Source organism: Bubalus bubalis, chromosome 15 (assembly GCF_019923935.1).
Source record: "Bubalus bubalis isolate 160015118507 breed Murrah chromosome 15, NDDB_SH_1, whole genome shotgun sequence".
Taxonomy (NCBI): domain Eukaryota; kingdom Metazoa; phylum Chordata; class Mammalia; order Artiodactyla; family Bovidae; genus Bubalus; species Bubalus bubalis.
Window position 1 is genome coordinate 21,902,027 of NC_059171.1, and position 60,948 is coordinate 21,962,974.

Below are 60,948 nucleotides of genomic sequence, written 5' to 3' on the forward strand. Positions count from 1 at the left end.
ACCCCAGGAGTGTGGGTCTCTTGAGGGCTGTGCTCAGCCTTGGTGTGATCCGAAATCCACGTCTGCAACCTGACTCCCAGCCCCACATAGGGCCTCTCATGGCTTGGACTCCTCCGTCAAAGAGGCCAGGCCCTGTGTCTGCCTGGTCAGTCTCTGGTTGTATTGCCTGGAGAATGGCTGTTTTAGGCTGTCTTTCCCTCCATCAGGAGTTTACTAGCACTGCTCCCAGACCGATCTAAGGAATTGCCAGAGGCTTTGGTGTTGGTCACTTCCCAGCTACAACCTCCTCAGGTCCTGGCTTTCCTGAGAGTCTTACTTGCCATTATCAGCAAAGGTCAAGGATCTGGGCCCCAAAGTCATGAGCCTGCCCTTCTGGAGCCTTCTCTGCCCCTGTTAAGAGACTGATCTTCCTGAGGCCCCTGAGGAAGGGTGAGGTAAGAGGACAGAGACTGACTTTGGGGCCTGATCTGGGCTCAAGAACTGGGATGCTGAGCAGCCCTGTGCAATGGATAATTCTAGCCCTCAGAAGGCTCCCCACACAGTAAGGAGAGTGACAGCTATGTGAGCAGGTGATGACCCAGGAGCCCCCAGTCCAGGCCACTGCGTACACTCAGTGCTCCTCTGATGCCTGTGAAATGATTTCCTATTATGCCTGTGACAGTCAGGCTGCTGGTGAGCTTGAGCTTCTGCTGAAAGGATGCTGGACTTGTTTGAATTTGGGATAAAGGGTGGGTAATGGCCATGAACCTGGATACCTCCTGAAAAAGCAAAGAAAAAAAATTATCCAGAGCTCCCTGGAGCAGAAAAGCAAGACATTGAAGAGTATTGGCAAAGAAAGTGAAGGGGAGATAGCAAGAGAGCCACACGTAATGATTTTTTTTTTTTCCCCAAAGATGGCTTACCTTCAGGCAACTTCTGGATTGTGGAGTCTCCTGACCACCCACCTTCTGTAGCTCTGGCCCCTCACTTTGCACTTCATGGCCTTGCTGTTTTCAGGGACAACTGATTCCCTGTGCTGATCCTTGAGACTGCAAACACTTCCATGTGTTGGGAGGGTGGTTGCCAGAAAGATGTGGTTTGTTCAAGGCATTCTGAAGCTTCTAAAGAAGGAGAATTCTATGGAAGAATTGGGAAGGGGCAGGCAGGACTTTCAGCTAACAAGGCTCCTGGGGCACCTTGGAATCCCACCATAGGCCTTTCTGCTGGCCCACTTGGTGACCAGGAAAAAAAAGCGAGAAGATGAACAAAGATGTGTGTGACTGAAAGATTGGGCTGTTGAATGCATGGATTCATCCTCTTGGATCTTGGGAGGAGGTGTGCTGGCTGAAAGAGAGGTTAGTCCCACAGAGAAGCCTGGTCTACCACACATCTGTCCTGTTGTAGGGCCTATAGTGCTTCTCCCAAGGTTGCAGAAAGGCAGGGAAGTCTCAAGGAAGAAGATGCATGAGATGGACAGGCATGCAGAGCAGCAGGCAGGGCTGCAGGGGACGCTGAGCCAGTAGTACGCCCTGGCTCCTTCCTGTTCTGGGGAAGCCTCCCAAAGATCAAGCACTGCCTACCCCAGTTCTGCCCCATGAGAACATCCCAAATCAAATCACAGAAGAGGATGCTGGTGCATTTCCTATGCTACACTCATAAAGTAGGCAATTTCCCTGAAACCTGAACTTCCATCACCCGTGATATTTGATTTAATTATTCATAACCTCCATCAGTAACTACTGATTTCCAAGGCAATAAATGAAGATGCCCAAGGCTCTGGTGAAGAAGGTGGGGCATGCATTGAGCCCGGCCAGAGAGGTGCTGAGCCACCACGCGCCACTTCCCCGCTTAGTACTCAGAGCACAAGTCCCTTCCATCAGTTATTTCTGGCCTTATCTTATCGATCCTTTTAATAGCAGGCAGTAACAATTTATTAGCAATTTTCCAGAGTCTCTGCCTCCTGGCTAGATTTTTTTCCATCCTGAGAGCTGAAGTAATATTTCTTCTAAATCTAGCTCTCTTCAGGGCACTAAGGGAGGCCAGTCTGAGTGAGTCAGGGATGCTACAGAGAAGGAAAAATTAAGACATTTCCATCTTCCTACTGCTTATTGATAAATAGCTTGGTGGTTTCAATTGAACAACTGTATTGGGGAAGAGGTCGGGAGGGGGAGGCCCGGGGGAGGATACAGAGAGCAGATGAGAACAAGCCATCTTTGATTTCCTTTTACTTAATTTTGTTTGTACTTTTTTAATTTTTAAAATTTAATACAGTTTTAAAAGGTTACTTTCCACTTCCAGTTATTACAAAATATTGGCTGTGTTTTTGGTGTTGTACAGTGCATCCTTGAGCCTATCTGATACCCACTGCCCACCCCTATGTTGCCCCCACCTCCCCAGTAACCTCTGGTTTGTTCTTTCTATCTGTGAGCAGTTTGATTTTTTTCAGATGGGACTAGAAGGACAGCGCAGGTCGAGGTAGGCTGGAGTTCCTGCAGCCTAGCCTCCCTGTCCTGCTCTCGTGACCCAGACTTCTGGTGTCTCAGTTTTATCCACGACCAAACCTAAAGAAAGAAGAAGCCACTTCCCTAACTCACAACCCACGAGTTGATTCATGACCCCTCTCCTTCCGGGGAATGAAGAACTAACTGCTGGGAAGGCACAGGCGGCCTTGCGCCCTAGGGAGGGTCCAACTGGGAAAAGAAGGAGCCCCAGCTCCTGTGGGAAGAAGGAGAAATTTGGCCATGGGGAGGGGGCCTGAGCAACCCTTCTGGCTTCTCAGTTGCCCACCCACCCTAGCCAGGAAGCAATCAGGACTGGATTGGACAGGTGCCTAAGGGCATGTAAATTTCAAGTGTTTATCCCCTTGATGGCTGGCAGGAACAAGACCGAGAGAAGGCCAGGGACTAAGAAGGTCCCACAGTCGGACCTATGCTGAGGCATTTGGGCCAGAGCTGCCTTTGAAACCAGAAGGACTGCTTCCCAGAGTAGGGACACTGGTCAGAGATGCTCTCCTTGCACCAGGAGGGCTGTGTTCTGTTGCCCTCTGGTCCTCTGCCCATCACCCCACAGAAAGTAGGTCCCGGGGCTGATCCACATCCCAGCCACCAGCTGCCCGCACGTTCCCAGTGCCAGCCCTTGCACCAACTGTCCACTAGATTCTCTAATTTGCACAATAATAGACATCACTGTGCTCAAAGCAAAACAGAGGCTCAGAATGGTAAGTGACTTGTCCAAGAGCACACAGCAAGTAACTGGCTTCAAATGCAAGTCAATCTGCTTTATTGTTTACTTATTTTTACAGTGTATTTAGTGTTATTGACATATACTTATGTAAATATATTTCTATAATTAACAAAGCTTTATTTGTAAAATTGTGTAAGATAGTAAATGATTTTATGGTTGACAACTTTCATTATTGTTGAGGTTTTGTGTCTTTGTTTTTCAAATAGTAGTGAATTTGACTCAAAATTCAAAATATACCAAAGGAATGAGGTAAAAAGTCCCCACACCTCAGTCTTTGTCCTTCAGCCACCCAGGTTCCTTCTCTCTTCAGGAGCAATCATGGTTAATGTGTTCCTTGTGTATCTTTTCAGAGACAGCGGGGTAGATAAAAATAATATGCCTATTCTTTTTACCCCTATTTATACAAATGGTGCATACCATATCATTCTGCTCCTCATTTTTTTTCCAATCAGTATTTCTTGGAGATCATTCCACTTCAGTGCATAAAGAGGTGGCACATTTTCTATTTATGGATCCATGATATGAAGATGACATATTAAATTCAACTATGTTTTAATCTCAAGAGGCAAATGCTTCTCCACTCTGCTATTTTATGTATTTATGTTAAAAGTTCCTCTTCTGTCTGAGTGAACTTTCCATTTTGAGCCCAGATCTTCTGGGTCTAGGGTAAATTTCCAGTGCTGAAGAGCTGGTTGGTTCTTGCTGGAGAATAACCAGAAGGAGGTGATGGATGCCAGGGTTGACCCTGCGTGAGTGCTGTTTGCAGAGTCTCTGCCCAGCTTCAGCCTGGCTTGCTCTACAGATTGTAGTCCTGACCTTCTGCAGGGAAGGCTCCTCAGCTCCTCCCATGGGACTGGGTTCATTGCTGTCTCCATCTGGGAATTATCCTGCTATATGCAGAAACCAGGTTTTCAGAAGTCAGTGAGCTTCAAGACTGAAAGTCTTATGAGTTCAGGGAAAAGATATTGGGAAATAAACATAAAGTTCGATGTCACTCAAGAGCCATTTATTTCATGATTTCTCAGTAATAGGGATTATGAAATAACAGAATTTTTAAAAATAGGGTTTATTTTTTTAGAATGGTTTTAGGTTTACAGCAAAACTATTTTCCATTTTTTGAATGGAAAATACAGAGAGTTTCCCTATACCCTCTGCCTTCAAATGTGCACAGCCTCCCCCACTACCAACATTCTCCACCAGAGGAGAAAATTTGTTATAATCAATAATGAACCTACATTCATACATCATGATCACTCAAAGTCCATAGTTTTCATTATAAATTACTCTTGGTGTTGTACGTTCAGTGGGTTTGAACATATTGACATATATCTACCATTGTAGTATCACATAGCTTCATTGTTCTAAAAATTCTTTGTGCTCCACCTACTCATGCCTCCCTCCTCTTTAACCCCTGGCAGTCACTGATCTTTTACTGTCTCCATAGTTTTGCCTTTTCCAGAATGTCATATAGTTGGCATCATACAATATGTAGCCTTTTCAGAGTGGCTTCTTTCAGTTAGTAGTGTGTATTTGAGCTTCACTCATGCCTTTTCACAGAGAAGGCAGTGGCACCCCACTCCAGTACTCTTGCCTGGAAAATCCCATGAATGGAGGAATCTGGTAGGCTGCAGTCCATGGGGTCATGAAGAGTCGGACACGACTGAGCAACTTCACTTTCACTTTTCACTTTCATCCATTGGAGCAGGAAATGGCAACCCACTCCAGTGTTCTTGCCTGGAGAATCCCAGGGATGGGGCAGCTTGGTGGGCTGCCGTCTATGGGGTCGCACAGAGTTGGACACGACTGAAGCAACTTAGCAGCAGCAGCAGCAGCAGCATCATGCCTTTTTATGGCTAAATAGTTTATTTCTTCTTAACACTGAATATTCTATTGTCTAGATGTACCACAGGTTTTCTATCTGTTCACCTACTGAAGGACATCTTGGTTGACTCCAGGTTTTTGGCAATTATGAATTAAGCTGCTGCAAACATCCTTGTGCAGGTGTTTGTGTGGACTTAGGTTTTTAACATCTTTGGGTAAATACCAAGGATTGTGTTTGCTGGATTATATGGTAGGAGTATGTCTAATTTTGTAAAAAACTGCCAAGCTGCTCCCTAATGTAGCTTTACCATTTTGCACTCCCATCAGCAATAAGTGAGAGTTGGTAGAATAGAATTTTAAAGCTGAAAATGACACTAGAGATCATCTGGTTTTATCCTGCCACATTGCAAATGAAAAACAGAAGCATAGAGTGTCTTGCTTGGCGGTCAGTGGCAGAGGTATCTGCAATGACTGGAACAGTGATCTTAGCGTTTCTCACCCTGGCTGCTGGACGTTATGCCTCCAGGCAGTTTCTGTGGCTGAGGAAGCAAATACCAAGCAGCTTCTCAATGTGAGCTCAGGGCATTCATTAGTAATTCTACCAATGACCACTGTAAGACATCATTACAGCCAAATGTTAGTAAAAACACTCTGTGATTTTGACAGATTCTGCTATTTGACAAAATGAGTAGTGTGGTGGTTCTTAATAAATGATAGCATAATGGAAACATCAAAAAAAATAAACAAGTACGCAACCCTGGTGGGTGAGCTGTTTTCCTCGCAAGAGCTCTCTCTTTGTACTAAAATTCTCATTTCATGTGTTTGAGCTTTCCATCAGATTGGGAATGCCTTGAAGTCAAAGATGATACCTTATTCCTTTTATAGCAGGGGTCCCCAACGCTAGGGCCATGGACCAATCTGTGGCCTGGTAGGAACTGGGCCACATAACAGGAGGTGAGTGGTGGAAGGTGGGGGACGCCAAAACCATCCCCTCCTCCCATCTGTGGAAGAAGGTCTTCCATGAAACCAGTCCCTGGTGTCAAAAGAGTTGGGGACCAAGGATCAAACCCCTGTCTGCTGCATTGCCAGGCAGATTCTTTACCACTGTACCACCAGGGAAGTCCAAAACATCAAAATACAGTTCATTATTTTTCACAGAGTGTGAGGTGGCATTCCATCATTACACATCTCGTAAATCTTGTTATTTTCACTTTGGTGTCCCTTTACAAGGTGGTACTCTTATACAGTTGTATCACCTACAGGATAGACAGATCACCATGTTACTAGGCTCCCCTGGCTGTGGCTGGAGCCCAGGTCAGCAATGAGGCTGAGAAGAGGGACAGAAGTGGGCTCTGGAGATCTCAAGAGTTGTGAGAGGAGTTTGAAATGTGACCTGTACCAATAGGGACCATATACCCATGTTAGAAAAAATGTGTTGTAATGGCCAGAGGAACAGAATAGAAAGCTCTGAAATAAATATATGTTTTCTCCTATGAATTTCTTATATGATAAAGTTGACATTTCTAATCAGTAGAGAATTATGGATTGATTATTTAGTAAAGAATATTGAGCTAACTGGTGAACCATTTGGATAAAAAGCAATATTAGATCCTGTGATAGAATAATGCCTCCCGCCCTGGAGTTGTGTGTCCTAATTCCTGGAAGTTGTGTGTGTGTTGCTTTACAATGGCAAACAGATACGACTGAATCATGGGTTTTGAAATTGGAGGATTATACTGGTTTATCCAGGAGGGGCTGGTGGAGTCACAAGGGTTGTAAAGGGAGGCAGAAGGCTCAAAATGAAAGAACAAATGTAAGGATGGGAGCAGAGTTTGGCATGATGTGATTCCTGGCTTTGCAGGTCAAGCCAGACACTGGCCAAAGAATGTGGGCAGACTCTAGACGATTGGAAAAGCAAGAACAGATTCTTCCCTGGGACCTCTAGAGAGAAAAACAGCACTTCTGACACCTTGATTTCAATCCCCTAAAACCCATTTCAGACTTCTGACCTCCAGGATTACAAGGGAATACATTTCTATTGTTTTAAGCCACTAGGTTTGTGGCCATTTGCTACATCTGTAGAAAACTAGTATGAGTATCCAGTTTATAACTTGTCAAATAATATTAGATAGATTAAATATTTAAATAGGCAAACCATACAAACACACCTTGTCGGGAGAGTAGAATTTTATAATTATGGCCTCAGTGACAAAGAGTGGTAGCATTTTAAAAACCTCTCCAACTAGAACTAATCAATGAATATAGCAAAGTTGCAGGATGTAAAATCAACACACAGAAATCCCTTGCATTCCTATGCACTAATAATGAGAAAATAGAAAGAGAAATTAAGGAAACAATTCCATTCACCATTGCAATGGAAAGAATAAAATATTTAGGAATATAGCTACCTAAAGAAACAAAAGACCTATATATAGAAAACTATAAAACACTGGTGAAAGAAATCAAAGAGGACACTAATAGATGGAGAAATATACCATGTTCATGGATTGGAAGAATCAATATAGTGAAAATGAGTATACTACCCAAAGCAATTTATAGATTCAATGCAATCCCTATCAAGCTACCAACAGCATTCTTCACAGAGGTAGAACAAATAATTTCACAATTTGTATGGAAAACCTTTTGTACAATTGTACAAAAAACCTCGAATAGCCAAAGCTATCTTGAGAAAGAAGAATGGAACTGGAGGAATCAACCTGCCTGACTTCAGGCTCTACTACAAAGCCACAGTCATCAAGACAGTATGGTACTGGCACAAAGACAGAAATATAGACCAATGGAACAAAATAGAAAGCCCAGAGATAAATCCACACACATATGGACACCTTATCTTTGACAAAGAAGGCAAGAATATACAATGGATTAAAGACAATCTAACAAGTGGTGCTGGGAAAACTGGTCAACCACTTGTAAAAGAATGAAACTAGAACACTTTCTAACACCATACACAAAAATAAACTCAAAATGGATTAAAGATCTAAATGTAAGATCAGAGACTATAAAACTCCTAGAGGAGAACATAGGCAAAACACTCTCTGACATACATCACAGCAGGATCCTCTATGACCCACCTCCCAGAATATTGGAAATAAAAGTAAAAATAAACAAATGGGACCTAATTAAACTTAAAAGCCTCTGCACAACAAAGGAAACTATAAGCAAGGTGAAAAGACAGCCTTCAGAATGAGAGAAAATAATAGCAAATGAAGCAACAGACAAACAACTAATCTCAAAAATATACAAGCATCTCCTATAGCTCAAGTCCAGAAAAATAAATGACCCAATCAAAAAATGGGCCAAAGAACTAAATAGACATTTCTCCAAAGAAGGCATACAGATGGCTAACAAACACATGAAAAGATGTTCAACATCACTCATTATCAGAGAAATGCAAATCAAAACCACTATGAGGTACCATTTCACGCCAGTCAGAATGGCTGCGATCCAAAAGTCTACAAACAATAAATGCTGGAGAGGGTGTGGAGAAAAGGGAACCCTCTTACACTGTTGGTGCGAATGCAAACTAGTACAGCCACTATGGAGAACAGTGTGGAGATTCCTTAAAAAACTGGAAATAGAACTGCCTTATGACCCGGCAATCCCACTGCTGGGCATACACACCGAGGAAACTAGAATTGAAAGAGACACGTGTACCCCAATGTTCATCGCAGCACTGTTTATAATAGCCAGGACATGGAAGCAACCTAGATGTCCATCAGCAGATGAATGGATAAGAAAGCTGTGATACATATACACAATGGAGTATTACTCAGCCATTAAAAAGAATACATTTGAATCAGCTCTAAAGAGGTGGATGAAACTGGAGCCTATTATACAGAGTGAAGTAAGCCAGAAAGAAAAACACCAATACAGTATACTAATGCATATATATGGAATTTAGAAAGATGGTAACAATAACCCTGTATACGAGACAGCAAAAGAGACACTGATGTATAGAACAGTCTTTTGGACTCTGTGGGAGAGGGAGAGGGTGGGATGATTTGGGAGAATTGCATTGAAATATGTATAATATCATATATGAAACGAGTTGCCAGTCCAGGTTCTATGCATGATACTGGATGCTTGGGGCTGGTGCACTGGGATGACCCAGAGGGATGGTATGGGGAGGGAGGAGGGAGGAGGGTTCAGGATGGGGAACACGTGTATACCTGTGGCAGATTCATTTTGATATATGGCAAAACCAATACAATATTGTAAAGTTAAATTAAATAAAATTAAAAAAAAATAAAAATCTCTATATATTAAAAAATAAACCTGCAAATGAAATTAAGATGCAAATTGCAAACTGGAAAAACATTTGAAATGTATAAAATGAACAGACAATTACTTTGAATGGTAAAGTTAAGGGTGATTTTCTATAATCAATGTGCATATTTTTTAAAGAAGATTCATATTTTAACAGAAAGAAATTGTTTTTGTGGCAGTTGTATTAAAAATAAATTAGAAACAGGCATGGGTACTTCACCAAAGATAGATATAGGAATGGCAAACAAGTTCATGAAAAGATGCTCACATCATGAGTCACTAGACAAATGCAAATTAAAACTACAGTGATACACCACTGGGTTTTCTTTTTCATTTAACCAGTGGGTTAAATGAAAAAGACTGACCATACTAAATGCTAGTGAGGCCATGAAGCCACTGGACCCCTCATGCTCTGCTGGAGAGGGTGTAAAATGGTGCAACCACTTTAGAAAACTTGAAAGATAGACACACACCTACCATATGATCCATTCATACCACTCCTAGGTATCTTCCCAAAAGAAATGAAAGCATGTGCCCATCCAAAGACTTATTTTCACAAGTTCATAGCAGTTTCATTTTTAATAGCCTCCAAGTGGAAACTGCCTGTGTCCATCAATCAGTTTATGGATAAACAAACTAGTGTGTCCATTCAGTGGAATACTACTCAGCAATAAAAAGGAATGAACTATTGGTATCTGCAACAACATGGAGAAACCTCAGAATAATTACACTGCGTGAAAAAAGATAAAAAAATAAAGACTACATATGGTGTAGTTCCATCTATAAAATTATAGAAAATACAAACTATAGTGATAGAAAGCAGATCCGTGGTGGCCTAGGAATGGGCTGGAGTGGGGAGGGGAAGGCGGGAGGGTTCACAGGCGGCACCAGGAAACTTCCGAGGCAGTGGGTGTGTTCACTATCCTGACTGTGACGATGCTTTCATAGGCGTCCCCACACATCAGAACTAACCAAATTATGCAGTTTAAATATGTGCAGTTTGTGGTATGTCCATTATACCTCAATAAAGTAGTAGTTAAAAGTGACTTGACCTTGGAAAGTGATGAAAAAACTTAAGTATATAATACTAAGTGAGGAAAAAACCTAATCTGAAAAATGACCTATTATGTGATTATAACTATATGACATTGTGGAAAGGCAAATCTTTATGGAGACAATAGAAAGAACTGTGGTCGCCAAAGGTTTGCAGGGAGAGAGGGATTAGCAGGTAGAACACAGAGAATTTTGGGGGCAGTGAAACTATCCTATCTGACTGAGTGTTCACTGTTATTGTAGACACATGTGTCCAAACCCATTGAATGTAGGGCCCAAGAGTGATTTATAATTCACCCTACAGGCTCTGGGTGGTTATGACGTGTCAGTGTAGATTCATCAATTGTAACACATTTTCCATTCTGGTGTGGGATGTTGATGGTGGAGGTGGTCAGGGGTATGTGGGACTGGGTGTAGAGGAGAAATCTCTGCACTGTCTGCTCAGCTTTGCTGTAAACCTACAACTGCCCTAAAAAGTAAAGTTTACTTTTTAAAAACTGGCTTGAACAACTGGGATATGTTTGGGCTCTCATATCAGGGCTCTGGGAGCAGAGGAGGTCGAGAGTTTGTTCAGGGGCTGCAGATGCTATTGACGACACAGATTCCTCCTATCTTTGGCTCTGTCTCCCCTCATGTTATGACAATGGATGCAACTTTTCAAGATGTCACGTGCAGGCCCAGCCACGTCTAGTAAAGATGAACTTACTTCTTCTTTCATACATCTTCTTAAGAGAGAGGAAAACTCTCCTGTGAGCTCCTCATAGATTTCTCCTAGGGTCCCCTTGGCTGAGGTGGGGGGTCCCATATCCAGGGTCTGACTGTGTGGAGTCAGGGAAAGGGAAGGGGGAGTGTTTTCCCATGGGCATCCGTCTGGGCTCCACTGGCACCTCCAGGGCACCGTGGCTCTGCTGGTTCCCTTCCCACTTCTCCAACTGCAGCACTCAGCCTCATGCTCCTCTTGCTGGCTCTCTCTTACTCCACCCTCTACCCCCGAGAGGGTTGCTCATCCAGGTTCCTGCAGGTCTTTCTATATAACATCGTTGTCCTTCTGTCTAGACTGCCTTACGCCTGCATCTGTCTTAATGGCCAGATGTGAGCTTTTAGCATCATGCCTCTTTCATCAGGGGAGTCCCAGGTCCCAGCCCAGTTATCCTTGAAAAAGCGAATTTGAATAGAAGAAAAAGCAGATGGAGCCAGAAAAGGTCCCGCAGAGGACATATAAGGCAAAGGTGGGGGTGGGAAGTGGGGGCTGAGGAACAGCGTCCTTACAGAAGTGAGTACTAAATGCTGAAAGACTCCAGTATTGAAACAGCAGAGATGATTGAGATCTGGTATTAGAAAGGACATCATTGGGATAAGCGCAGAAAAAATAGACCTGGGAATATCACTGTGAAATGAAAAGGAGAGAGTTTTAGAGCCGAGATAGTGCAGCTGGCCACATGAGACAGAATTCTGTTTATTCAACATATGGAACTTATTACCTCAATAGGTTGTTCAGGAGAGACTGCCACAATTTTTAAGAGGTTAAAAGCTACTAAACGAACAAACTGACTGCACTTGTCCATGCCAGACCCTGCAGCCTCACAAAACATTCTCTTTCTGCTGAGGGATCCCTGGGCTGGATGACTCACATGAGTCTCAAGTGAACCCTGGAGTTCACTTGATGAGTTCATGACTCATCCAAAAGAAAACCACCTCTGTGGGGCAGACATTCCTGATGCGGGAGAAAACAGGAGATGATCCTGACTCTAGGACTGTACAGTCATTTCAGCAGTGACTGACTGTTACATCCCAACCAGAATTCTAGCGATGCCCTGGAAGTTCAGGCCCCAGTCTTAGCTGGCTGGTGGCCAGTTGGCCCCAGCATTGAAATCAGATGGTTTCTGCATATCAATACCATTGCTGTTCTGAAGCCATTTATCTGAGGAGTACAGACACTCTCGAAGAGTCCAGCCCACTAACTGCAGACTCAAAGCCACTGAAGAACATATGAGCTGAATCAGGTTGAACTACCTAGCTAAGCATAGCTTTTCTATTCTCTAAGTTCAATGGATGCACCAGGAAGAAATTTTGCAGCAACAGCTGAATCTTATCCACCTGCATTCCAGGCCCCCAACCTCAAGTTGCACCCAGTTTTAGGAGTCTCTAAGGTCTAAACCCAGATGGCTGTTTTCTCCCACTCCTAGCTTGGGCATTGCCAGGCAGCTCTCCAAACTATGCTCCCAGGCTCCCTGTGATGGCCCCTGGGGGCTGGGGTCCTCCCCCTCCTCCCAGGGCTTTTTCCAGCACCTGCTCTTACATTTGTTCTGCTCAAGCCAGCAACCTCTGTTTCTTCCCCTCCTCCTTGAACAGAAGGCCCCCTCTTCTCCTTCCCCAAGAGGGCTGAGACCACCCTCATCAGCTTTCTTCCTTTTCCCCACATCTGATCTCCTTGGTGAGCTTGATATGCTGAATTTTCTCTGTTTTTCCAAAAACCAAAATCATTGCCTCTCTACTACTGCCCTCACCTCTCTGGTTCCATTCCTAACACTACATGATGACCTTCGGCTTGCCCCTCCCCTCTTCACCTCTGGCTCCTGCCCCCACCCCTTCTACTGAAGGGCCATTTCTGAGACCTCAAGGTCTTCCTGCCCTCCTAGTCTCCAGCCATCTTCCGATTCTCCCTTCCCTGATGCATCCCTGTTTGGAGCCCCTACTCGCTTCTGGATTACCCAATCAGGCATTTGCACTGCGGTCTGGACCTTCTTGTTTGAATGAAAATATCTTGCCTCGATGGCTGTCGTTTCCTTCAGGAATAAGTCGGCCCCCTGACATGATGGGCTGTCAAGGATGTGGCCCTAGCGGGCTTGCCTGCATCATTTGTGGCCGTTTGTCCCTACCGTCTTCAACCTCAGTCCCATCCGGAGTTTCGGCAATCCTCTCATTGGTCTTCCTGCATTTGCAGGTGCCATCTCCTCTGTCTGGAATGCCTCCCTTCCCACTGCACTCACCTCTTCTCGATGCAGGCAGCCATGTTCCTAAAGCTTTCCCTAGTGTATTCTATGAGCTTAATGACTCAGCAGCAGCCCCAGCCTCTTGAGTACCAGGAAGGTACCATGTAACCCAACACACAACAAACAGAGATCCTCACTCTGCTTCCATAAGCTTGGGTGCTACCCTGAAAGCATGTGTGTGTGTGTGTGTGTGGGTGTGTGTGTGCATGCACACATGCACACACACACGCACATACTCAGTTGTTCAGTCACGTCCAACTTTTGTGACCCCATGGACTGTAGCTCACTAGGCTCCTTTGTCATGGGATTTCCCAGGCAAGAATACTGGAGTGAGTTGCCATTTCCTTCTCCAGGGGATCCTTCCAACTCAGGGATCAAACCCACATCTCTTGCATCTCCTGCATTGGCAGGAGGATTCTTTGTCACTGTGGCACTTGAGAAGCCCACCTAGCCTGCAAGCCTGTGTCTGGCTGCCGGGGTCCAGCCCCGGTGGATCCAGGGAATTCGAAGTGGGGACGGCGTCAGCGAACTGGATACAATAGCTTTAATTAAATATTAATTAGAGATTCTATTTCTGCTTTATTGACTATGCCAAAGCCTTTGACTGTGTGGATCACAATAAACTGTGGAAAATTCTGAAACAGATGGGAATACCAGACCACCTGATCTGCCTCTTGAGAAATTTGTATGCAGGTCAGGAAGCAACAGTTAGTACTGGACATGGAACAAGAAACTGGTTCCAAATAGGAAAAGGAGTATATCAAGGCTGTATATTGTCACCCTGCTTATTTAACTTCTATGCAGAGTACATCATGAGAAACGCTGGACTGGAAGAAGCACAAGCTGGAATCAAGATTGCTGGGAGAAATATCAATAACCTCAGATATGTAGATGACACCACCCTTACGGCAGAAAGTGAAGAGGAACTAAAAAGCCTCTTGATGAAAGTGAAAGTGGAGAGTGAAAAAGTTGGCTTAAAGCTCAACATTCAGAAAACGAAAATCATGGCATCCGGTCCCATCACTTCATGGGAAATAGATGGGGAAACAGTGGAAACAGTGTCAGACTTTATTTTTCTGGGCTCCAAAATCACTACAGATGGTGACTGCAACCATGAAATTAAAAGACGCTTACTCCTTGGAAGGAGAGTTATGACAAACCTAGAGAGCGTATTCAAAAGCAGAGACATTACTTTGCCAACAAAGGTTCGTCTAGTCAAGGCTATGGTTTTTCCTGTGGTCATGTATGGATGTGGGAGTTGGACTGTGAAGAAAGCTGAGCACCGAAGAATTGATGCTTTTGAACTGTGGTGTTGGAGAAGACTCTTGAGAGTCCCTTGGACTGCAAGGAGATCCAACCAGTCCATTCTGAAGGAGATCAGCCCTGGGATTTCTTTGGAAGGAATGATGCTAAAGCTGAAACTCCAGTACTTTGGCCACCTCATGCGAAGAGTTGACTCATTGGAAAAGACTCTGATGCTGGGAGGGATTGGGGTCAGGACGAGAAGGGGACGACAGAGGATGAGATGGCTGGATGGCATCACTGACTCGATGGACGTGAGTCTGAGTGAACTCCAGGAGTTGGTGATGGACAGGGAGGCCTGGCGTGCTGCGATTCATGGGGTCACAAAGAGTCGGACACGACTGAGCGACTGATCTGATCTGATCTGATCTGAGAGATATAAAGAGTAATAGAATAAGGATAGCTCAGCAGGAAAATTCAGCAGAGAAAAGAGGCTGAATAACTTGGTTTATGTGGAAAGCTAATAAAATTCCAAAATAAGGAATTTGCGTCACCTACGTAGGCCACAGGCGTCCTCCCGTTCTCCGGAATGAAAGGAGACACTAAGGCCTCCCCCGTCAGATCTTAGAAGCCCAGGCATAATTAGTAGGCTTGACAAGCCTCCACATTCCAGATGGGAATTCAGCCAGAAGGTGAGAGAAAGAACGACATGGGGAGACCAAGTTTCGGTGAACAAGGCCCGCACTTTATTTTTCCAAAGTAGTTCTTATACCTTAAGTTATGCATAGAGGATAACGGGGGAAGGTCAGCAGTCCTTGATCCTTATCGAAGCCAGGCTTTCAAACTTATCATACACAAAATTTAGGTGATTTACATCATCTTCTGGCCAGGGGCCTGTCAACATTTTAAGATCCTTTCTCCAAAAAATTTATTTTTCTCTAAAGGTGATTATTCTAAAGTCAGGCGCCACCCTCCAAAAGCATTAGATAAAGTTGCATTACTATAGGGCAAAGGTGTGGTGGGCTATAACAAGAAAAGAATTAACTCAAGAGTCCAAGGTTACAAACATTAAAGCTACTACTTACATTCCTATACACCAATTATATTAATCAATACACTCCCAGGGACACAGTAGGTAAGGGATATGGAAACTTAGCAGCAAACATTGGCCCAACAAGTGAAAAACCCTTCACCAATACAATTTCTAATCAATCTTTTAACTGCTCAAAGGAATCTGTTATTTAGACAGTTTAGAACATCTCATGCCTCTCACGGTTGGGAGGCTGTGAACAATCACATGTGGCCGGAAGAGCCTGTTCAGGCAGGCTGGAGGACTTCCAAAGGAGTTTGTAGATTGAAACACTCTTGTCATGCCCAGGAACTTTATTAACTGGAGCTATAAGTTAACTCTTTTTCAGAGAGAGGTGGTGGGGGACAGCCCCCCCCATAAAGTCAGAGGTGTAGGTGAGAGCACAAAGCAGTAAAGTAGGCAGACTCTGGTTTTGGGGGTAGATGCTCGAGAATTTCCAGGGGGACTCCTGAGGCTTGAGCCCGCCTTTGCGTATGCTGAGCCTCCTTCCTCATGACCTTTGCCATGGGCAGAGTTCCTCACACTGGCTCCCAGCATCTGGCTAACTCTTAGCTCTGTCTTTCTGCCTCATGTCCCCTCCTGCGCCCAGGCCCACATTCCTGCCTGTTCAGAGGATGGATATTTCCATCTGGTCATCTGTCTGGGACCTTGTTTGTCCAGCCACATTCCTTAGGAACCAGTGCTTCCATGCTCTACGTGGCTTAGGTGGGAAGCTCTGATCATCACTGATTCCTTTTTTTCCCTCTCCCCCAGATACCAAATTCATTCACCTTTTACAATCTAAACAAGTGAACAAGCAGAGCCCTATGTTTTTGTCTTGCCTTAGTATTACTCAATCTGGTTGTGATGATTCATTTTCTGTTTCAATTTGACTAGGCCACAGTACCTAGATATTGGGTCAAACGTGAATATAGACATTACTCCGAAGATGTTTTTTAAGACTAGATGGGCAATGAAGTCAGTAGACTGTGAGCAAAGCAGATTATCCTCTTGGATGTGGGTGGGCCTTGTCCAATCAGTTGAAGATCTTAGGAGAGAAAAGACTGAGGTCCTCCAAGGAAGAAAGAATTCAGCCTGCAACCCACCTTTGGACCCCAGCTGCAACATTACTCTTCCTTGGCTCTCCAGCCTGCTTGCCCACCCTGCTGACTTTAGAGGTGCCAGCTCCACAATCATGTGAGTCAGTTCCTCAAAATAAACCTTTCTCTTTCCACACACACACACAGCCTATAGGTTCAGTTTTTCTGGAGAACCCTGACTAATACACTGTCCTACCTCCTAACTCAGCTCCCTGTTCCTGCGTTCACTCACTCCCCTCCAACCCTCTCCAGTGAGGCTCACTGGCTTTTTGTAATGTTAATTTACTCACAAAATTTGCTGAATCCCCTATTGCTTATTGATGGACAGCTGTGTTTCCCAAACATCAGATGTTTGTGTATCTTCACTGAACTTGACATAAGTTTTCAATGTCCCAGCTATACAGTTACTTGTTTTAGATTTTCCTTTGCATGGACCCTTCTCAGAAATGCTTGCATTTTGACCGGAATGTGTGCATTTTTAAGATAAAAGTTCTTACAGGTATATTGTGGGTTTTGGTGAATAGGAGAAGAGCACTTTTGTGGAAGGGTTTTGGGCTTTGCTAATTCCTTGCAACTCCACAAGCTGGTTCTCTTGAATTGAAGCTAAATGTCTATGATGCGAAGTCCCAGCAAGATGGAGACATATGACACAGATTTCTACAGCGTCTTGGGTCATTCAAAACAGAGGCGGCTCTTTCTTGCCTCTTCATCTGTGGATGGGAGTGGGGATGGCGAAAGTTTGGTCCCCTCTCTGGGGTAGGGATGGAGGTAGGGAGTATGAGTAATGAAAGAAGAGGAAGAAGGCAAGAGACCATCCAAGTTTTCACAACTCACTCCCTGGTGTTTGAAAATACCCTATTTTATTATTTTCTAGAACTGATTTCTGCAACATCTATTCCGAGGAAAACACTGGAAAGAAATAAGTAGTTCCTTTGCATCAGTTAACCCCTTTGTTAATGTTAAATCACTTAGTCACTTCTGTGGGGAATTAAAGAGGTTGATTCATGGTGATGTGACCCTCCTGTTACTTCTGCTTCCTTTTTCCCTCTTGTATATCAAGACTCAGAGCCCTTGGGAAGGGCCTTGCTGCACCCAGAGGAGAACCTGAGAGGAACCTGTAAGTAAACTTTCAGAATAATCTTGATTTTGAAATTGCTTTTTTTTTTTTTAAGAAAAAATTAAATATTAGAAAATTGGAATAAACAGATGAGACCAGAGGAAACTTGAAGTCCCTGTTTCTATCCCTGACAGTTTACCCATGAACAGAAATGGCAGAAAGAAAGCTTTTGTTAACAATGGTCTGAGGGATCTGAATCCCTCATCTCAGGGAGGACAGGAGCTTGAGCATCTTCTTAACAGAACAGCTGCATGGACTTGCGCCACCCCGGGCTTTTGAAGAATTGATCTTTTAGCCAAGGCTCGGGTCCGGGAGAGGAACAGGACTGGCTGTGAAAGGGCTGCCAGGCCTCACAGACAATGCCAAGCCAGACTGAATTGTTCTGTAGACGCTGCTCGGTTTATCCTGATAGCTTTCATTAATCTTTCCTTTCTTGTGTGAAGGTTGCTTTCAGAGAGGAAGGTGTTCACTGGCTTTCCCAAGGCAAGAGCGATGAAAACAAAATGATGAGGAACTCATTCCACCTCTCGGCGCTGCTCGAGCTATTTTGGCAGGCTCAGAGAACAGTGTGTTCCCAACCAATTTATGAAGTTTGCAAGAGTTTGAAAAAAAAGAAAGGACAAGAAACGCTCCATTCTCCTCATGTCCCCTCTAGGGGCTCCTGCGCGGCTGCAGAATGCCAGCGCCCAGGGCCGGCTCGGCCGCTCTCCTTTGCCTTCCTTCCCGAGACTGTGGGCTAGAGGAGCCTTAGAACTGAGCTTCTCAGCCAGCCCAAGTCACCTCTGCGGTCCCCAGCGAGGTCAGGGGAGCAGGCCAGGCCACAGGTCTGCTGTCTCCCAGCCTCACGCTCTTTTTCTATGCCTCCTCTGTCCTTTCTCCAGATTGTCTCTAGAATGAGACTCCCACCAAGCCCTGAAGTCAGTGAGAGGCTGACCAGTGTAGATTAGGATTCCGCAGGGGATTAGCAGAATGGGCTGGAGGAGAGAGAAAGTGCATCAGCAGCAGGCCTGGTGGGCAGGCGCCATTGGAGCTGGTCTCCCTTACTGGAGATGTTGTGATGTCAGGCCAGGCGAGTGCTCCCCACGCGGGGAAGGAGGGGAGAAACAGGACAACGCTGAGGTGCTCGTCCTCTGGATCTTTCCCCAAAGAAGGCTGCATTGGTTTCTCTGGCACTTGCAAAAGCAGAGAGCCTGTGCGTTTCTGTGTGTCAGCCCCAGAACAGCACTCGTGACGTGTATGCATCTTCAATGCCCTTCCATCCAGAAGGCTCCCAGGGTGGGCCACTTCAGAGGCCTTAATGGTTTTTGTCATGGCCGTTGATTGGGCCTCATATCTGAAGCAATGATGCATACTTTGCACCTCTTGAGTTAATCTGGGCCCAAAAGAATCACAGGACAACAGTGAAATGTTCATCTCCCTGACACCCCAACAAAGTGGATAAACAGAGCTCTGGGGCTAGGGGCTGGGAGCTGGGAGCCCATGCCCTCCATGCCAGGGCTTTTGCTGCGACCCCTGACATATACCCCCTGGGAAAGACCATCGAATCCACTGAGAATGTACCTTTGCGCTAGTGGTTGCTGGCGTGTGCAGGTTGATGGAGGAGCCTGGCTGCTTCTGTTTCCCATGGCAACGGTTCAGCTCTGCATGGAAGCAGGTAATTGTGGGTTCAGGCTGTGTACACAGACCGCACATTCTGCATGGCTCCCTGCTTGGACCAAGTGCTTCTCATCACTGCCCCTGCTTCTTAACTTGTTCCCTCCTACCTGGTGGCTCAGAGAGTAAAGAATCTGCCTATAATGCGGGACGTAATGGGTTCGATCCCTGAGTTGGAAAAATCCCTTGGAGAAGGGTATGGTAACCCATTCCAGTATTCTTGCCTGGAGAATCCCCGTTGACAGAGGAGCCTGGTGGGCTATAGTCCATAAGGTCGCAAAGAGTGGGACCTGACTGAGTGACGACTAAGCACAGCAACCCAGCCACACAAAATGACTTTCATCCCGTGAAAGAGAGATGGGTCCTCAGCGATAGTCTCCTGTGGACCACAGCTATGGGTTCCTGGCCTCAGGGTGTGGTGAAACTGGAATTTAGGGGTAAAGGCAGAAAAGTGGTCATTATTCTTGGGATATTGCTGTTGGTAAAAGCAAAGAACAGGAACATGGTCCTGGGGAGACACTGAGTCAGGAGATAAACATTGTTGCTGTTACGATACAGGGGAACCACAGGTTAAAGGGATCGGGTGAGACTTTTAGGTGCTGCTGAAGAAGCAATGGGGGCAGGGGGCTCAATTCTGTAGCATAAGAGAAGGGAATAAAATAGGGCTGGAGATCTTTGGGCGGAAATAAATATTCCCAAGGCGTAAAGAAAAACCTTTATGCATGACACTGGAATCTGGCCTACAGCATGATTTTTAAAAATGTCTCAGGGGATAAAAAGAGAGAAGGGCAATTCAGATGATGGGAGAACAAGCAGGATAAGAGGAGGAGGAAGGCAGAGCAGAGAGAGGAGGAGGAAGTCAGGTGCAGATTTCCCAAAGGCCAAGGATTGCAAACTGATGACCAGTGTCCAAAAGCATTGTCAGACTATTTAAAAATAAATTGAGCTAACTTAAAAAAAAAGAAAAAGAAAAACTCAGGAGATGTTACCCAAAGGAAATGAGATTTCTGGCTTCTCTTGAAAAAAATCAGAAAATCTGGCTACACGGGGTCTGTGTACAACCTCGAAGAAAACCTGCTGGGGTGGGACTACTGCTCTGGCAACTTCAACTGGGGCGTGGGCATCATAACTCCCCAAGACCCACTGCCCCACACCTCTGCCCACCCCAGGAAGTCTCTATCTCCTGGTTTCCTTCACTCTTTATGGTGCCTGTCTGACACCTGCAGGCATTTGAAAACTTCAGTGCTGCCCACGGGGCCCTAATGCCCTAACTCAGGGGAAAACCCCGACCCTGACCTCCAGCCCAACAGAGAAGGCGGGGCCAACACTGAATGCAGCTCTCATCCCCTGACCCTGGGAGAACAAGTGCCTTGGAGCCTGGACCTCAGACCAGGATGGGCCTGACTCCTGGCTGGAAATCCGTTGTCAGCTCTGGAGCATTCAGCTAGTCTGTGCTGGCAGAGAAGGCAGAGGACACCCAATGTAGATGACAAGGCAAGGAGCGCATATGCCTGCCTTGTTGAATATGCATTTCATGATGCGTGAGTGATTGGGGTTTTGGGGATTTGGGGTTTAAGTTCAATCAGACTTAGAAACTACTCTTTGAGGATCATGTGAAAGAGAACCTGAGAAGCTTGCCTATCCTGAATCCTCAGTACCACTTAAACACGAGATAGAATTCTGTTTCTTCTGCTTGTTCACTGTGTGACTTTAGGCAAGTTATTCAGCCTCTCTGAGCCTGAGTTGTCTCATCCAAACCATATCGATATAATTATACATAGCTGCTGTGAAGATTGGGAATAATGTATTTCAGATGCCATAACAGTGGCCAGACTCTCGGTAACAACCTGAGCACTATTAATATTATCTATTATTATTACTATTTTGCTTGTTCCTCTTTTCTAATTATTTATTTAGTAATAGCTGAAGGCAAATTTGGTATGTGGGAAATGTGATACTCTGTTGCTTAGGAACACTGGTAGGGATTTTAAAATGGGCTTCATGAAGAGTCAGAAATGAGATGTTGATGGAATGGGAAATGTGCCACCCTGTGGCAGGAAACTGGGGTCTGCCTCCCACCTCTGCTTCCAGCATTGGAATGGCCTTGGCAAGTCCAGCAGCCTCTCTGGATTTTCATTTGCTCATCTGTGGAAACCAGCTGGCCAGGTGTTAGTCATCTAGAGCTGTGTTGTTCAGTACACAGACACCAGCCACGTGAGACTATTTAAATTTAAATGAATTAAAACTAAAGTTAGGAATGCAACTTCTCAGTTGCACTAGTTCTAGGTCAAGTGCTCAGTCGTCACGTAGGGCCAGTGCTGACCACGTCAGACAGCTCAGATACGGAATATCTCCATCATCACTCAAGGTGCTGTCGGACAGTGCTGAATTCTAGAGACTGCGACCCAATGTCCGGTCCTCAGATCAGCAGCATCAGCACCATCCAAGACTTGTTAGAAATGTGGACTCAGGTGCCATTCTAGACGTTTGGATCAAAATCTGTGTTTTGACACGAATCCCCCAGCAATAACATACTCAAGTTTAAGAAACTCTGACCTATAAGATTTCTTCCAGCTCTAAAACTAAAGTTAAAAAATCTGGTATCTGCCTGAAAAAGTCTTTGAGAAAAAATAAGCAACTGGCTTGTCCAAATCCTGATTCCCTGTTTTGTTTTGTTTTGTTTTTCTAAAAAGAAAGGATTGGGGCCATTGGAAGAAAGATGAACAGAATGACTGTACCTCTGCAGGACCAGAGGATAGAAATGAACAGACGTCTATTAATAAAGGCACAGTGTCAAATGTCAGTCCTGGGAAGGCGGAGCAGTCCAGCTCCTGCCTCTGAGCCTCCCATCCAAGGCATTCAAGCCTTGCCTAAAGAGCTTCAGAGAACAGAGGTTCAATTTTCTGTGGCAGCAAAGAAACAAGAAACGGATTGCATTTACTGGATACCTTATCTCCAGGGCATCTTAACCTGCTTGTGAAAGCTCCTCTCCTTAAACCTCACCAGGAAGGAGCTCAGGCATGTCTTCTATTCAAGTAGGGAAAATGAGGAAGAGAGATTGGTGAAGAAATCAAGGCCACATTCAACAGTGATGGGAAGGGCGGAGTGGAAGACCAGTCCTGGGCTTGTGATCCAAAGTTCTCCCCTGTGGCTTGAGATATTAATATAAAATAGGAGGGGAGACATATGGTCTCTTGCTGCAGAAAGTTTTGGTGTCTTTTGGTGACGTGCTGTTTTCAACCCTAAAACAAATGGGAATAATATTAGATCTGTTGCTTGTTAAGAAAACATGTGCCTCTTACAAGACAAAATTGCAGGCATATATCTTATATAATTGTTATTAGATTTTATTGGCAAATGTTAAAATTTTAATGGATCCATAAATCTGTTTCTCACTTGCAGAGAAATCTCTTTATTAAGAACAAACTGTACAAGGATAAAGGCAAGAGAAGGGGAAAACAATCTAAAATATGCATTATTAATTTTTTAGGAAGCAAGCAACAGGGTACCTCGTAAAGGATATTAGAAAACATAAAACAGCTGGGATTTGTGATTTGCTGTAGAGAAAAATCTGCTGATTTGGGAAACATGCTTACAGGGACAACTGTGCTGTGCTGTGCTTAGTCGCTCAGTCGTGTCCGACTCTTTGCCACCCCATGGGCTACAGCCCACCAGGCTCCTCTGTCCATGGGGATTCTCCAGGAAAGAACACTGAGTGGGTTGCTATACCCTCCTCCAGCAGATCTTCCCAACCCAGGGATGGAACCCAGGTCACCTGCATTGCAGGCAGATTCTTTATTGTCTGAGCCACCAGGGAAGCCCAAAGGGTCAACTATTTTGATGCAAAAAAAAAAAAAAAATTAGCAGTTAGAAATGGGTTTGTAATATACAAACAATGTCTTAAAGAATCACTTACAGGAAGTGTGATGAGTTTCCAGCAGATGGAGTGAACTGAGCACCCTGTCACACAACAGAGCCCAGAGCCGTAGAATCTGGGCATGGTTCAGGGGGACAGGGAGATATGACCTGAATCTCACTGTGCCACCTGCTCTGTGTGGTCGCTGACACATTTCAGGAAGCACTCTGGGCCTCAGCGTCCATTATGTGAAATGCAAAGAACATCTGTCCCCAGAAGCTTCAGAGAGGATGCAGAAAGGCTATTTGTAAAGTGCCCCTAGGACACAAAAGGCAATTAATACCCATTAGTGCACCAATTACTCACATAATGGTTTGAGGTCAAATCCAAAGCCGTAAAAAAGAAGGCACTGGGACCAGGCCTAGGAGGAGAGGCGGCACCTCCCAATGGCACTGGGGCTGGGCGTTGTGTGAACTCCCCACCTGCTCACTGCTGGCTGATCAAGTCCTCCCACCCAGCAGTGAAGCAGGGCTGACTCACACTGGCAAGGCTGGGGACGGTTCAGGAGCACAGGGGCCATACAAGATTTCTGAGGGTCAGAGAGGTGTGGGTATGGAGTTGGTGCATGGAAGCACTCAAAGTGTGTGTGTTAGTCATTCGTCGTGTCTGACTCTTTGTGATCCCATGGACTGCCGCCTGCCAGGCTCTTCTGAAGTCTATGGGATTCTCCAGGCAAGAATATTGGAGTGGGTTGTCATTCCCTTCTCCAGGTCATCTTCCCAACCCAGGGATCAAACCCAGGTCTCCTGCATTGCAGATTGATTCTTTACCATCTGAGCCACCAGGGAAGCATGGGATCACTCAGTTCAGTTCAGTTCAGTCACTCAGTCGTGTCCAACTCTTTGAGACCCCATGGACTGCAGCATGCCAGGCCTCCCTGTCCATCACCAGCTCCCAGAGTTTACTCAAACTCATGTTCATTGAGTCGGTGATGCCATCCAACCATCTCATTCTCTGTCGTCCCCTTCTCCTCCCACCTTCAATCTTTCCTAGCATCAGGGTCTTTTCAAATGAGTTGGTTCTTCGCATGAGGTAGCCAAAGTATTGGAGTTTCAGCATCAGTCCTCCAGCCTCCAAACTGGCATGAATTGAGCAACCTGAAATGAGGAAATGAGTCTCTTTCTGGGTTCAGGTAGAATGGGGTTAATGTAGGACAGAAATGAGATGGGGAAATAGGCAGGTTAGGAACAAACCTGTGGAAATTTCTCCAGCAATAATATAGAGGGCTTGCAGCTCTTGGCATGTAATCTGAATGGGAAAGTTCATTGTTGCTGTTGCTGCTGCTAAGTCGCTTCAGTTGTGTCCGACTCTGTGTGACCCCATAGACGGCTGCCCACCAGACTTCCCTGTCCCTGGGATTCTCCAGGCAAGAACACTGGAGTGGGTTGCCATTTCCTTCTCCAATACATGAAAGTGAAAAGTGAAAGTGAAGTTGCTCAGTCGTGTCCGACTCTTAGCGACCCCATGGACTGCAGCCTACCAGGCTCCTCCGCCGTGGGGTTTTCCAGGCAAGAGTACTGGAGTGGGGTGCCATTTTTCACTGCCAGCCTCCAAACCAACCTCCAGTTCTGAAAGGAAGCAAGCTTAGGGGAAAAAGAACTCTGTTCTTTTGTTGGTTGCCCTTCTAATGACCATTTACTCCCATCCCCTTTCCTCCAGATGGAGTTAGAACACCCTCGTGGGGAGGATCTTGAATCCCTGCTAAGGCCAGTCCCACATGGTAATGCCCCTTCTTCAACACAATGTCTCCCCATTTCTCTTCTCTGTGCAGAACTTTCGCATTCAGATTACTTGCCAAGAGCTGAAAGGCCTCTATATTATTGCTGGAGAAATTTCCACAGGTTTGTTCCTAACCTGCCTATTTCCCCATCTCATTTCTATCCTACATTAACAACATTCTGCCTGAACCCAGAAAGAAAGTCATTTCCTCATTTCAGGTCATGCCCTCCAGCCAATGCGCAGACACTTTTCTCACGTGGCGAGTGTAATTCACTGGCTGGAACGATATTAAGCTACTCCATAAATCCAGCCCCACAATAGTTGATGTGAGAAGGGATTTATTTGAGAGGGTTTAATAATTGATCAATGTCTTCATTAAAATTCCATACATACAGTATAATGCTCATTAGATATTTTCATGTCAATCAAGAGAGCTCAAATTTATTTTATACTGTTCCAAGTGAAACCCAAGGCTCTTTGAGTGCCTCATGGACCTAAATCTGCATGACTGTCAGGGCAGTAGCAACCCCTTAGCACCTTCATTTTATTATGCCAGATCTGGGAAAAAAGAAAAGATGATTAACTCAGTGACAAATTATTCTTATTTTCCTTATAAGAGTCTCAGGAGAGAGCTGCACTTGGAGGGTGAGAGCTAGGGAGGGAAGACACAGTGTCACAGAGATGGCTACATCAGTCTCAGTCCAATGCCACGTTTGAATTTGGATGCCTTCAGTTTGCTCTTTTTTGTAAAATTAGAGCACAAGAAAATAGATGATTATCTGAAAGTGATCTTACTTCAAGCAGTTTGTGGAAACTGCAGCCTGTCCATCAACCTAAGGTTGGTTTCAATTAATAAGACCCACGGCACAGTCCCACTGCTCTTAGCAGTGAACAATCACTGCCTAACAAAGCAGCGCAAAATTCGGGGCCTGAGAGTAAACCAGCATTTCTTATTATTGTTCAAGTATCTGCGATCAGCTGGTGGCTGAGGACTGGCTATGTGATATGTGATGTGTGGTATGTGATATGCGATACCCTGCTTCACATATCAGGCACTGGCTATTGGCTGAGTTGATGGAACAGACTGGTCATGTGCCTCTTGTCATTCAGCAGTCCAACCTGTATAACAGGCAGAATGACCCCCTACCCCAAGCCCCAACCAAAGATGTCCATGTCCTAATGCCTAGAACCTGTGGCTATGTTATCTTTCGTGGCAAAAGAGATTCTACATGTGTGCTTGAGTTAACGATCTTGAGATGGAGGGATTATCCTGGATTATCTGGGTGGCCCCAGTATAGTGACAGGGGTCCTTACAAGAGGAAGGCAAGAGGATCAGAGTCCTGAGAGAAGATATAAGGATGGAAGCAGAGGTCGGAGAGAAAAGAGGATGAATCATCGCTCTCTCTGAGATGGAGGAGAGTCCACGAGCCAAGGAATATAGGCAGCATTATACATTGGAAAAGGCAATGGAATGAATTTTCCCCTGGAAACTCCAGCCTTCTGGACCAGTTTTAGACTTCTGACATTTAGAACTGTTATGAGAATAAATATGTGTTGCTATAAACCATTAAGTCTGTGGAAATTTGCTATAGCAGTAATAGAGGCAAAGTCGGACACGACTGAGCGACTGAACTGAACTGAACTGAACACCTGGACTTGTTAACAAGGGCTTCCCTGGTGGCTCAGACAGTGAAGAATCTGCCTACAATGCAGGAGACCCAGGTTCAATCCTTGGATTGGGAAGATCCCCTGGAGAAGGGAATGGCAACCCATCCACTCCAGTATTCTTGCCTGGAGAATTCCATGGACAGAGGAGCCTGGCGGCTATAGTCCATGGAGTCACAAAGGATCAGACATGATTGAGCAACTGACACTTTCACACTTTCATAAGCCACTAGCTGTGGAAATTTGCTTTAACAGTAATAGAGGCTAATACACTTGGACTTGTTAACAAGTTCGTAGCAGGGTTCCAAGAGAAGCAGCAGGGAATCATAAACTCAGAAGAGACACACTCACTTCTGCCACATTCTGCTGGCCAGCGCTTGTCACAAAGCCATCCAGAACTCAAGGGCTAGAGAAATAAACACCACCACTGGATTCTATTTCTCTCACCTCTTGATGGGAGAAGCAGTAAAGTCACCTTGCAAGGAGGCGTTGAAACTGAGCAGTACTCTGCAGGGCCTTCCCAGGAACCAACCCCATGTGCCCCAGCTCTGTAGAAGAGCTTCACCCTCATAGACCTTCTCCAGGTTCAAAGAGAAAATTTAATAAGAAAAGTGAGAAACTACAGAAACAAAGGAAGTCAAGCAAAACAAAATAATGAGTTTAGCCATAAAACAAAGTCAGGGCCCTTTAGTTCCTCCTCACAGGCTATAGATAATATTCAGCACCATATCCTTGAGTTGTTTTGTAGACATCAAAACCTCCATCAGGTGAAAGAAGTTAACTGCAGGCTGACCACATCAGGTGGACCTCAGACTTGTTGGAACCAGGTTGATGATGCTCATTCCCAGAATGTCACACTCACCACCAAGCAATCAAGAGCTACATGAGCTGATCAAGCACCTGCAAGCCTCTCCCCCATCTTGCCTTTAACAGCCCTTCCCCAAAAGCCATTGGGGAGTTGTGGCCTTTTTTTTAAAAATCACGTTTTTTATTGAGGTTCAGCAAAGCATTGGACACGACTGAGCGACTGACAGTTCAGTCACTCAGTCATGTCTGATTCTTTGTGACCCCATGGACTGCAGCACGCCAGGCCTCCCTGTCCATCACCAACTTACCCAAACTCATGTCCATTGAGACAGTGATGCCATCCAACCATCTCATCCTCTTGTCATCCCCTTCTCCTCCTGCCTTCAATCTTTCCCATCATCAGGGTCTTTTCACATGAGTCAGCTCTTCGAATCAGGTGGCCAAAGTATTGGAGTTTCAGCTTCAACATCAGTCCTTCCAATGAATATTCAGGACTGATTTCCTTTAGGATGGACTGGTTGGATCTCCTTGTAGTCCAAGGGACCCTCAAGAGTCTTCTCCAACTGACTGACTGTTAATTTATAATGTTGAGTTAGTTTTAGGTATGTAGCAAAGGGATTAAGTTATATATATATATATATATGTATATACATAATTTAATGGCAACCCACTCTAGTATTCTTGCCTGGGAAATCCTATAGACAGAGGAGCCTGGCAGGATAGGGTCCTTGGGGTCACAAAGAGTCAGATACAACTGAAAACGCACATATATATATATATATATATATTCTGTTTCAGATTCTTTTCCCTAGGGTATTACAGAGTCATGGAATACAGTTAATTGTGCTATATAGTAGGTCTGTATTTTTTATCTATTTTTACACATGAAGTGTGTATATGTTAATCATAAACTATTAATTTATCTCTCCTTCACCCCTCACCCCATGATCCCATTTGTCTTCTGTGTCTGTGAGTCTATTTCTGGTTCATAAATAAGCTCATTTATATCAAGTTTGGGTCTTTTGAACACAAGCTGCCCATTCTCTTGCTTGGCCCCACACTGGGGACCGTGGGATAAAGTCTGTACTTCCCTTCCCCACAATCTGGTGCCAGTAGTTAGCTTTACTGCGTTCAGGCGAGTGGACCCAATTTAAGTTCGAAAACAGTGTGGAGACTGAGAAGGGTAAAGAATTATGGCCATTCTCTTTGCAATCAGTCTATCACCGTGCCCTTTGCAAAGTGACAGAGGACACTTAAAAGCAGCATCTGACCCTGGTTTCTTTTTCATTTCCAGGAACACGGAGCATGGGTGTCTGGACCTCAGGCAGCAACATCTTCTTAAGCCTCTGGGGGACATATGTGTCTCCAAGAAGCCCTGGATGGATGGCCTTTGCCCAGCAGGTGGGCGTCTGCTGTTTTGTCGCTTTCATTTCCGTGGGCCTCCTCTCTGGGGCCTTCTACTGGTTCCTGTCCTCACTCACCGTCTTCATCACCTCCTGGATGGCCACGTGCGTTCTGCTGTGCTGCTCCAAGCATGCACGGTGTTTCATTCTGCTGTTCTTCCTCTCATGCGGCCTGCGTGAAGGCAGGAACGCTTTGATTGCTGCGGGCACAGGGGTGGTCATCTTTGGACACGTGGAAAATATCTTTCACAACTTTAAAGGGCTCCTGGACAGTATGACCTGCAACCTGAGGGCAAAGAGCTTTGCCATCCATTTCCCACTTTTGAAAAAATATATCGAAGCAATTCGGTGGGTGTACGGCCTTGTCACTCACCTGAGTCTATTTGATGATCTTGTGTCCTGGAACCAGACCCTGGAGGTCTCTCTTTTCAGTCCCAGCCAAGCCCTGGAGGCTCAGCTCAACGACACTACGGACAAAGCCCTGGGTGTCTTGTACCAGATGGTGACGGCAACGGAGGTGCTGTGCTCCCTGGGGCGGCAGCTCCTTGCCCTTACAGGGCTGCTGCTGGTGCTGCTTGGCACTGGCCTCTTCATGAAGCGATTCTTGGACCCTTGTGGCTGGAAGTTTGAGAACATCTACCTCACCAGGCACTTTGTTCAGCTGGACGAAAGGGAGAGGCATGAACAGAGGCCCTGTGTCCTCCCGCTGAATAAGCAGGAAAGGAAGAAGTATGTCATCATCCCGTCTTTCTGGCTGACTCCTAAAGACAGGAGGAACCTGGGCCTGTTTTTCCTCCCGGTTCTTACCCACCTCTATATCTGGCTGCTGTTTGCAGCCATAGATTATCTGCTGTACTCGCTCATTTTCTCCATGAGCAAACACTTCCAAAGCCTGCCAGGGCTCGAGGTGCGCTTGAAACTGCACAGACAGGTAGGTGCTCACAGGCCCATCTCACCTGGTATCCTCGCTGTTTGCTGTCTCTTTGCAAAAGATCGTGAACATCCCAAGGAAGGGCAGTGTTTTATTTCCTTTCTGGATCCCCAGGGCCTGGCATGGAGCCTGGAATGTAGGAAGAGCCCCAAACAAGTTGGTTAAACTGAGTTGAAACCCCAGTGTTATATGATAACGTTCTGAACGTCTTTGATCACTGCGTTAGTTTCCTGGGGCAGCCGTGTCCCAACAAAAAAGACCATGGTTTTTGTTCATCCCACCTTTCCTCTTTTCCATTTTTTCCCTGTGGCAGTTTATGATTACGTGGACATTTCAGGGGGCTTCCCTTGCCACTTCCCAGGTACAGTGGTAAAGAATCCAACTACCATTGCAGGAGATGCAAGAGACTTGGGTTCAATCCCTGGGTTGGGAAGATTCCCTAAGGTAGGAAATGGCAACCTACTCCAGTATCCTTGGGTGGAATATCTGCCATGGACAGAGGAGCATCAAGGGCTACAGTCCACGGGGTCACAAAGAGTCAGACACAACAGCCCATTCTGGACATTTCAGAGGATCTGCATGCTGTCAGATACTTGTCTTACTTGTTTTTAAACCCAGTCAGTGTGGAGCTGAGCTAGGTGGGATGTGCACTTGTGTGTCTCGTGTATGTGTCTGTGGGCATGTGCACACACAATGTGCATAGCTGTATGTGTTTGCACATGCGTGTGTGTAGGGAAGTCATGCACACTGGGTGGTGTGCACTGGCCTGGGCTGGTGAAAACATGGTCCACTGTTTCCATGTGTCGGACTTTCTTTCCTCTTTATGGAGCTACAGGAGGTTGTGCCTCTGCCGGGGGAAATCTCAGAGGGGAAGGACAGAAGGGGACCTGGAAACCCTCCTCTGAAACCCCACTTCCTCCTGCGGTGTCCACACTCTCCCTCCCTTTTCTCCTGGTCTGCAGGTGCTGTCTGGCCCCTGTCCCTCCCACTCCTGGGTTGCTTCTCAGAGTTGATTACTCTGAGCATTTCCTTCCCCTGAAGACTTCAGTTAATTACAAGAACCCCCTATTGCTCAAGATATCTGGAGCAGAGTGGATAATGGAAGCAGCGTGTCAGATGGAAGCCAAATAAGATTTTTCAGGCTGGCTGGATCCTGGGGGGCAGCTGGTAAAAGAACCCCTCTTTCCCTCCCCCACAGCCCATCCCCTTCCTATAGTCCCTTTTTTAACCAGCTCCTCTCTTTCTTTCTCTTTTTGCTCCTCTCTCATCTGTTTCTCTCTCAGCCAAAACCCATGCCTGGTTTGTGAATTCTCACTGTTTTAAACGGGGGTTGGGTGGGGAGACGGCGGTGGGAGAGGGAAGCAATCTATGCCTTTTGAAAAAGGCCCAGAAACTTCCCAGTGACAGTGTCCTGACAAATACATTTTTGGGTGTTGTTGAGGGGGTCCTGGGGATGCAAAGATGTCTCAAGCGTGAGGGCTACCATCAATCAGCTCATGATCTGGCGGGGGGAGGCCGACTCGGACACTCACAAGGACAGCAGAGCAGTGGGCGCTGGGACAGATGTGAGTATGAGACTGCTGTTCCGGCTCCTCTCAGACTCTGCTGCGGAACCTGGCAGACCATGCCTCCAGCGGCCGGCTTCCACGTGACTGTCAATGCCTCTCTTATTCCTGAATGTCCTTGGAGATTTCTGGTCCCTCTGTTGCGGCAGATTTGCAAAGCAGTCAAGCAAGAGGAGAAGGCAATGGCAACCCACTCCAGTACTCTTGCCTGGAAAATCGCATGGACGGAGGAGCCTGGTAGGCTGCAGTCCATGGGGTCGTGAAGAGTCGGACAAGACTGAGAGATTTCACTTTCACTTTTCACTTTCATGCATTGGAGAAGGAAATGGCAACCCACTCCAGTGTTCTTGCCTAGAGAATCTCAGGGACGGGGAGCCTGGTGGGCTGCCATCTATGGGGTCGCACAGAGTCAGACACAACTGAAGCGACTTAGCAGCAGCAGCAGTAAGCAAGAGGAGAAACACTGGCTCAAGGTTCCTCCCACTTTCATATGATTTATTTAAAGAAGAAAGATGGGAGATGATGTGACTAGACCTGGCTGGGTGGCTGGGCACTGTAAGAAAAAGTAGCTACTAGGTTGCTACTTATTGAGCACCTACTGTATGCCCAACACCATTCTGCATTAACTTTTTAGGACTGTCTGCTACCTGAGTGAATCTTTTCGTTTGTGACTCGATGCCGTTCTGGCAAATTGTTTACTTGGGAGAGGCAAGCGCATTTTAAAACATTGGAATACCATTTAATACATTGCTCTGTATTTTGAGAGTTTGTCTTCCACACTACCCTCTATCAAGCCCTTACGAAAGTGTTGACTCAATCCTGATTCCCAACTGCAAAATCCCCAGTTAGATTCCTAAACTAAATAACTTCTTTCCAGACCAGACACCCGCTGCTTTTTTATTGCAGGATTTCTCATCACTGACTCAATCAATGTGTTTGTTTCTTCAACGGTATTAAAAAGAGTGCATGCCTTTGCTCTGGGGACTGAAAACTCTCTACTTAATCTCAGGCAAACTGTCTTTTTTAAAAAAGAGAAAAGGAGAGACAACAAGAAGGCTTTCTCTTGCCTAGCTACAGTGCTAGGGAAATTGCAGATTGGACTTGACATTTGTGTTAAAGTCCCAGGATTGGGGTTTCCAGATTTTTCACTGGTATTGGGGTGAATCCAAGGTGCACGGTGTTCTCTGGGCGTGGTTGGGTTCTTTTCAGAAGTCATTGCCGGCTTTTGGGCCCCAGGGCTCTGGGGCGCTGGGGTGATAATAACTTACTAAGTATTCCAGTCTATAAGGTTAATGCTCCATCCCCAAGGTGCTTAATTTACACTGGGAGTAGTTTATTCGTGGGCAGGATCTGGTCCATTAATTCCTGTTTTACCAAATTGGAAAACAGATCCACTGAGAGATGATGTGACTTTCTCAGGTCAGGGGAAAAGTAAGAGCTGAATCAGCACACATGTCTCCTGCTGGTGGCTTGTCTGGGTGGCCCAATGTCATCTGCCCTCTGGGTCAGTTTGATGAGGGCAGCTGGTTTATTCTGTTGCCTTCAAGCAGGAAGGAATGCACCCCTCCTAGCATCCAAGAGAGATGAGAAATTGTCCTATTTCGAGACCTCTATAAATAGGATTTTAGAACCACTTTCAGTAAATATACTCTTTTTAGTATCCTTGCATCAAGAATAATTCTACCCCATCCCCGCCACTTCAAGCTCTAGAAGGGTGACTGAGAACATAATTCAATGCCTCCACATCTTTATGACCTTGTGGTCTGCTGACGGGGTATTTGTCAAGATGCAGAGTCTATGACTGGGTCTTGATGGGGTCTGCTACAAAAAAAAATCTCTTCCAGTTGAGCTAAAACCATCTTTCATGAATCCCACATCCTCTGAAGTATAGAAACAGGTGTTCCATACGTGGGTGGTCGAAATTATTAGAAGAGGACTTCCCTGGTGGTCTGGGCTTCCTTGGTGGCTCAGATGGTGAAGAATCTGCCTGCAGTGCAGGAGACCCGGGTTTGATCGCTGGTTTGCTAAGATCCCCTGGAGAAGGGAATGGCTACCCACTCCAGTATTCTGGCCTGGAGAATTCCATGGACAAAGGAGCCTGGCAGGCTACATAGTCCAAGGAACGCAAAGAGTCAGACATGACTGAGTGACTTTCACTTTTTTCTTTTCCCTGGTGGTCCAGTGGTTAAGAATCTGCCTGCCAGTGCAGGGGACATGGGTTTGATCCCTGGTCTGGAAGATCCCACATGCAGCAGAGCAATTAAGCCCATGGGTGTGCCACAGCTACTGAAACCTCAGTGCCCTAAAGCCTGTGCTCTGCAACAAGAGAAGCCACCACGATGAGAAGCCCAGGCATCGCAACTAGAGAGTAGCCCCAATTTGCCACAACTAGAGAAAGCCAGTGTGCAGCAATAAAAACCCAGTGCAGCCAAAACTAAAATAAACAAATTATTTTAAAATCCTTTCAAACATTAGTAGGAGAAGGATTTGCTGAAGCGAACAAATTTCTCTGCTTTCTTCTCGGAGCCTTCAACAGTCTCGTGGGCATCATTTCTCTCTAAAGACGAGACAGAGCAAATAAACTTACCTGATATCCTTCTCTCAAGGAAATCGATATTTCCCCAAATCCACTTTGCAAAACACTGCAGTAGCTACAACGAAAACTCCTCCCTTCTTTACTCCAATCATTGCACATAAAAGGAGTTGGAATAGCTCCTTCCACCAAAGCTCCCTGCCTGTTTTAAGATGAATGCTACCTGCTGCAGAGCAGTACAGAGAAAAGACTAGGGCAGGGTATGAAAATGGCATGGATCTTGATGTTTTTATTCTTTCATTTTAGGAACAAGGGACTCAAGATATCATCCATGCTTCTTCCTTTAATATATCTCTGTTTGAACCGACCTGCATCCCTAAACCGAAGCTCCTTCTATCTAAGACCTGGATTCCTCTCAGCATCATTCTTGTGATACTAGTGACTCTAGGACTGCTGTCCTCCGTCCTGATGCAACTTAAAATCCTGGTGTCAGCGTCCTTCTACCCAAGCGTGCAGAGGGAGCGCATGCAATACCTCCACGCGAAGATACTGAAGAAAAGATCAAAGCGGCCAGTGGGAGAAGTAAAGGGGAAACTGAGCCTGTACTTTACAAAGGTAAAGCTGAAATGGGGGTGTGACCTGTAACTAGGGAAATTTTGAGCTTCAAGGGCAAATGGAATTTCAAAGCACTCTTTCAAGTTTACGTTAAGGCTTATATCCCCAGCAACAGGTGGGGAGACCCTGGGGGTGAGGGGGTGAAGATGGGGAACAGATATACATGGCTAGGTCCAGAAGATTCTACAATAATGCTGGTCGTGCCAGAAGATTCTGCAAGAATAATCGTTCAAAACGCTGATTCCAAGTGAGTTTTTCAGTCTTATCGAAGAGAAGCTACTGAGAAGGCCTCCTCTAATGGCTACTAAAGGATAATGCCCAGAGTCATTTTACCAGAGTAAGTAAAGAACAGCAGGGAAGTATCTGCTACAACCTGGTGAACTCCAAAGAATTTGCTCATTGTCCAGCATTAAAAGACATAGGGACTGTTCTTGTAGTCCAGTGGCTAAGACTCCAAGCTTCCAATGCAGGGGACCCGAGTTTGATTCCTGGTTAGGGACCTAGGTCTTACCTGCTGCAATTAAGACCTGGTGCAGCCGCATAAATAAACATTGAAGTTTTTTAAAAATATATGATGATATTTATATGATATACGTATATTTATACATATGTATGATGACATAATGACTTTCACACACATATAAAATGAACGTTTGTCAAAGACTTTATTCAACTTATTAATTAAAAAGGGAACAGTAAGAAATTCCAACCAATTCAAAGAACAATTTAAATCACACACATATATACAAACCACTGAGAAGACCAAAATTAATTTGCTTAATAGATGCAAAACTGGCTTGTTCCAACAGGGTGGATGGGAGGATGAGTTGTATCCTACTGGGTGAAATTCATTTGCATAACTGTGGACAAGAATAATTTGCATTGTTGCCATCAGCCATCTACAACTTACAGAATCGGAAAATATTTCATAGACAATGAAAGACCAAGACAATCCTTAAGGATAAGCTTTTCTGGCCATTTTCAAAGTCTTTTGAAAAGTTTATGTCAGTGGCAGCTGAAATAATTCTAATGCTCATTCATCCAACTTTGTGTCTTTTCAGATTCATTTCTGGCTTCCAGTCTTGAAAATGATTGGGAAGAAACAAATGGACATTGCCAATGAAGACAACCCAGAAGAGACCCCACACAGCTCTTCGTCTACCCTGTGCCAGCAGTCCTTCTCAAGTCTACAGATGGCAGCCCTTCCTCATCCCCAGCAAGAGAGAACTGCACAGCAGGATCCTTCAGCAGCTTAAGTTTGCAGGGTCAAGCTACTTTTTCCATAAAGGGCTCCCAGGTAAACGGTTAAGCTGTCTGTCTCACAGACCAGGCACGTGGTCTGGGCTGTGTCTCAGTGTAACAGGACTATAACCCAGGCCCTTCAGGGATGAGTCTCAGCATAGATTAATATTCAAAGGAAAAAATTAGAAAAAATAAAAATCTCTACTATAGACTCAACAAGTGAATATCAAGGAGAAATACATGTATGATGCCAGGAAAATATCTTTCAGTGCTTCTGTCCCTTCTCTGCCCTCCTTAATATCCTTCATGGTTATTTCCTATTCTCACAACTGTCTGTCTGCCTCCTGCAGCCTTACTCAAGAACTCTTTCCAAAACCCGTCTCCAGCAGCTCCCAATTTCTTCCCACCATCTCCTCTCTCCTACCCTCTACTTTCCTGGATCTCTTTGGTTTTTCCTCTTTTACCAAATTCTCTAGCCACATTTATTTAGAGAACACATTTATTAACATCATATGAAAGACTGGTTACAATGTTCACCTTGGGCCTCTTTTTCACGATACTGAACATACACCGTAGAGCACAGAGACATACTTCCCCTGTAATACCTAAGAAAAAAAAATACTGATTCTGTTTTCTCTATAGTGTCCGAGTAGGAAAGAAATACACATCAAATGTTTTAAAACTTTTCATTTTGAAAATTTTTCAGACTTACAAAAGAGTTGCAAAATAGTACCACATTCCACCTACCCATCACCCCTCATCTCTGAAAGTTACCATCTTATATAACTGCAGCACAATTGTAGCCAGGTAATAGCATTTGGAAAATGCAGAATCTACAAAACTCATTGGATTTTCACCAATTGTCCCACTAATATCCCACTAATGTCCCAAGGACTGGTCCTTGATCCAGTCCAGCCTCACGCATTGTATGTGTTTGTCATAGTTCCTTACTCTTGTCTGATCGGGGACAGTTCCTTTCTTTTTATTTCATGACCTTGACACTTCTGAAGAGTGCTGCCAGTTATTTTGTGAAATGTTCTTTGATTTGGGTTTGTCCGATGTTTCCTAGTAAGGGAACCCCGGAGACGTATTTTTTGGCAACGGTACTGCAGAAGTGCTGACATGCTCGTCTCAATGCACGAGATTGGGGTAGGTCATGTTGACATGCCTCGTTACTGGTGAGGCAACCTTTCTTTGCTTAATTAAGATGGGGTCCGCAGATTCTTCCACTGTTGAAGTCGCTATTTTCCCTTTGTAATGAGTAAGTATGTCCTGAGGAAATCCTTCGAGACTGGGCAAACATCCTGTTTCTCATCATACATTTACCCTTTAGTTTTTGCATTCAAGGAGGCAAAACAGTGCCAGCCAAATAGTGATTTTCTACTTTCATAATATCTTCTACATTTTTAAATTGAAATTCTACATTATCCCTAGAAAGAAACTTTTTTTTTCAAAGACAACTTTCATTTTGGGCACTGGAGTGGGCATTTTACACATATGATCTCATTTATGTTTCATGATAATCCTGTGAGGTTGGTAGTATTATTTCTATCTTCTCGATGGGAAACTTACCCTCAGAAACCCTGACTTATCTTGCCTAGGATGGGGTCTTGGCTTCCGCATGTTTTAAGTTCCCAGATGATTCTAACAGTCAGCCAGCACTGAGAACCATCATTCCAGGAAGTTTTACATTGCAGTTCTTTAAATACAGGTCGTCAATGGTGAAATTTCTCTAGCAGAAGGAGCCTACATTAGAATTCCGTCTGAGTCAGCATTTGCCAAAGTGTGTTCCTCAAACCACTAATCCCTTAGTTGTTTCATAAAAGAGATAAATGATGTTAATAAATCCATATCAGCTGCCTTCCAACCTTGAAGATCCATAAAGCATGTTGGCATAATTTTTAAGAATTAAAAGAAACCCTATAATCATAGATCTTTGAGAAACCCTATAATAAAGGAATATCATATAATTTTGTTTCACCCCAAATTTTCTCAAATTATTAAACTTTGGTACAATTTTAATTGTAATAACTATTAATAGCACATAGGACCAGCTCTAGAGCCCAAACTCTGATAAGTGCTGATTTAATTAGCATAACTTTTTGACCAAAGAAGACCTGTGGTGAAGATAAATTTGTAGTTTTGGATTTTATAAATATTCTAATGATTTTATGCTTTACTGTATTTTCTAAACAAATATACATATTAATAAATTGATACGATATGTGATTTTTTTTACTCATTTGGCACTTATTTCTCCTACAGAAGGGATCTGCCCCACATTAACTAAGGCAAAAAATCAACTGCTAAAGTTAGAATACACTCATACACAAAATAAATGGCCTAAACATAAGACATGATACCATAAAATTCTTAGAAGAGATCATAGGCAAAGCATTCTCTGACATAAATTGTACCAATGTTTTCTTAGGTCAGTCTCCCAAGGCAATAGAAATAAAAACAAGAATAAACGAATGAGACCTAATCAAATTTACAAGCTTTTGCATGGCAAAGGAAACGATAAACAAAACAAAAAGCCTACAGAATGAGAAAAAATATTTGTAAATGACAAGGACTTGATTTCCAAACAGTTCATACAACTCAACAACAAAAACAACAAAAAACCAAACAATACAGTCAAAAAATGGGCAGAAGACCCGAATAGACATTTCTCCAAAGAAGAAATACAGATGGCCAGTAGACACATGAAAAGATGCTCAATATTGTTGATTAGAGAAATGCAAATCAGAACTACAATAAGGTACCACCTCACACAGTTCAGAATAGTCATCATGAAAAACTCTACAAATAACAAATGCTGGAAAGGGTGTGGAGAAAAGGTAACCCTCCTGCCCTGTTGCTGGAAATGAAAGTTGATGCTGCTGCTATGGAAAATAGTATGGAGGTTCCTCAGAAAACTAAAAATAGAATTACCACATGATCTAGCAATCCCACTCCCAGGCATATATACAGACAAAACTATAATTCAAGATATATGCACCCTTATGTTCATAGCAGCACTGCTTACAGTTGCCAGGACATGGAAGCAACCTAAATGTCCATCCACAGAGGAATGGATAAAGAAGATGTGGTGCCTATATATCAGCACAATGGAATACTACTCAGCCATAAAAAATACAAAATAATGCCATCTGCAGTAATGTGGATGCAATTAGAGATTACCATACTGTGTGAAGTAAGTCAGAAAGAGAAAGACAAATACAATATGGTATCACTCTTATGTAGAATCTAAAATATGACTCAAATGAACCTATCTATAAAACAGAAGCAGACTCAAGGACAGATAGAACAGATTTGTGGTTGCCAAGGGAGAGGGCGTTGGGGAGGGGAGGAGTGGGAGATGGGAGTAACAGATGTAAGCTCTTCTATATAGAATGGATAAGCAAGGTCCTGCTGTACAGCACAGGCCTCCCAGGTGGCCAAGTGCTAAAGAACCCTCCTGCCATTGCAGCTTAGACGTAAGAGACGCGGCTTTGATCTCTGAGTCAGGAAGATCCCCTGGAGGAGGACGTGGCAACCCACTCCAGTATTCTCGCCTGGAGAATCCCATGGACAGAGGAGCCTGGCGGGCTGCAGTCCAAAGAATTGCAGAGTTGGACAGGACTGAAGAGACTTAGCACACAAGCACTGTATGGCAAAGAGAAGTATATTCGGTATTCTATGCTGAACCATAGTGGGGAAGAATATTTTAAAAAGAATGTGTATATATCACAGAATCACTTTGCTCCATGACAGAAAAGAACACATTATAAATCAATTATACTTTAATGAAAAATTAAAAATACTACTACTACTACTCAATTTTTAGAGAAAATTGGATCCTCCGCCTTTCTAAATTCTATTAATTAACTAGCTTACTTATTTACCTAAAAATATCACCTTTATCCACAGCAAAAATTTGAACAGGGCACATAGAAGGTGCTGGGGATGCCCAGATAACTCACCTTTGTCCCTGCCTCTGGGATGCTTTCAGTCTAGTCAGGAAGACAGACGTATGCTTAGACAATAAATAATAATATGTGGTAGCTTTTGCTAAGTCCCGAGGGCATGGAGCAGGCAGTGCCTTCAGGGAACAATGGCCTGTTTCTCTGCCCTCGTCTGAATGCTCTAAACTGAATGCTCTGTTTACCCCTCTCCTCTAGGAGAAGGGCACTAAAGGCGTTGGTAAAGGGGTCTTAATTTCCTTGAAACTAAATTACCTTTGTTGTTTCTAACGGACCATGACTTTGAACAGTTCGCCAGACACCTGGAGAATGTCCTGCTGTTATTATCTGTTAGGCATGCTTGCCCTTATTCTGAAGAGCTTGTCCCTACTGGAAGGACAGACAGGCAAAGAGGTGCTGGTCACCAAAGGCAATTTTCATCTTGAAAACAAGATTCAGACTTGCTTATTAGGGCCAATCTAATGTAGGACATAAAATGCTTATTAAATTTCAGCTTATCCACTTTAGATTTAAATGAATGGTCAGTTAAATTTCTGAAGACATCTATTGTGAAGTGCGCTCTCTTAATCTTGTAGAGGCAGAAAGGTATTGCCCTAAGTAATTTAATACAGCTCCCTTTCACCTCTAATTTTAATGGCTTATAAACTGTGTCACGTGGTCTAAATCACTCTTTCTCATGAATCTGCACTTGGTCATATTTTGCTATAAGTGTCATTATGATGCCCTCATTGACTCCATATTTGTTGTCAGTTGTGTTTCTCTTTGACAATAAGATACAAAAATTCTAAAAATCCTCATACTAATACATTTCTTTTACTGTCATACTGAGGATGTTAAATATTGTTTTTCCTCTTAGATTCTGTATCTGCTGCTTTTTCGGTTAGAACCTAGTCAATCCGAATTATAATATGGGATATGTTTACATCTTCCCGTATCATACATTTTTGTCTTAATTCACTTAAGAGAAAGAAATAAAAATATCTAATGCCTAAGGAAGCAAGCACTAACTCTTTCACCCAGTCAGTAATACTGACAAAGACCACTGAGGTCCATTATTATTATTGTTGCATTTAAGGCAAAATAAGTTTTAATGATATGGTTAACTCATTTACTTTAATTACTCTGATAAAAATGATTAGAGTCACCAATCCTTCACACTGCCTCCAAGTAAAGACAGTTAATTGTTCTCTTAAAGATGTTGCTGCTGCTGCCGCTAAGTCGCTTCAGTCGTGTCCGACTCTGTGCGACCCCATAGACAGCAGCCCAACAGGCTCCCCAGTCCCTGGGATTCTCCAGGCAAGAACACTGGAGTGGGTTGCCATTTCCTTGTCCAATGCATGACAGTGAAAAGTGAAAGTGAAGTCGCTCAGTCGTGTCCGACTCTTAGCGACCCCATGGACAGCAGCCTACCAGGCTCCTCCATCCATGGGATTTTCCAGGCAAGAGTACTGGAGTGGGTTGCCATTGCCTTCTCTGCTTAAAGATGTTGGGTACTACTTAAAAGAAACCTTTCATGTTACCCTAAGACCATAATCATTAAGCCTTATGATAACATAAGATATAGTGGTGTGCATTTATAGAAGTTCATACACCATATATAAATTCATCAAACTTCATACACCAGAGAATTTATTAGGTCAGCTTTTTAAATAATTGCTTTCAAGAATGCCCAGTATCTTTCTATATTTATAAAATTGCTTACAAAAATTAAACTTGTCTTAAAATCTAAGCAAATTTGTTTAAAAATAATTATTGTAAAGATTTATTACTACTATCAAAGTATTTGGCAAAGTTAGACAGGGAAACTCAAAAGATTAAAAAGCAGCTTTGAAAAGATTCTCATGTAATTACGGTAAATGCATGCAAAACTTTTGAAATTGGAACTTTGTACTTTTAAATAAAATGACAAGCTAATTGCTTGTTCTTTATAATATATCATGGTTTGGAACCACTATATCTGTGAAGTTTAGTAAGCTTGAATTGAAGAGGTGAATATAAAATATCTATTTTGACAAGCACCAGTTAGCAAAGTCAGTCCAGGAACTATTGCAGGAGAGCACAAGAAAAAAAGGAGGGTAATCCAGGATATTCGTAAATTTATCACTGACATACACATTAGAAACTAATGCTGTGTTTAGTAAGCACATGCATAACTTTTTAAGAGAGGTGGGTTTTTTTGACTGAACAAATATAGTATTTTTAAATCACCATATAAGAAAACAAAAGTCATTACAGATTCTGAAAATAAACTGGACAGATTAGAGAGTGGCATGAATGAAAAAGTCAATGATTGCTGGTGAGATTGTAGAAGATTATTTTTCATATTTAGAGTTCTCATTTCATGCAAAGATGGGCACAATAAAGACAGAAATGGCAAGGATCTAACAGAAGAAGAAGAGATTAAGAAGAGGTGGCAAGAGTACACAGAAGAACTATATAAAAAAGGTCTTAGTAGTCTGGATAACCATGGTGATGTGGTCACTCACCTAAAATCAGACATCCTGGACTGTGAAGTCAAGTCGGCAGTAGGAAGCATTCTACAAACGAAGGTAGTGGAGGTGATGGAATTCCAGTTGAGCTATTCCAAATCCTGAAAGATGATGTTGTTAAAGTGCTGCATTCAATATGCCAGCAAATTTGGAAAACTCAGCAGTGGCCACTGGACTGGAAAGGTCAGTTTTAATTCCAATCCCAAAGAAAGGCAATGCCAAAGAATGTTCAAATTACCGTACAATTGTACTCATTTCACATGCTAGCAAAATTATGCTCAAAATTCTACAAGCTAGGCTTCAGCAGAACCAAGAACTTCCAGATAAATAAGCTGGATTTAGAAAAGGCAGAGGAACTGAAGATTGAATTGCCAACATTTGCTGGATCATAGGAAAACAAGGGAATTCCATAAAAGCGTCTACTTCTGCTTCATTGACTTAAGGTAAAGCCTTTGACTGAGTAGATCACAGAAAACTGTGGAAATTTCTTAGAGATTGGAATACCAGACCACTTTACCTGCCTCCTGAGAAACCTGTATGCAGAACAAGAAGCAATAGTTAGAATTGGACATGGAACAATGGACTGGTTAAAAAGTGGGAAAGAAGTATGTCAAGGCTGTATATTGTCACCGTGCTTATTTAACTAGTATGCAGAGTATCTCATGTGAAATGCTGGGCTGGATGACTCACAAGATGAAGTCAAGACTGCTGGGAGAAATATCAACAACCTCAGATATGCAGATGATATCACTTTGATGGCAGAAAGTGAAGAGGAACTAAAGGGCCTCTTGATGATGGTGAAAGAGGAGAGTGAAAAAGCTGGCTTAAAACTCAGCATTCAAAAATGAAGATCATGGCGTCCAGTCCCATTACTTCATGGCAAATAGATGGGGAAAAAGTGAAAACAGTCTCAGGTTTCACTCTCTTTGGCTCCAAAATCACAGCAGTTGGTGACTGCAGCCACGAAATTGAAAGATGCTGCTTGTTGGAAGAAAAGCTATGACAAACATAGACAGTGTATTAAAAAGCAGAGACATCACTTTGCTGGCAAAGGTCTGTATAGTCAAAGCTATGGTTTTTCCAGTAGTCATGTATGGATGTGAGAGTTGGACTATAAAGAAAGCTGAGGGCCGAAGAATTGATGATTTCAAACTGTCATGCTGGAGAAGACTCTTGAATGGCCCTTGCACAGCAAGGAGATCAAACCAGTCAATCCCAAAGGAAATCAACCTTGAATATTCATTGGAAGGACTGACACTAAAGCCGAAGCTCCAATACTTTGGCCACCTGATGCAAAGAGCTGATTCATTGGAAAAGACCCTGAGGCTGGGAAAGATTGAGGGCAAGAGGAGAAAGGAGTGACAGAGGATGAGAAGTCTGGATAGCATCAGTGACTCAATGGAGATGAATTTGAGCAAACTCGGAGATAATGAAGGACAGGGAGGCCTGGTGTGCTGCAGTTCATGGGGTTACGAAGAGTAGGATACAACTTAGTGACTGAACAACAACAACGTATCATGTGGTGGTATGTGATTAAGAAGCCAGACTGTCAGGCAGCAACTTTAAAGCATGTAAGTCTATACCAGTGCTACAGGACTGCAAAGGTATGTCTCCCTGGCCATCATCTTGAGGTGTCCCCTGGGCAGCAACCCCCCAAACTGGGGCTCTAGATGACCATATGCACTTCCATCTGGGAGATATCCACAAGCTACAGTGAGGCAGTGGGAGGGCACAGAGATGCTTTGCACTAGCCTACCTGCCCTGAGAGCACATCTGCATTCACAGGGCCTTACAGGTGGCCCTGTCCTTCCAGTCAAAGCTCCAGGACCAGCCAAGAAGCCACCCGGACAGAGAGCCTCGTGCGGGACTCGGGGGAGCACCTCAGATCACCACCTGTGCACTGCCCCGGGTGGCTACCAACCAAGAACCATCTCGCAGACTGCCACAGTGCCCTGGGATCCAGGCATGCAAGCCTGGCTGCCTATCAGAGCCAGGCAATCAAGAAGTGGCCCCTGGACAGCAGCTGCAAAGACTGAGAGCCAGATGCCTATAAAAGTTCCACTGGGGGAATCCCAGGGTCCAGAGGTGATGGGCAGAGAGCCAAGACAGTGGCCATCAGACCCCTAACTTCCCCCCTCAGAGTGCCAGCAGGCCCCCAAATACGTGTCAGATCAGATGCCTGCCCCCAGGCCAACTCCAAGATCAGCACATGGGCTTCTCTCTCACAAAGTCCAAGCACTCTGTCTCTGCCCTACACACCCTGAGCTTTCAGGCTGGTGCATCCCAGGACAGGAACCCTTTAAGAGCCCACCTCCCTATAGCCTCGTGGGGCTTGTGGACAGAGCCTTATTGGTTTTCAAAGTTAGATGTCTTGGCAGCCCATCTCTTAGATACAGATCTTAAAAGTGGAGGCTTTCCACTGTGAAGTTTAAACCCTTTGTTCCTCAGTGAGAAGCCATCTCTTCAGATCTATGATTCTTTAGGAGACTGCAGTCTCCTGGAGAGAATCACCGATAACCTACCACCCAAGTTTCAGCATCTGATTTGTTTGTTCTTTCATGGCTGATCAATCAGTCATAAAGAACAACAGATGCACTTGGATCGTAAGTATGATCCATTTGATGAAAAGAGGGAAAAGACAGCATTTGGTCAAAATAAATGTTTTCTCCACAGACACAAAGAAACAATCAGAATAGTTATTATATTCTAAATGTCATAATTTCATAAGGTTTAAAGTAAGGCTGCAACATCAGTTGGCTGAAAATGGAAAGTCTGGCTTTTTCAAAGCAAACAGTGCACTCACTCTAAATGTAATATATTAATTAGAGAATGAAAGAAATTGATCAAAATTCTTTTTCTAAAAGGAAACCATTGTAGTGACTGCCCAAAAAGAATAAGAGCCCTATGCCTTGCAAGTAGAAATGCTAATGCATATCAGAAATAAATAATCGTATCAGAAAATAAATAACCCACTGTTTTAAAATATGATACAATGTTGAATTAGAAATTATAGGATCTGACTTCTAATTTTGGCTCCGCTACGAGCTAGCTCAGCCAAGGCACTTCCATTTCTAGAGTCAGTTCAGTCCTCATAAATCATATGTGCATGCTAAGTTGCTTCAGTTGTGTCCAACTTTGAATGACCCTAGGGACTGTAGCCCACCAGGCTTCTCTGTCCATGGGATTCTCCAGGCAAAAATACTGGAGTGGGTTGCCATGCCCTCCTCCAAGGGATCTTTCCAACCCAGGGATCAAACCCACTTCTCTTACGTCCTCTGCATTGGCAGGCAGGTTCTTTACCACCAGCCCCACCTGGGAAGCCCCTCAGAGATCATCAGATCAGATCAGTCGCTCAGTCGTGTCCGACTCTTTGCTACCCCATGAATCACAGCACGCCAGGCCTCCCTGTCCATCACCAACTCCCGGACCTCACTCAGACTCACATCCATCGAGTCAGTGATGCCATCCAGCCATCTCATCCTCTCTCGTCCCCTTCTCGTCCTGACCCCAATCCATCCCAGCATCAGAGTCTTTTCCAATGAGTCAACTCTTCGCATGAGGTGGCCAAAGTACTGGAGGTTCAGCTTTAGCATCATTCCTTCCAAAGAAATCCCAGGGCTGATCTCCTTCAGAATGGACTGGTTGGATCTCCTTGCAGTCCAAAGGACTCTCAAGAGTCTTCTCCAACACCACAGTTCAAAAGCATCAATTCTTCGGCACTCAGCCTTCTTCACAGTCCAACTCTCACATCCATACATGACCACAGGAAAAACCATAGCCTTGACTAGACGAAACTTTGTTGGCAAAGTAATGTCTCTGCTTTTGAATATGCTATCTAGGTTGGTCATAACTTTTCTTCCAAGGAGTAAGCATCATTTAATTTCATGGCTACAGTCACCATCTGTAGTGATTTTGGAGCCCAGAAAAATAAAGTCTGACACTGTTTCCACTGTTTCCCCATCTATTTCCCATGAAGTGATGGGACCGGATGCCATGATCTTCGTTTTCTGAATGTTGAGCTTTAAGCCAACTTTTTCACTTTCCACTTTCACTTTCATCAAGAGGCTTTTGAGTTCCTCTTCCCTTTCTGCCATAAGGGTGGTGTCATCTGCATATCTGAGGTTATTGATATTTCTCCCGGCAGTCTTGATTCCATCTTGTGTTTCTTCCAGTCCAGCATTTCTCATGATGTACTCTGCATAGAAGTTAAATAAACAGGGTGACAATATACAGCCTTGACGAACTCCTTTTCCTATTTGGAACCAGTCTGTTGTTCCATGTCCAGTTCTAACTGTTGCTTCCTGACCTGCATACAAATTTCTCAAGAGGCAGATCAGGTGGTCTGGTATTCCCATCTCTTTCAGAATTTTCCACAGTTTATTGTGATCCACACAGTCAAAGGCTTTGGCATAGTCAGAGATCATGGTAGCTATTATTCTCTGAGCCCTTACTAGATCCCAGACATTGTTTGGGGTATATAATTTCCATTAATCCTCACCAAAATCTCAAGTGGGAAGTTCTGATGCTGTTGCTGTTTCATAGATGAAAAAGCTAAGGCATAGACAGGCTAAGTAAATTGTATGTTTATTAAGTGATATCTGATCACAGTTACTTTTTACCATGCTGCATTCTATAGCCTGGTTTTGATCTGTCAATTCCCAGCTCAGAGATTTGGATCACAAATCCTGGGGAGTTAACATTCTCCTCCCCAAGCATTGGGAAGATCCCCAGGAGAAGGGAATGGCTACTCACTCCAGTATTCTTGCCTGGAGAATTCCATAGACAGAGGAGCTTGCCAGGCTACAGTCCATGGGATCTCAAAGAGTCAGACACAACTAGGCGACTTACGCACACCAGGCATTTGTTGTTGGCTGTTCAGTCGCTCAGTCATGTCTGACTCTCTGTGACCCCATGGACGGCGGCACACCAGGCTCCCCTGTCCTTTGCTATCTCTAGAGTGTGCTCAAATTTTTTCATGTCCATTGAGTCAGGGATACCATTTAACCATCTCATCCTCTACGGCCCTCTTCTTTTGCCTTCAATATTCCCTAGCATCAGGGTCTTTTCCAATGAGTCGGCTCCAGGCATTTGAGCTCCCCTCCAGTCTGATCCTAGCCTATTTCCTCACCTTATTCCTCAACCCCCCTCTGCCCCAACCCTCCCTTTAGTCAAAAAGCTCTTCCCACCTGGCTTGGGAAGAGTCACCTGCATTCCACCTTCATACCTTCGAGCTTTTGGACCTCCCCACCTGTAAAGCACTCTCCAGTCTTTGCTCCTCCTTCACTTCCTCCTATCCTTCAAGTCCCACTACCTCAGGAAGTGAGCACAGTGGGAAGAGCATGGGAGGGAGTTATGAGAATGCGACCCACCCTTCACAACCTCTGTGTGGGAACTAGGAAATGTCATCTAATCTCTCTGGGCTCCAATTTCTTGATTAACTGAATGCTGGACTCCTGAAATTTGCAAACGTATCAACTAATATTCCTTTAAGCAGTAAACCTCCCTTCCTCTAATTCATTCTTTTTTTAAAAAAAAAGTTATATTTTTGTATTGTGTCAAAATATACGTAACATAAAACTTGCCATTTTAACAGTTTTTAGATGAACAATTCAATGCCAACATTGGATTTTTTAAATTGAAGTATAGTTGATTTATGATATTGTGTTAGTCTCATGTATACAACAAAATGATTCAGGTTTTTTTCAGGTTAATTCCATTATAGGTTATTATAATGGAATGTTGAATATAATTCTGTTGTTGGATATAATTCAGATGTTGCATATAATTCTATAATTCTATGCTACACAGTAGGTCCTTGTTGTTTATCTGTTTTATATCTAGTAGCTTGTATTCCAAATTCACTCTTTAAATCACTGATTCCCAACCCAACAAACACAGAGTTGCCCTGCTTGAAACTGAGGCAAGTGACCTGAAGCCAGCTTTCCTTTCTCTCCACAGTTTCTGCAGCACTAGCAGAATCTGAGGCAGGAGATACCAGACTAACTTTAGTCATTCATGCATAGCCTTCCCCAGTTTTTATCATATTAGCATAATTCATGTTCTATCATGTACTTACATGTGCTTTAAATCAACCCAGCATTTTTTATTAAATAAGCTTATTTTAAAAGGAAAATTTATAATATCATTGCAAACAGAAAAACAGTATCCCCTTCTGTAAATAGAAGGTAACATACATAAACATCATATATAATATTTATTGTATAGGAGATCAGCCCTGGGATTTCTTTGGAAGGAATGATGCTAAAGCTGAAACTCTAGTACTTTGGCCACCTCATGCGAAGAGTTGACTCATTGGAAAAGACTCTGATGCTGGGAGGGATTGGGGGCAGGAGGAGAAGGGGACGAGAGAGGATGAGATGGCTGGATGGCATCACTGACTCGATGGAGTCTGAGTGAGGTCCGGGAGTTGGTGATGGACAGGGAGGCCTGGTGTGCTGCAATTCATGGGGTCGCAAAGAGTCGGACACGAATGAGTGACTGATCTGATCTGATCTGATACACTTACATATATATTAATACACTCAATATGTCTATACATATATGTGTGTGTGTGTGTGTGTGTATATATATATATATATATATATATATACACACACCCCATACAGATATACACAGAGACTCATATACATACTTTGAGAGCAAACCAACATTATTACATTAACTTCTAGCCAACATCCACCCACCACAGCCTGCAGCCCACTTTCTCTTTGTGTTAGCAGCTTGGAGCCCCCATACCTCGGGGTTACCCCACTGAGGGGTGAGAGCCTGGGGTATTTATAAATCAAGTCCTGCCAGTTGTTGATTGTGGGCTGGTGCTACTTCTGGGTGGTGTGTATCCCCTGGCACATCTGATTTCCCTCAGTTATGGAAAAAGCTCCCAGGCAAAGAGATGCAGAGACTGGCCGCTGGGGGTCTGCTTGAGCATGAGGAAGTGGTGAGTCCGGGGAGGCAGAAGGAATCCGGTCCCCACAGCATCTCCGGCAGTGCCATCTCCCCTTCAGTACAGGAGAAGGAGAAGGGCTGCTTTCCGTGATGGCTCAGGTCTCTGCTGATGTTCAAGGGCCTCCATTGTCATGACGTGGTTCTCATCCATAAAGCACTGAGAACCCTTTGCTTTTGTTCCTGACTCCTTTTCTCTAATAAAATATCTGTTCCTGGTGTGGGGATATTTATACCACAAGATAATAGTTTTTCTGAAAAACCAGCATTCTTCCCCAGGTAATCTACTGAAAAACAGTCATCACTATACTTTGGAATATGAGAAAGTCATGGGACCATTAATTCAGCTTAAGTAAATGAATGATTTCTCCTTGAATGTCTGCCTCATTCAGCCATGAAATCCTAGACAACTCCCAGAAAGCTGTGGCCCAGAACACTTCAATCCCACTCAGAAGACTATTTATAAGGATGCCCCGTGTGCAGTAGTCTTTAACAGTTTTCCCCCCCTTCTTGAATGTTCTCTAGCATAGATGGCATTTATGCAATTCAGAGAAAGGTGTCTCAACAGGATTAGTCAGCAGCCAGTCCTCTGACGCAGCTTCTGTGATCTAGTTAAAAATAGGAAAAGAGGATGTTTTGCATAAGTCATCACCATTGTGCAGTATGGGAGAACTGACCACTTTTTTTTTTTTTTTTTTTTGGTTTCCACATCCTGCTACTTCATCTAAAAATAGATGAAAATTCTGTCCCTGAATCTTTGGACAAGACCTTAGCTTCTGTGACCTAGGTTCTCTGGTCCTCACTGTCCCATGGTTCCTTTGTAGGCTTCCCTTCACCCCTGCTATTAACAATCCCAGTTCTGGCCTTGCACTTGGGCTCGGGCTCAGGGCCCCCACTTTTCCTCCCCTCCTAGGGCTGGCAGTCTCCACGGCATGCAGGGACCAGGTTGAGAATCTGTAGGGAAGCCGACCAGGTGGAGGGGCACTCCAATGTGCGCCCACCTCATCCAAACAGAGGGCAGCTCTTCCTTCTTTATGCCAGGTCAGCTGACTTGCCCAGATCTGCTAGACACACAGAGCTTAGGGAAGCTCACTATTACTTTAAAGCCTTTAAAAACTTTTAAATTAATTTTTATTGGAGTACAGTTGCTTTACAATGTTGTGTTCAGTTCTCCTGTTCAGTAAAATGAATCAACTGTACATATACATACATTTGCTCTGTTTAGGATCTCTTTCCCATTTAGGGAATTACCCCTTGTATGGTATATACAGTATGCAGAACCAACACTTTTAAAGATATCTCTTACTGGGTCATAGCTTAGGTGCACATTTAGGATAAACTTTACATTATCCTCTGATGCATTCTACTGCTAAATTCAGATATGAAGAAGTTAGGAGAAATCAGAATTGAAATTTTTTTCTTTTTTTTTAAATTTAAGTATAGCTGATTCATAATGCTGTGTTAATTTTGGGCATAAAGCAAAGTGATTCATATATATATATATATATTCTTTTCCCATGTCAGTTATTGAAAAATATTGAGTTCCTTGTGCCAAACAGTAGGTCCTTCAGAATTGAATTTTTGATGTACAGCCAGAGGAAAGTTGCTCTATGGAACTTGGAATTGTATCTTAGCCACAATAAATGGTCTGCTACATAGAGGCTCATTGGGAGTTGAAGAAAAGCTCTAGATGAAAGATCCCAGCAATCCACTGAGCTGAGGGACCTTATAAGCGAGAGACACCAAGTGTAGCGATCCATCTGTTATCTTACAGGAAGGCAAGGAGTGGTGAAAGGCCCCAAGCGAGGAACAGGACGAGCTGCTGGACCAAGGACAAGCCCATCCACACTGGCAACATGTGGCAGGTGTGTGGTAGACAGTTCTCCTTGCAGATGTAAAAATCCACCTTGGAAAAGAAAAGATCATGTGATCCTGAACCACCATTAGTGGGCCTCCTCTGAGTGTTTCTTAATATAGGTGACAGCTGAGAAAGAGACTGAGGTCGAGACACGTGCTACGAGGGGACTGAGATGGATTCTAAGAACAGATTGGCTAGATCCATCTTCATTAAAGTGATGAAACCAGGTCGGGAGCCTTAAGACACAAATGGGCCAGTCTAATAAAAATGACACAATAAAATGAAATTAAATGTGCACTGTGAGTGGATAAGAATCCGCCTGCCAGTGCAGGGGACATGGGCTCAATCCCTGGTCCAGGAAGATTCCACATGCTGGGGTGGGTGTGGGGAGGGAACTAAGCCCCTGAGCCTCAACTCTTGAAGCCCACACACCTAGAACCCATGCTCCACAATGAGAGGAGCCAATGCAACGAGAAGCTGGAGCACCGCAACGAGAAGCTGGAGCACTGCAACTAGAAGCTGGAGCACCGCAACTAGAGAAGGCCTGCACACAGCAACAAAGACCCAGCATGGCTAAAAATAGGTAGAAGTGGTCTTACATTAAAAAAATATATACATAAATTTTTTAAAAAATGGACCTTCTCAGGTACAAAAGGGAAAAACATTACATGCACTGTGACTTTTGTACCTCCTTTTTCTTGGAATGGTGTTCAGATTTTCATCAGTGCCAAGGGTGAGGTCGCTGCGGTCTGCCCATGGCAATGACCAGCAGGAGGAAGAGTCTGCCGATGTAGGTGAGAGTTTGAGAGCCATATGTTACTTCAGGAACCAAATGCTTTTCCTGGAGACTCTTTCCAGGGCTTTACAATACACATGGAGAAAAAAAGTTTTGAAAGGAATCAATGAACATGGCTGGCTGACAAGGGAACTTGTTTCTTGGCAAAGACGTTGTCGAGAAAATTTTTATTTCTAGTGGGAAAAAAGAAATCATGCCATAATGTGTTTAAATGCAGTTTTTAAAGTTAATGTTCTGAGAAGACAATGTTCCCTTAATGTAAGACATTCTATATCAGGACAGGATGTAAACACACCGGGAACTGCCAGGGTTAGACATCTGAAAAGGATACAGCAATGCTTGGTAATGAGAGGCAGGCGAGCGTGGCATCATGAAGGAGCAAGTTGCCATGGAGACAAGCCACTGAGTGGAACGTGGCCATCTCGAGCACACACACCATGTGAAGGGAAGGGAAGGAGACATGCTAGATGGTCAGGAGTTCTCAGGAGGGATCACAGGGTGGTTCCACATGAACTATGTGGCACTAGAAGGAGAGCCAGACGCTGCCTGAAGCCACCAGAGAGGGGAATAAAATTCATGGTTTTTTGGGTGTTTTGAACTTGACTTTACTCATTTGTCTTTCATTCGTTGGTTCATTCCAACAGACATTGATCAAGTCTAAAGGCCAGGCACTATGCGGGGTGGGTGAGGCTACAGGGAGGAAGCAGTGGTTCCAGGTCACAAGGAGCCTGCAGTCTCTGGATGAGCAAGACCTAAACACTGTCCTCATGTCCTGTTCCTGGGAATCCAGCCTTTCTGTGCCTGGCGGCTGTGGTCCTAACCCAGGGTGTCTGCCAAGCTTCCTTCCAGATCCAGTAGCATCCTTGCCACCCCGCCTAGGATTCCAGCTCCTTCTGAACTGATCTTCTTGGCTTCCAACTCCATCCTTACATCAGACCTTTGTACTTCCTGGCAGCCTTTTGGGCTCAGATATCCACGAGCTTGTCCTAACCTCTTCCCTCCCATGGCCTCCTGTTGAGCTTTCTCAGAACTTGCCTGCAGTGTCCAACTCATTTCATTGTCCTGATTCTCCCAGCTCAGTACATCTTCTCCATGAGTTCTTGAATGCCGTCCTAGCCTCCACTTGCCATGCCTCTTTTGGGATCTGGCTTTTGCATGTGGCACTCAATAGGGATGGTACAATGACTCATAGTAAATGCTCACATTATAAGCTCTTCCCTAACCCCAATTGTTCTGCATATCAGTGAACTATACCTCCAGCTTCCTCCAGTGGGACCCAGCAACACCTCCTCCTTCTCTGTGCCCTGTTAAACTTGTTCAGTTCTCAGTTATTTTCTCCTTTTCTTAGCACCCTCCCCTCAAAAGTGCCCTTCTGTTATGACAGTGATCTCACCAGTTTATTTTTAAGTCTCCTATGGCCTTTACAATCTCTCTCATTCTGAGTCTTTTTTTTTTTTTTTTACTCAGATGGTAAAGAATACACCTGTAATGCCGGATACTGGGTTCAATCCCTGGTTGGGAAGATCCTCTGGAGAAGGAAAAGGCAACCAACTCCAGTATTCTTGCCTAGAGAATCCCTATGGACAGAGGAGCCTGGCCAGATACAAGTCCATGGGGTCACAAAGAATCAGACATGACTGAGGGACTAACACTTTCACTTTTCAACTTCTAGAATAACTGACGTTTTGTCCTGAAATTGAGTTAATAATCATATTATCCTCATTACATTCATACTGTTTAATTGTCCACAAGCTTCACTCAGCTCAACACAATAAAGTAAGCAGGGCAGATATTGCCATTTCCATTTATGGATCAAGAAATTGAGATTCAAAGAGACTTGCCCCAGACCGCACACTGTGATGAAAGCTGTCCTTTCACCCCAAATCCTGGGCTCCTTGTCCATGTCAGGTGCCCTCTGGTGCATGAGGCACAACTTTTGGGGCTCTGAATCTTTGCCTTCACCACCCCCACTCCCCACAAATTATTCTAAGAATCTTTCCTTCTTAGTGTTAAACCATTGTCCTCCAACGAATTTCAATAAAGAGAAATACCTTCAATTTTTCCTCTTTAATTAGATCCATGACATAAAGGTAGATTCTAGGATTCAGAAACTTTCATTTTTCTTTTGTTGCCTATAAGAAGGTGGAGGAGGAGGAGAAAAGGGAGGAGGAGAAGAAAAAAATAAAAAAACACAGGAAGAAAATCCTTTTTTTTTGACAACTCCTTCAAAATCCCAACACTACTGGCATAGTATCCACTCCTAAGAATCTTAGTAGCTTTTTGACTCCTTTCCCTACAACAGTTGCATTATAAGCTCCCTGAGGGCTGTGTCTACATCTTCTTAATGCACTGTAAACCTCTCTCCCTCTCAGCAGACCTACACCCAGTAAATATTGATTGGAGGGGGTGCAGCGTGTTCTTTTAGAAAAGAGAAAGCAAGCGGTCTTGTTACTAAAATTCCCCAGACGAGAGAATGCTTTATGGCGAGTTGACGGCGAGCTGGCCATAAGGTGTAAAGCAACTCAGAGAATTGTAAACCACTTAAGAAAAGAACACAGGCCCTGAGAGAAGGGGGAGTGGAGAATAAATAATTCCCAAATGTCTGTCTGCAAAGCTGTGAGTGGAGCCTGGACAGCTCCCAGGGTGCTGATGGGAGGAAATGCCCCTGGAGGGGGTGAGGTGGGCACTCACTCAGCCCTGTGGGGGCTGTACCTGGTCAAGATGGAGACTTGACCATCAGAGTCTCACTAGGTGAGAATGGGATGGGCATAAACACGAGGTATGGGGGAGTTCCAATGGTGGTCTAGACACCTAACAGTGATGCTGAAAACTCTTTGTCTGTGAACCTGTACCTAATCAAATCTTAGAAAGTAATAGCGTTATTGTTGGCCAGGGAAAGGGGAACACAACGGTCTCATGCCTCAAAAACTGTGTGTCCCGACTCAGGAGGATGTGGTGCGGAGTTTTATAGCAATGGTTCAAGGGTGGAGTTGCTAATAAGGGTCAGGGTGTGTGCAGGGCCCACACTCCTTTAATCTGGCTCGGGTGGTCTCCTCCCTTGTCTCTGCATCCCCCCCTTCCCTGATGAGCAACAGTTCCAATCTGCCCTTTGCAACTCAAGAAAGGTCATGGGGGCTGGAATCTATTCCCTATAAACAAGAAACAGGGAGCACAGAAAGGCTTCTATAGGCCCAGGAGCCCTAGAGGGTCCTGCATGGTTTCAATAAGGGCTTAAAAAAATATTACATTAATGGTCAATCGAGCATGTTTATAGAAATCATTAAAGAAAATGCCGAAGATTCCATGTTCTTGTGGAGACTACATCCTATTCTAAGATGAAGAGCAATGCTTGAAAAAGCCCTGTTAATGCTTCCTAACTCCAACAGCTTGTTATGGAGACCTCCGTTGGCTCATAGAGCCACAATGGCCTGTCCCCAGTGAACCTCCATGGCGGATGGCCCTGGATGAGCTGACCTCTGATCTTGCCATACTGTTCCTTTTCCTAGAACATACTTCTTTTTCTCCTCTGCCAAGTATGACTGTCTTTATCAACAGGATTTAAAATCCTTTTCTTTCAGCGAATCTTTCCAGACTCAGACATTTTCCTTTAAATTGTCTCAGCCACAGTACTTTAATTTTTGTTCACCAAGCCCATTGTGAAGGTCTGCCTTGAGTAAAACATTGTACTGGTGTTGTTTGGGGCACAAGCTGTTAAGAAACCGTCCCTGCCCTTGAGGAACTTACAATTACAAAGCAGTTGCAAATACTTTGAACAGTAAATATAACATAGCTATTTTATCATGCTAGATTATTGTATAGACTAAAGTAAAAAGTGGGCAAATATATTTCACAACTGGTCATTTTTAATTTTATAAACTTCCCTAATATCCTACGGATAGCTCCTGAGATAAATGCCTTCCTGACCCCTGAACACAAATAATGGTTTGCTCTTCTGTTCATCTTCATTTGTGAATTATTTCTCTTTTCTGCCTCCATCATCATCATCTTCTTTGTCTTCTTTTCCTGAGATGAATTCATTGAGCACTTCTTTGTGCTACTCACTGTACATTTGAGGGATGGTAGCACCCAAAACTGAGGGACTTGGGGGGACTTCCCTGGTGGTCCAGTAGCTAGGACTCTGAGTTCCCAATGCAGGGGGCCCAGCTTGGATCCCTGGTCAGTGAACTAGACCCACATGCTACAACTGAGGATCCCACATGCTGCAACTAAGACAGGCTCAGCCAAATAAATAAATATTAAACAACAACAAACAAAAACTGAGGGGTTTGGTTTGTGTTCTATAAGCAGTAGGCATTTAATAGTAAATGATAGACCCACTGCCTTTTTCTTTCTTTTAACATGTCTACAGATACTGTCCAAAAAGAAGGAGAGGGAGAAACTGGGCTTGATACAAAGAAATCTAATTAATCTATTTATGCTTTAGGGGGGTTCAACAGCAGGTAAATGAGAAACAAGGCAAATAAAAGAGTAAAAACAGGTGGGGGGAGGGGCAAAGAGGACAGAAGTCACCTTCCATATCATCTCAATTAGTCCCTTCAAAAGCGCCCCAAGTGAGGAAGTATTAACTGTTCCCTCTTTACCAATGGGGAAACAGACTCAGGAAGGTCAAGTATCTAGATCGTCTGGTTCAAATCCAGCTCTGTGACTTTAAAGCCTGTGACAGGCCCACAACCTCTCCCCCACAGGATACTGCCTCCCCTACGGTGGACAGGCAGAGGGGAAGAGAAAATGAGAAGCAGGTCCCAGGTGGAGCCGCAGATGCCGGCCCTGGGATCTGCTGGACCTGCAGGTGTCATTGAGAGCCAGGCTCTGCTCATCCTCCATGTTTCCTCTTGTAGCTCTGCTGATTTCTCAGCTGGTCCAGGCCTTAGGGCCTGCATGCCCACTGACCTCAGAGTTCTCTCCAGGCCCGTGCTATTCCCTCACCCTGTACCCATTCACTCTGCCCTTCCAGTCTTGGCTTCCATGCTCCTCCAGCTGTCAAAGGATCTGGCACTCCTGAGCCTGGTGAGCTTCCCCAAAGAAAGGAACAGTCGAGACTTTGGCAGTCTCTGGGCAGTGTGCTGTTTATTAATTCATCATATTCCTATTAGCAGTGGTCCTAGCTAGCCTGTGCTGACCGCACAGTATGGGCTTTGTGATCCTCACAGCATCCATGTGCATTAGGAAGATGCTATTATTTCCACCTTATAAATGAAGGAACTGACGCTTAGTAAGATCAATTAAACTGCATGATGAAAAGGAGCTCAACCTCATTAGCACTCAAGAAAATGCAAATTAAATCTCCAATAAGATAACTTTGACAGGATAAGATAACTTTGTCGATTGGCAAAGCTAGTAAGTTGGGAAATATCTAAAGTTGGTGAGAATCTGGAGGAACAGAAACCCTTAGCCTGTTATGGAGGGCATAAGTTTCCACGATGAAGAAGAGTTTGCCAGTATCTAACTAACAGTCTTGCTCAAGGCATTCACCTTAGAGAAACGTCCAGTGAACACAAGGAAATCGGTACAAAAATGCTTAGAGCTTGATATTTGGCAAATCTAATACAGTTATGTAAAGTTTAAAAATAAAATAAAATTAAAAAAAAAAAATGCTTAGAGCAGTGTTGTTTGTAGTAGCAAGATAATGGAAACAGCCTAAATGTCTATCAATAGGAATGTGGATGAGTAGACTGTGGGGTGCAGTTATACTAGGAAATACTGGATAGCGATAAAATGGATAATAGCTAGCGCTAGACCTATCAGAACAAATAACTTCCAAATATGTGAACCAAACAGTACATACTAAAAAAAAAAAAAAAAGCCTAGAAAAGACCTATACATCCTATATAATGTTTTTTTTTTAAATTTTGGCTGAGCAACATGTGTGATCTTATTCCCCAATTAGGAATTGAACTCATACCCCCTGCATTGGCAGCACAGAGTCTTCACCACTGGACCACCAGGGAAGTCCCTATAATGCTTTTATGAAATTTAACTACATACAAAACAATGCTTAGAGATACGTACATATATAGCAAAGATATAAAAGTTGTACATGGGACTAAAACACCAGATTCAGGACATTGGTTACCTTCAGGGAGGAAGGGGAAATGAATAGAGAGGTACACGGGCCTCTTCAGCTGTAAACTTTTCTTTTTTAAACAGATAATAGGTAAATAAATGTGATTATGTCAATTTTTTTTTATTTTGTATGTTTTGATAAATTCATGTTGTATTTTAATTTTAAAAACCACTTAAGTCCTCAAACTAGGAAACAGAAGTTTAGATCCCATACTTTTGCATCCCAGTATATCATGCTGTTTATCAGAGGAAGTAGTGAATATTGAAAAAAAAAAAAAAAAGCTACTAATTCCGTCTAGTCTTTGGACAAGACTTGAGAATGTAACTGTTTAGTGAGTAAGGGACCCTTATTTTGTGTACCAGAAGCAATCCTGAAAAACATGGCATTGTTTTTCCATCGCCTTATGTCATTATTTAGAACTATAAACATTATCATGACAAAATCTAATAAGAGCATCAAAGGGATCCTGACATTCATTTCAAATTATTTTGTTGATGCAGATCCTATGGTTATTTCATTCTCCTAAAGAAATCCATCAAATACTAGCAATGAATCAGTATTCTTCATTTAAAGCCCTCCCTGGTCCCTCAGGTGGTAAAGAACCTGCCTGCCATTGCAGGAGATGCAAGAGACTCAGGTTCCATTCCTGGGTTGGGAAGATCCTCTGGAGGAGGAAACAAAACCCACTCCAGTATTCTTGCCTGGAAATTGCATGGACAGAGGAGCTTGGAGGGCTACAGTCCATGGGGTTGCCAAGAGTCAGACATGACAGCGACTGAATCAATCACCACCACCACACTAAAATACTCCATAAAATTTATCCTTATTTTGTTGAAAGTTCACACTAACTTTATCAGTATCAATCTAGGAACTTAGCAGGAACTCCTTCATGTCCTCCAATAATGATCCATCAAATGCCCAACGGTTGACACTCTGGTAGATGCTGGGGAAGTAACAGTGGACCAGACGGTCCTTCCCTGAACAAGTGTTCAGTTTCCTGGAGGAGGCTGACAGGTAAAACAGGTAGCTATGGTATTATGGGATCAGGTACAGGGTGGCCCTGATATGGAGGGTCAGAAAGTGGACCTAACCCTACCATGTTGGGTCTGGGGAAGTCTCTGAGTGAGGGTGATATTTAAGCTGAATTCTAAAAGATGAGTGAAAATTGGCTTCTAGATGAGAAAATAACAATACTTTCTTTTCAGAGAATTTGATCATCGTATTGTCCAGTTTTTTATTGTCATCCAACATGGAGAAGAAAAGTGGTAAGATATTTTAAGGTATCTTTCACCCGAGGAAAAAAAACCCTGTGATTCTTCTGTAGATGTATTGTTGTTGTTGTTCAGTCACTAAGTAGTGTCTGACTATTTGCAACCCCATGGATTGCAGCACACCAGCCTCCTCTGTCCTCCACTATCTCCCAAAGTTTGCTCAAATTCATGTCCACTGAGTCAGTGATACTATTTAACCACCTCATCCTCTGCCACCCCCTTCTTCTTTTGCCTTCAATCTTTCCCAGCATCAGGATTTTTTCCAATGAGTAGATTCTTCGCATCAAGAGGCCAAAGTATTGGAGCCTGAGCTTCAGCATCAGTCCTTCCAATGAATGTTCAGGGTTGATTTCCTTTAGGATCGACTAGTTTGATCTCCTTGCAGTCCAGGGGACTCTCTCAAGAGTCTTCTCCAGCACCCCAAATCAAAAGTATCCATTCTTACTGGTTTGGCCAAAAAGTTCATTCAGCTTTGGCTGTAAGGTTTTACTAACAACCTGAACAAACTTTTTGGCCAACCCAATAGTTCATCATCCTTTTTGTTGTGTAGTCAAGATAAATGACAGTTTGAGTAAACTGGATTCCCCCTTCGTGGATCACAGCCTGCTGTGGCGAAGGGGCTTGTATAACTCAATGAGGCTATGAGCCATGCCAAGCAGGGCCACCCAAGACTGAACAGGTCATAGGGAAGAGTTCTGACAAAACGTGAGCCACTGGAGAAGGAAACAGCAACACACTCTAGTATTCTTGCCTGGAGAACCCCATGGACAGTATGAAAGGCAAAAAGATACGATGCTGGAAGACGAGCCCCCGGGTCAGAAGGTGTCCAATATGCTACTATGGGAGAGCAGAGAATGATTACTAATTTCAAGAGAGGCTTCAGCAGTAAGTGAACCAAGAATTTGCAAATGTCTGAGCTAGCTTTTGAAAAGGCAGAGGAACCAGAGATCAATTGTTAATGTTTGTTGGATCATGGAGAAAGAAAGGGAATTTCAGAAAAATATCTACTTCTGCTTCACTGATTACGTTAAAGCCTTTGACTCTGTGGATCACAAAAAACTGTGGAAAACTCTTAAAGAGCTGGGAGTACCAGACCACCTTACCTGTCTCCTAAGAAACCTGTACTCAGATCAAAAAGAAACAGAACCTTACATGGAATAACTGCTTGGTTCAAAATTGGGAAAGGAGTCCACCAAGGCTGTATATTTAATTTACATGCAGTGTACATCATACAAAATGTGAGCCTGGATGAATCCCAAGGTGAAATCAAGATACCTCAAGAAACTTCAGATATGCAGATGATACCACTTTAATGACAGAAAGTGAAGAGAAACTAAAGAGCCTCTTGCGGGTGAAAGAGAAGAGTGAAACAGCTGGCTTAAAACCCAACATTCAAAACACTAAGATCATGGCATAAAGTCCCATCGCTCTATGACAAATAGAAGGGGAAAAAGTGGAAGCAGTGACAGATTTTATTTACTTGCACTACAAAATCTCTTTGGTGGATGGTGACTGCAGCCATGAAATTAAAAGATGCTTGCTCCTTGGAAGAAAAGCTATGACAAACCTAG

At 43.9% G+C, this 60,948-nt stretch overlaps 1 protein-coding gene across 6 annotated transcripts; it reads left to right on the plus strand.

The window, feature by feature from the left end:
- The first annotated feature begins 16,131 nt into the window (after positions 1-16,131).
- Positions 16,132-59,520, plus strand: LOC102397820 (dendrocyte expressed seven transmembrane protein). 6 transcript variants are annotated; one of them, XM_025265155.3, is made up of 6 exons: positions 16,140-17,904; positions 18,348-19,558; positions 28,959-29,998; positions 34,403-34,711; positions 35,773-36,008; positions 51,142-59,520. In XM_025265155.3, the coding sequence occupies exons 2-5, from the start codon at positions 19,384-19,386 to the stop codon at positions 35,965-35,967; spliced, it is 1,719 nt and encodes a 572-aa protein (XP_025120940.3). In that variant the 5' UTR covers positions 16,140-17,904; positions 18,348-19,383; the 3' UTR covers positions 35,968-36,008; positions 51,142-59,520. The 6 variants fall into 6 exon arrangements, 5 of the variants coding, with proteins under 5 accessions (XP_025120940.3, XP_025120941.3, XP_044784537.2 ...); XM_025265156.3 differs by lacking the exon at positions 51,142-59,520 and adding an exon at positions 39,426-41,212; XR_003103571.3 differs by lacking the exons at positions 35,773-36,008; positions 51,142-59,520 and adding an exon at positions 30,961-31,165 and having other exon boundaries at positions 16,132-17,904; positions 34,403-34,534.
- The last annotated feature ends 1,428 nt before the right edge of the window (positions 59,521-60,948 follow it).

Coding starts and splice junctions, on each gene's coding strand:
- LOC102397820 (XM_025265155.3), top strand. CDS start 19,384: ATGCCCTCCATGCCAGGGCTTTTGCTGCGACCCCTGACATATACCCCC. Junction 19,559..28,958: donor TCAGCTCTGCATGGAAGCAG/GTAATTGTGGGT, acceptor TTTCATTTCCAG/GAACACGGAGCATGGGTGTC. Junction 29,999..34,402: donor GCTTGAAACTGCACAGACAG/GTAGGTGCTCAC, acceptor CTTTCATTTTAG/GAACAAGGGACTCAAGATAT.